The sequence below is a fragment of the Cavia porcellus genome, unplaced genomic scaffold (genome assembly GCF_034190915.1).
Source record: "Cavia porcellus strain 051 isolate PalLab524CR breed Dunkin Hartley unplaced genomic scaffold, mCavPor4.1 scaffold_7, whole genome shotgun sequence".
Lineage (NCBI taxonomy): Eukaryota > Metazoa > Chordata > Mammalia > Rodentia > Caviidae > Cavia > Cavia porcellus.
The window spans coordinates 43561671-43633759 of NW_026947490.1; the positions used below are offsets into that span (position 1 = coordinate 43561671).

Consider the following 72089-nt stretch of genomic DNA (forward strand, 5'->3'; position numbering starts at 1 on the left):
CAAAAATTGCCTATTAAGTATTCCCACTGGCAATGCACTGAGCCCCATGCATGCTTGGTAAGCTACTGTTGCTGAAGACAGACTACTTCCTGTTTCACTGAAAATCAGTTGTGGAAAGCTCTTGTAACGTTCTGTAGAATTCATGAAAATCTGAGATAAATCAAATGTAACCCCTCGTACAAGAAATTCTCCTTTTACCATAATTTCTATTTCCACCTTTATAAGGCTCCCCACTAAGCTTGTCCTGAAGCAGAGGCCATGACAAAACAGTGGAGAAGACCACTTGAGTGACATTCTGGCCATTTTGACAAACAACCTTTCCTTGGCTATTGTTCTGATAACCAAACACATATCCCAACACTCTGGGAGGCTGAGACAGGAGGGCTGCAAGTTCAAGGTCAGCCTGGGCAGCATAGCAAGAATCTTGTCTGAAAAAAAATTCAAAGGGCTTGGGGATGTAGCTCAGTAGCTCAATGTAAAGGCTCAGGATTCAATCCTCAGTTAAACGAAATCAAACAGAAATACCCAAATAGTCCTTTAATAAGACAGCTAGTGAAAAAAATGTGAACTAGTTTAGAATAACAAAGACACTTATACCTCAACAAAGTATTCTCAACCGGTTTTAGTTTTTGTTTCAATGGTTCCATCACCAAACACAGTTTTAACCATTCCACCATAAAGAAATTGTATTGTCCTGCTCAGAATCAGAATTATAATTTGACCAACTAATACAGATAGCACAGTGGAGGCTGGGAAACCCATTCCCTTCCACCCACATGAGTTTGGCAATACCCCAAAGCTAATCTTCCTTTCCTTTTCTAAGGGAGATAGGTAGAAAATAAAATACAAAGACCCAAGAAATCACTGAAGCTTTAGGCAAGAGCACATGCATGTTAGATCTCCTGATCTGACCCTCAGTAATCTTTCCCTGCTCCTCATTTTCAACCGTATTCAAGGTTCATAAATCTGGACTATATCTTATATATGTAATTTAATCAAAAGGAACTAGAAAAGACCTGCACACTAGAAACTCCTGAGATGACTGCATCTTGTCAAACATTCCTATCAAGCCCACCTAGAGACCTAATGAGAAGCATCTAGGCTGGAGTACATGTCCTTTGAAATCCAAAAGCCTGATTTATCTGTCTGGTGTGCTATGTGTTCTTTGCTTTCCTGACGTTCTTGCACCACTTTTATGTTCATGGCATATTTTTTCTCAGCAAGGACTTGCCCTGAGTATATCTTCCCATGGTCTTTAATAAATGTAGCTGCTTTTCTTTTGCCATTAGATGTACATTTGCAATTCTTTGCTCCTCATACACAAGAGCCTAGAATCTATGTATGTATGTGTCCACCATACTGGTACGGTGATATCAGAACCTCCAAATATGATACAAAGGAAGTATAACTCTCAACCACTTAGGTAACTGATACACGGGCTTCCTGTTCTCTAAAACTTGAAGAGTGAATTGTAGCAACAACAGAGGTTAAGAGTAGGAAATATTTATTTTGAGATAGAAAGCTCCTTTCAGAGAAACAAGAAGGGTCCTGATTGGAGAAACCAGGAATGCCACTGTATAAGAAAACTTTATAGAGCAAACTCATGTGGGTATAATGTGTGTTACAGCTATGATCAATCAATAAGGTTATAAGTATAGCTGCTTAGGTAATCCTGATCCAATAGGGAAGCAAGTCACATAGCTAGAGAGCATGAAAAGATCAAAGTTCTCAGGTAGGTGAAGGATCTGGGGTCTTGGTTGCCCATAGGATGACTGATGTCTATCTAGACCAGCAGTTATCACTAATCTCACCACTTGAGGAGGAAACAGATCTGGTACTTTTCTTATTTATCTTGAGGCCTTACCTCAACTGATGCCTCTCCTGCTACAGCACTAGTGAGTTTTTACCTTTTGTCTTGACTCCCTCAATGACCCAGTCCTGTCTGACTGCCTATAATCTTTCTACCTAACTTAGCTGTCTATAATAGTATCACAACTATCTTTCAGATTTAAAACTTTCCTATAATTCTCCTCACATGGAGTCAGCAGACTGTGGTAGTCAACAATCCTGAAGGAAATGATTCTTCAAGGGTTTCATAATATCAGAACAGTTAAAAGCAAATTGAAAACCACTGTCTTTCAGGCACATTTCTCTATCATTAAGACAGCCCATTTAATCCTCAAAGATCCAGTAAGAAAAGTGTTTCATGGTATCTAATGCAGGTAGACATTAAGTCATTCTGAATAGCACTCTATTACAAATGGAAGCTGTCACCAGTCAGTGGAAGTCCCCAAAGCAGAGATGGAGAACCTTGACTCATCCCACCTGAGACCAGTTGTAGGTTTGGAGACTTCAATCACCAAGAATAAGTATTTTTCAAGATGCATCAGTAAGAAGCATAAATGGATTAAGCAGAATTTTGAAACATAAAAATTGCAACATAAAAACTGCAACTCAAAGAAATTAAATGTGAGCATTCAAGAGGTAAAGACTGAAAGGTTCTTGCCCTAGTATAAATTATTCTACAATTATGGTGGTAGTCTAACATGGTGGAAGGCCAAAGCAGGAACACTTACCACTTCCTGCTTCTTCTTCACCCCTAATTGCAACTCCCCTTCCTGTTTGCATGCACAGAGAATTCCAATCAGTTCCTCATATGCCATTAATATCCGCCCCATGCACCACTTCCGATCAGAAGTCATATAATCCTCTGCCTCTCTATCTGGTCGAGGGAGACAGCCCAGCCACCATAGGTTACGTGCCCCTTTCCATGTCCTCAACTCAATAACCGTATTCATTTTGTACTTTTTGCTTCTCTATTGCGCCAGAATACTCTAACAGAGAAGAGTGCTTATGGCTTTGAACTGGGTGTATTTATGAGGACTTTTGGGGAAATCTGTGGAACTTGTATGTATATGGAATATATATATACAATATATTCCATATAAGGGAATGAAACTCCCAACCTACTATATGTCCAGTACGAGTTCGTGCTCTCTAAAATTGAATAATAAGTTTTTGCAACAACAGAGGTTAAGAGCAGAATATATTTATTGAGAGAAGAAAAGCTTCTGTCTCAGAGACAGAAGGGGTCCTGAGTGGGGTGCCAAAGACTGTCTTTTCTAGGGACTTTTATAGAGTAAAATCATGGGGTGAAACTAGTTCAAGGTGGGGAAAACTGGGGGTTAACCAGTAAGATTAATTGTTCAGGTAAAACTGATTAAATCAGGGACAAATGGGGAAGCCAGTCACATAGAAAGGAGGCATTCTTAAAGAACAGTGACTCTTCCCATAGGAGGTTGGGATGGTGATTCCTGGCTTCCTCAGGGTGATAGAGAACTATTGAGAATATCAGTCCTTAGGATATGGTTGCATTTGTTTGATCCTTTGTCTTGAGGCCTGGCCCACAGCAGGAGGTATCTGTCTGCACACCCACCCACAGTTGCAAGCTATCTAGGCTTTTGCATTGGTTCCTCTGAGGACCTAGCCCTATAATATTTCTATAATATCATAATATTTCTAACTACCTCAGCTGCCTATATGAAAAGGTAAAAGACAGTGGCCCTCTCTGAAAGAGCAGAGATGATGGCCCATTCACAGGCAAGAGCCATCCATAGGGGAAAAATCCATTTTACAAATGAAAAAGAATAACTTGTAAATAAGAGAGAGTGGTCCAGGCTTATGGTGTCTTGGGCTAGCTGGGAAAGTAGGCAGCAGCATAATGTGTTAATTGCAAAATTCAGGACACATGCACAGAGCCAGTCCCAAAGCACTGCACATATACTTATCAGATCAACAGAATGGCCTTGACCTGCAGTCAACCTGAGGAGTAGGCGATGCAAAAATGACAGTCCACATTGAGCTCTTTGCTACTACTTTCTTCCATAGTAGTCCACCCTCATGCTGTAAGGTATACCTCTTTTACTCTGCAGAGTCTGTTTCTTTTCCTACTATTAATAAATGTAAAACACTGCTACTGTGGGAGCTTGTTTTGGCCAAGTCTTTGCTCAGGACAAAAAGAATCTGGAAACCACCTATAGAAGGAGACTTCAGCACTTCACAACCCAGTAACAAATCCAGTATCTGTGATGTGTCCATACAGTCCTTCCAAGTAAAATTAATTATATGTAATGTAAAAAGAATGACCAATTTTAGTGCTTAAGTGGAATAGGATGAAATATATATGTTTGCATTTGAAAAGACTTTGGGTGTTATATTGGGTCAGAGGAATAAATGGTATTCTTTAAAATGTGTCAGTAGTTAGATCATCTGTGATGGGTATATACTTTTTGTAGGCAGCTTAGAAGATGGAAAGTTAACGTTCTACTACAGACTCATCACTCAACTGCAATGCTCCTTTAAAAAAACAATAGTAATTTAAAAAAAAATAGTAAAATACCCACGATTCCCCACTTTCTACCTGTCTTTATTTCTATCCTACTTCAGAAACTAATAGAAGCTTGAAGTACCACTTCATTAAGGTCACTAATTTTTCTTCTTTTGAAGAATTATGTTTTCCCTTAGATCCAAGCATTTGTGATTTTAAATAGCATCAATTCATGTTGCACAATTCATAATTGTTATTTCATAAGAAATTTGTCAGGCTCAACTCAGACACGACTTTCCACACACTGCCTATTTGTCAGCAGCATCACCGCTTTCAGAGAAAACCCACCTCAATGCCGGTGCTGCTCCTCTAGCAAACACCAGACAGGATGTCATAAAGAAAGGACAGAGCATGGAATCTTCCAAGCATGAGGATATCTGAAAACATCAATACATCTGCACCAGATGCCCCAGGGACTTTGACAACTGAGGCACTGGAAAACTTTGACCAAAGATACTTGCCCAAATCTCCTCACATGAGGTTCTGTGCCTGATCTCCTCACTTGACCCTCATTTGTCCAAACCCCATAAAAAAGGCTCCATTTTTCTCTGTACCCTACAGATGGCCTGTTTGCACTTGGCCTGCCTGTACCCAGGCACAATAAATTTCACAACATGTTGCCTTTACGCAAGCCTGCCAGTCTCAACAGGTGTCTGCTTAATGCTGTTCTTCACAAAACTTTTTTATTTTAATATATTAGATTCGAAGTCAGTAAATAGGTAATGGGGGAATTTTGGGAGTTGGGTAGTAAGCTGGGAGCTCAGGGCTGAGGCAAACTGGTCAAACAACTGGACATACACTGTCAAAGTCATAGAGACCCAGGAGACAGGAGCAGAACACAGGATGCAGGATGGCCCCGCAACTTCGAAAAGCTATGTGCAGAACCAATCAAAAAAGTTCTGCTTTCCATTCTTCATTTACATCCGGTATAAGCCAACTGAATCTTTCAATAGAGTACCGGGCCAAGTGAGTTTCTGATAGACCAACTATCCCAAGCCTTATCTGCATGACACAGAAGTCCAGGAATTCCAGGTACAAAACTCCCCTTTCCCTCAATCTCAGGCTGCTTGTAGACAGTCTGCTCATCAGCCTGCTCTCACTCTGTAGAGTGACCTTCTTTTCCACCTTCAATTAATGTACCTGCTACCTTTTCTGTGTCTTGTCCAATCTTTGTTCAAGATAACCAAATACCTGGAAAAAATTCCCCTGGAACCCACTGTCTGGTAACAGTAGGGAAGAAATTATCTTTAATTGTTCACAACAATAATGAAGAGTATCCTATCTGTAGGATCAAAAAATAGAAAGGATTCAAATATTCTAGTCTTCCCATTTACAGCAAATGGTATACTCAGAAGCTGAGGCAGGAGGACTGCTGTGAGTTCAATGTCAACCTGGGATACACATTGAGACCCAGTCCCAAAAAATAAAATAAAATAAAATTGTTTTGGTTATAGAGAAGCATATAGTACACAACAAAGCATATAGTACACAACTAAGCTGAACAGTCCCTCAGAAAGATTATTAGAGAAGTTCAGAAACAAGGTGTTGGCACTGTGAGGAAAACAAAGTAAAGCTGTCATTATTAACTAGAAAGTGACTAAAACAAAGTAACCTTGTACTGAAAAACCTTACTGGCACTTAAATTGTATTAAATTATATGCCTTCTCAAATATCCAAACACATCAAAAAGTGTTTTGGAGTACAGTAATTTATGGATGTAGAATGAAGTTGCTAGATATGACATAAAGAAAAATAATAAATTTAATGGATTTGAAAATAAAATGCAATCTCTTTGTCAATACATGCAGTTTTTAAATAATTGCTTTATTTCTCAATTCAAAGTATATCGATGATTCATATAGTGAAGTAAGCCCAAAATCTCAGCCACTTGAGGGCTAAGGCAGAAGGATCACAAATTTGAAACCAGTCCAGGCAACTTAGGGAGATCTTGCCTTAAATTTTGAAAGGACCCTGAGCCAGGATTTGTAGTGCAGTCAGTCTGCAATCCCAGCTCAGAGACACGACAGGAAGATCACAAGTTTGTTCAAGTCTCTCAGGGCACTTTAGTAAGACCCTGTCTCAAAAAAGTACATGGGCTGGGTATGCACGGAGCTGAGTGTGAAGGCTCTGGGTTCAGTTCCCACCACTGCAAAAGGATGAAGAGCTGCAATGTAGCTCAGTGCTAGTTTTGTCTAGCATGCAGCACAACACGCTCTGGGCTGAGCGGTTGAGGGCTTAGGAAGAAGGGTGGTTGCTGACGAGCTATACCTGCGTTTCTCTAATCCTTGCTTTGTACTGTATTAGATTCATCTGGGAGGTATTAAAAATACCAATGCTCAGGCCACAATCCAGATGAAATAAATTGGCCTAAGGAAATAGAGATGTATTTTTTAGGTTCCCTAGGGATGCTGATGTGTAGCCAATGTTGAGAATCACTGCCTTAGATGTGTATGTTCATGTGTGTGTATGTGTGTGTTTCTTAATTATACTCTGAATAAAATGGAGGTGGGGGGGGCGGAGATGGGAGGCGGCAGCACTGAACCACTTCCTAAACAAATCCATATCAAATTATGGTGGGCAAATAGTATTTTAAATGAATAAAAGTATGTTTCTCTACTCCTCATGTAAACCAAGTATGTGACATTGGAAAGACAAGGATCTTCTTTGCTTTGGTTAATCAATATTCATTTAAAGACATTCTGGAAATCCACTTTGCAAACAAGAAATCAGGGTGCAAACCACTGACTGTTTGATCAGGTGTACTAAGTTGTAAAGATTAAGACTCAAGTTTTAGAATAAATTTCATGGTGTTTCTAGAACCCAAGACGATCAGCTTATTTTTTTTCTCATATTGATATTTCAAACTTTGAAAGCAATGAACCAAGATCGATGTCTCAGGCTCCTAAGTTTTGAAATAGTATGTTCTGAATTATATCAAGATATAATTATATCAACATATTTATCCCACAGTGCAAAATCAAGATAGCATGGTTTGGTTCCTTTTAAGTTTTGTCTGTTGATATCTCTATTCCTCTGTTAGTCCAGGAACCTTTTTAAATGTGCTACATTTGCTAACATTCCAGTTTCTCCATCAAGTATCATAGTTTCTTCTCTATAACCAAAACAATTCCACCCTTACGCTTTCCCATCTGCCAGTGCTATAAAGGCTGTATGTAAATCACTTCTTGTTAGCATACACAAAGCTGTCAATTCAGAATACAGTTTTCTCCATGACTGAATTTCCCAAGCTGGCATGATATTCACCTACCACTACATTTCAATTCATTCAAAACCATTGTTTTTTAAGTTTTTAAACCATTGTTGTTTTAGACTAAGTATTATCAAACTCAGAAAATATTCTGCCTTATTAAAATTTTGGCATTTTATTGAATATGCTATGGAATAACAGGATAGGCACAACGGAAAAATTGCAAAGTCAAATAAAAATCACAGCCAATTTATGAAGTTGATATCAGATTTCTAAACCAGCAAGAACAATTAACCAGGTTTTTAAATAATTTACTACCAAGATATTTGTAATTTATTTAAACCATGATGAACTTACTAGATAAAACTGGGTTCCACAAAAATGTGAAGACTTGTTGGCTTATCTCATATGGGGTAAGCATCTTTCACAAAGGGCAAAAATTACCACACGCAATCCTTTTGGAGAGATGTAAATTCTAATTTTATTCTTACTGCCGCATTGCCTATTACTGGTCAGGAAGAGAAGAAAAAGTACTGGTCTTACAGCACCATCTAGTGGAAAGATGTAAGTGCCACATTTAAGTGAAAGCTACCTGTATTTGGACTGCATGGTTAAGCCTGACGTTCTTGTATGGAAGGGTTTTTTTTTTTTTCCTGCCAAAATATTATAAATTAGAAAAAATGTGTGTCAGCGTTTTGGAAATTTTTATTCACTGGCAAAATTAATGAGTCTTTTTATATGTTAGTTAAATAAAGCAAGAGCTTGACAAAACATCTTCAGGCAAAGTCTGTGCAGCCTAATGTTTTTTAACTATAGGAATTTAAATTAAAACCATATACCTTTAAATATGCTCTTCAAAAGAATGAAAAAAATGCACTCTGTAATTCAAGAAATTTCACCATTTTTTAAGCATCATTGAACTTAACAGAGAGCTTTTCACACACTAGTCCAATTAAATATTTTATTCATATTTACAAATACTTGTTCTTGAATTCTGCTTTAAAACTCTGTTAATGAACACTATGCATGTGTCCCTGCCTTTGCACAAGTTTCATTTCAAGGCCAGCCTGAACTACATAGCAAGACCTTACCTCAGAAAACTAACAAACAAATAAATAAATAACTCTATAGCAAATACACAACATTCTCTTAAGATATGTGGATGCTGTGTATTCGGTAGAGTTGACAATCATTAGTCACACAAAATAAAGGCCTTAGGATCAGCTAAAATCTGTCCATAACACAGGTTTTGAAAGCACTTTCTTTCTACCAGAACTAATTAGCCATCAGTACCTGGGTAGATGATGATGCCACCTATTGGACAGAAAAGACTGGGAGAGAAAAGTCTGGAGTTGAAAATGAGTTCCATTTCCACAGTGTTCCAGTTGAGGCACCTATTGAACCCCTGGATGATGTCCAGTATGCAGGTGATTATAGAACCTCAGAGCTCAAGGGAAAGGTTATCTGTGAGGCATCAGCATATTAGCGGTAGTAAAGCAATAGATGAGATCATCTGGGGACATAATATAAAGCACTAGGTCTCAACCCTGTCTACATATTAGAGTCCCCTGTGACACTTTTAAAAATTGATTTCCTATTCTAGACCAATAACTCAGAATCTCCCTGGGGGAGAGAAACCATCCATATTTTTTAAAGCTCCCTAGGTAATTGAACAATTTTTGTACTATGGAAAATTTCAAACACATTCAACAGCAAAGACACAGTGTCTTGAATACAATGTATCCATCATCCACCCTCAGCAATTATCAACCCATGGGTAATCTTTTTTCATTTCTACCCCACCTGAATACTCCTATTTCTCTTCTCCATCCACTCTGACACTGGACAATGGAGAAGCAAATCTGACATATCTATCATTCATAAAATTTTAATGTGTATTTTTCTAAAATAAACATTTATAACCAAAAAGTGTTAATTCCTTAATGGTATCAAATACCCCATGAACGTTCAAACACCCTAACTGTCCCTTTGATTGTTGTTTTACAAAATTTTATCAGGATTCAAGTAAGGTCAGCTGTTGGAGTACTTGAATTATCACTTAAATCACTTTTAGTCTATATTCTTTCCTCTTTTATTCCCTTACAATTTAATAGTTTCTCTATTTTTAACATTTTTTCACACTCTCAATTTTATTAATTTTGTCTGTGTGAGGTAACCTAATACAGTCTTCTGTTTCTTTTATCTATAGTAAACATATAACAAGATCTAGAGACTTGTTTGGCTTTGGGAAAGATTTTTTTCACAGTAACACTTTCAGAGAGGTACACATAAAATAGCTTTGTCAGGGAACGATTGTTATGATTTCGATCTACATGCCCCCTAAGAGCCTCATGTACTCAGAGGCAGGGCTTTTAAAGATGACTGGATGCTATGATTCATTTGCTATTAAAAAATGTGGTTTGGCCAGGAAAGAGTCACTGAGGCAAGGACCTGGAAGGGTATATTCTCCCTTCCCAGCTTCTGGCTTTTCCTGCTTGCCATGACCTGAGCAGCTTTCCTCTGCCCTGACCCTTCTACCACGCTGTTGACCATGCACCGACTGAAACTTCTAAACTGTGAACCAAAATAGAGCTTCTGTCCTTTAAGATGTGAGTGTAGGATATTTTGTCCCAGCAGTAAGAAAAGTCTACAAGAGACACATAATGCTAGTCATATCTTTCTGAGACTAAGATTGATTGATAAGATTCAGGTGTGGTCAGCTCAATCTACTCACAATAAAACTCTTCATCAGTTTTTTACCTAATCTTTTAGCAGCCACTAATAACGCCTACAACTTTTACTTCATTAGTGGTTTGAAATGCAGATAATCTCATTCCATCATTACTTCTTCATATATGAATTAGAACATATCCATAAAAACATCTCCAGGTGATTCTGAAGTGCATCCAAGGCTGACTGAAAACAGAAACATAGATGGCTGGTAGGGTTTGAATGTCCTCTTTGAAATTCATGGCTAAATATAATTGCCATTACAACAGTATTTTTTAAAAATCTTATCTTTATTGTTACATGCTTGCAGTACATAATGATTACATTCATTGTGTGAAGTTGGTACATGTACATAACATATCTTAATTATGTTTATGTCCCCTTCTCCCTGCCCCACTCTTGGTCTCCTTCCCAAAAGGTAAGACTTAGACTTCTGGGCTTCCCAGCTTCCAGAACAATGAAAAAAGAAAAAGAATAGAAAAAAAGAGAACATTTTTAAAATTATTCAGTCTGTGGTATTTTTAACGCAATAGAAAAACAACTAAAATAATGCCACAGGATTGATCCCTGAGTAACTTCAACACACTGAATGTGAGCATGAAAGGAAGAAATGTCCAAGATGACTAAGAAAGCAAGTCAGTGAGACACCATCAGAAAAGCTGTGTCCCAGAAGCTGAGAGGAAAGTGTGTTACGATGATAGGAATGATTAAATGCCAGAATGTAGCCAGCAGGTCAAGCAAGGTAAGACCAGATAAATGTTGCCTGGATATGAGAACAGGAAGCTGTTAGTGACCATGAGCACCACTTCAGCGGTCAAACAAAAGCATTACCGGAGGGCCAGGAGTACAGATTGTGACTATCTGACTCTTAAGTTCTGTGAAAAGGAAGGAGCACTGAAAATAAAGCCATCGCAATTCTTACAGACTGGAGACTTTCTTCACCCTCTGGAATGCATCTTTAAAAAACAAAAACTAAATCTAAGCTTGCCCTAATCAAAATGGAAAAGAATAAGATGAAACACCTCTACTGGCTTCCTGTTGCCCTAAGAGTAAAGTCTTGAGTGTGGTAACAATATATGTATTAATATTATGGCTCTAAAGCACCTCTCCTGCCTCAGAGCCCTTATATATAAATTACCAATTTCCTAAGATCTTTCAAATTCCCATGTAACATGCTGGTCAAGAGCTTTCCTCCTCTTTACCTGACAAACCTGTATTTACATTGCAGAATTCACTTAATATTATACTCAGCACTGTAGCACCAGACATTTATATGTCACTTACATCTGTACTTCCTTCAGTGTTTATTCTTTTAAGCCAGGGACCTAGAAGTTGGCCCTGTCTTCTCCCATATTTCCTCATCTCCTCATCCCTCATCTCTCCCATCTACTCAACTACTAACTCCCAGCCACTTTACTTTCTCCATAAATCTTCTGTCCTTCACATAGTTCCATTCCAGCTTTCTCTTGCCTCTTAACAGGTTTCCCTATACCATCCCCATTTGTTTTTCCACATACAAGCCTAAATGAACCTTTTAAAACACAACATCGATCATATGCTTCCAAGAATAAAAGCCCTTGAGTGGCTTCCTACTGCTTTTAAAATCAAAAGTTATTAATTGACTGACAAAGCCCTGAACCTATGGACCCCACCAACTTCTCCCACTTGGTTTCTTAGGGCTCATGCAACACTGTCTGTGTTCTGATCACACTGGCCTTTTAGCTCCTGAAACTCACTGAGTTCCTGCATCTGTTCCCAGCTCCTGTTCCTCTTTAACTTCAACGCCACCTCCCACCCAAGTTCAAATGTCTTTCTTCAGGAAATAACCACAGGACAACATGCTGACCTAGTCTTAGGACTTTCTGTAATTCTTTAAAGCATTTATTGCCAATTCCAATCACATCTGTATCCTTGTTTGGTTGGTCATCAAGGCTCATCATCTACCTTTGACAGTTCCCTGATGATGCTGATTGCTTCTGTTTCATGTAACAGTCAAACTGAGGAACTGGCATGCAAATATTTATTGTATCAATGAACAAGTGAAAATCTTCCTGCTTTGACTTTCTCCAGGCACTGACCAGAATTTGAGTCCTCCAATGAACAGTGAATTTAGGTTTCTCTTCAAATAACATCACCAATTCCAGGAACTCTTTTAACAAGTTTTAAAACCATAGAAATTGGCTCTCTGATTCCTCATTTTATAAATCCACCAATTATTCCTTTATCTTCCATTGATAACATATTTTTTCTTTCCATGAGAAAAACATAAGGCAGTTTTTTTGGTTCAGGACAAAAACTAGATTTACATTGTTTAGATTTACATTGTTTGGTGTATTAATGAAGTAATTAATGAATAGGGTTAAATGTTCTAGCACACAATTAGAAATTTACCATGGGATGTAAAAAGCAGAATCCAAGACATTCTGCTTCTTTGTAGAATAGTCAAATTAAATTCAGCAAAATCAGGTCAACTCAGTAATGGTATAAAAACTGGGAAGTACTTTTTAAAGTTCAAAATAAACAAGCAACATTACTACCAAATGATCATTACATTATCCAGTCCTCTAGTTCTTAGAGGAGTATGTCTTTCTCTTAAATAGCTACAAGTCAGCCTTCTTTAATATATATAAACACATAAGATCAAAACACGATCTAATTAGAAATTACTTAATAGATGATTTATTTGAAATATTTTAAAAAGCATAACTAAAGACTCAAGTAGTATCCTGAGAAAGTACCTTTGACAAGATACATCCTTTAAAAAAAAGTGTATTAATCTTATCAGTGCAAAGATTATGATACACAAACTTCTTTACTTCCTTTCCTTTTTCTATCCTCTTATTTTCAAATATAGCAACCATAAGTTTTAGTATACACATATTTTAAATCCATTTCTAAATCTGTATTAAACAGACAAAGAATACCCTATCTTTTATTTTATTTATTTATTTTTTTTTTTGTCTTTTTCGTTTTTATCGGTACCAGGGATCGAACTCACGACTGCCTGCTTGCAAGGCAGGCGCTTATGCCACTGAGCTAAATCCCCAGCCCCTCCTATCTTTTATTAACATTTGAGGAAACCGATTGAAGGATAAACAAGAATGTACTATGTGTTCAACCTTTCTGTAAGTTTGAAATGATCACGAAAAGAAGGTTTAAACATTTTTTTGAAATTCCTAAACTTAAAACATTTGTTAAGTTTTTAAAATTTAAAAGATTTTGCTAGGATCCAAGATATAGCTCAATGGCACAGCATTTGCCTAGCACATAAAAGGCCCTGTGTTCAAAACCCAGCACTACAAACAAATGAAACAAAACAAAACACACATACATTCAAATATTTTAAAATACTGCAATGGCACAGTTAAGTTTCAGGTACAACGTTAGTTTTATCAGCTTCTCTTCCTACCTGATAGTTGCAAGAACTGTCTGATCAAACACCCTCAAATCATCAAACACCAACCACAATGCCTGCAAAGGCAGCTGATATTCCTTCAGATCAAGAAGCTCTTTCATATACTTGAAGGTAAACGTACTCACTTCAAATTCACAGACATATGGCTTGGCAAGCCTCAATGATGCCTTCAGAGAAACATGTCCACACCTGTAATCTGAAACTTAAAATAATGAGACTTATTTTAACTCTGGAAATCAAAATTAAAACACACATATAAAACACTGTTGATAGCCTAATTTTTCTTAAGCACAAAATGGGGGTAGAGAGTGTTCTTTCACCATATAAAAGATAAGAAAGACTACACTGCTCTTACCTGACAGTACTTACACTGTAATCAGGAAGAAAATGCAACAAGGTGATGGTAAGTAAGTAGTAGAGAATAACTGAAAGTGTGGTGATCTAGTTTTGTTGGGATGGCCATGGTAAGTCACCTCAGAGCTGAGAAGAATGAAAAGAAAGCAGACAGCTAAGAGCCCAGAAAATGCAGAAGTTCCTGGAACAGAGAACTTGGCAGCTGGAAGAGTAGAAAGGAACAGAAAAGCAGTGCTGGAAACAGAGTCAACAGGAGAAGAGAGGCAGCAAGAGATGAGGTGGGAGAACCATGGCAGGAAAACCCTGACAGGAAGAGCGTGAGGACGAGCTCTGACTTCACCTGCTCTCTCATGCAATACAAAGCTGGAAAGCCAGCAGCGGGCCCTTGGTAAACGCAATGCATTAAGGGTTCTAAGTGGAGAAAGTGCACACTACTCTTTTAAAACAATGATTTTGACTGCTCTTAGAAAATCGACTGTGTGGAAGAAAGGAAGTACCACAAGCAAATTAATAGACCTGCACTCCAGCTGAAGATATTAGCATAATCCAAACTTTAAAAATTCACAAGGAACAGCTGCAACCTACTGCTTTGCACATAATTACTGCAGTATATGATGTCATTTTCTAAAGGAGAGACACCAACAATTTGTAGTCACACTCCCTGGTTTAACATTTTGGCTTAACGGGGGTATTTTTGTGGTCCAGTTCACAAACACTGAGAAAAATTCACAGCTGTAATTAGAATGCAAATTTAAAGTAAAAAGCCCATCCAGTTAAAAAACTAAGTTTTTTTTTTTTTTTTAATTTTCTGCTATGGGATACATTAGCAAGAGATTAACCACATATTTACAAAATTTTTAGACAAAAAATGGACTAGTTTTTAAATGCTTTTTGGTCTGAGCGACTTAAGGACTACAATTAAGAAGGTAAAAATTGAAACTCCATTGACTTCATAATTAGGCCTCTTTATTTGTTAAGCGATTTCAAATACCTCCCGCATTTCATAGGTTTATAATTCATTTGCACTTCTCAAAGGACAGTGACACATAAACCTCCTTAATTTCCTGCTAGCTTCACAGTTGCCCTTAAAATTTGCAGAACACTTCACACACCCTTGGCAAGTTGATAGGAAAAGCATGCTATTTTCAATCAGTTCATAAACTTTAATTAAAAATAAGTAATCTGGTCATCACAGTCCCAAGTAAAGTGCTTATGGCTAAAGAGAAATGTCTTAACAGCAGAATTAAATGTACCTCAACCAGTACCTCAAGCATATTAGTGTGCTAGACTGCCTGTCATCCAGATGGTTCAAGGGCCTCCTCCAAGAACTGTGTTGTGAATCCCCTTATTTCAGAGACCCTGCATTCAGCTACAAACCAATTAAACACAATAAGAATTAAGAAGGCAAAAAACAGAGAAATTAATAAATCCATTTAAATTTACTTTTCTCAGAACCAATTACTGGCAATTAGGACGGAGATACAATCTATTTGTAAACTAAAAAGATAAAAGAAGCAAATAAAAGAAACCACTTACCTAAAATACAGTCTTGGTAATCTGTGACTCTTTCCTAAAATAAAAGTTGACTTGCCTGGAAAACTTCTAAGAAAAGGGTTTTTTCTTTTGGCATAAAATTTCAAAATGACTATGAGCTTATCACAACAGCCACAATCACTGCATGAGTCTTCACCTTGAGACAAATCTTAAGAACAACAAAAATAAACAGGCTCAACATCAGATACTTCCAGTGTTTGTAAAGTGTCTTTATTTTCACAGCTTTACTCAGGAAATCCAAAAAAAATGCAAATATGAAATTGGGTATGAATGCTCCATTTACCTCTATTAGAAGAAACTAGTTTTCAAAACAAAAAATACTTTAAATCTCAAATTTTGCTTCAGAACAGTACAGGCTTCATATTTCTCATTAGTTCAGTTTTTGATGATGCTGTTCTGTGAGGTTTTAAGGGAAAGTAGAGGAAGAGAGTTAATTTTTATAAACAACCTAAGTCCTCCTTCACAGGATTACAGTTATGATTTTTATTTTAAAATTATCAAGTTATTCGTTATTATTAGCAAGTTTTTCCCAAAAAACAGATCCACTAATCTACATTTTTAAAAAGAGCTGATTTACTTTTTCCTCTCAAATGAACAGAAGCCTCCCTTTATTTTCTACTGCATGAGTCTGTCAATGGCTTCTCAATTAACAGGGATGAGAGAATCTTAATAATGCATAAGGTTTACCTCACTAAAGCCACTAGGTTCCTCCTCACTAATTTCAATGACTTTAAGGAAAAGATCAGAAAATGCAAATCACTTTAGGTTTGGTCTGTATGTGATGTTTCATATGGTATGACTTGGGCAGTGGTATAGCTAATTCTGTGTAAAAAGATGTTTTTAATAGACAAAATGATTACTAGTAAATGATGCAAAGGGTGGCTTTTAAGCTAGTAATTTGCAGAGGTAATTTCACATAAAGTACATGAGACTACTATCGGCACTTTCTTCTCCCACACTCCTTTATTCCTATCTTTTCACCTTCTTTCCATTTCTTTGCCTCTCTTCATGCAATCAGAATTACCTTGACCCCACAGATGCTTGAATTACACTTAAGAATCTACTGCTCACAAACCCTAAAGCGCATAAGCCTTCAAGGACTGCAAAAAGAAAAAAACTACAGTGGGAAAAAAAATCCTCAGAGGGAATCCCTTACTGTGTCACAATGTATGCCTGTTTACTTGCCTTTTAAGATAAAAATAGTATTCCTACTTCATTTACAATAATAAATCATTTAACCCTTTACAGCAGTGCCCATTACACAGTATATGTTTGTTAAAGAAATAGTAACATGTCAACATCATATATCCACTTTGTCTTTTTCAGTTTTACTGAGATACAAGTTCCAAATAAAAACTCATTATGTAATGTATTTAAGGTGTACAACAGGGCACTTGCAACATATATAAATTAGGAAATAATTAGCACAATAAAGTTAACATTACCATCACCTGCTTCATCTCTCTCCCTGTATGTGTGTGATGAGAAGGCTTATGTATTCTCTTATCAAATTTTGAATATTCAATTCAATATTCATTAACTGTGATCATCATACTCTCTCATAACTTACTAATCACACAACTAAGACTTTGTGCCCTTTGATCAATATCTGCTTATCTCCATCACCCGAAGTAACCACTATCTACACTTGGTTTCCCTAAATTCAGCTTTTTCAGAACCCACATATAAGTAATAAAACGCAGTCTTTGTCTTTCTTTATGGCCACTTCAAAAATGTGACTCTTGACACATTATTTTACTTCATGTTCATCACAAATAGAACCTTTGGTTGTTTTCTAAGGAAGAAAGCTAAGTCTAAGCAACTTTTGCTAGTTCACAGAGTAGGTTAACAGTGGAATCAAGTCACACCTATGTTTACTCACTTTGTTACAATTCTTTCTACTACACAATACATCCGGAAGAACTAAAAAATATAAACCAGATTAAAATGTCGGGGAAAAAAGGTACTGGGGGTCTAGAGATGTGGTTCAGTGGTGCATCGCAAACTAATGGCATTAATGTCAATATTAATAACAATAACGGAATCTCCATGAAGAGGTAGAAAAGAGAATTAGGTGACCTGGGTTCTACTTCCAGACTCCGGGCCTATTTAGTTCCCCTAACTTTGGATGGGTCACCTATCCTTCACGGTCAAGAGAGTTATCTAGACCACAGGCTCAAACTTTCTCGGTTTTGTTTGAAAAACGGAAGTGTAGATCTTGATCTCCTTCGCGACTCATTTGAAAAAATGAGTCTTCCGTTCAACAGATAAATGAACACAAATCTCTCCGCAACCGGTCCAGGTAGAGAGGTCCCAACCCACTCCAACTCCATCCAGTCTCAGGATAGCTAGGCCGGAGAGGATGTAGAGAGGGAAGTGGCCCCTGTTCTGAGCCCCGGGCCACCGTGGCCAGCCGAGTGTATAAGACCTGCAACCCAGACGCCCCGACCCGGATGCCCAGCGCTTACCTTTCTCCTCCCTGGCTGCCAATCGCCTCAGTACCCAGAGAGCAAGCTGTCATTTCAAATTTCCGCGGGCGGCCACCCCTACAAGGCACCACGGTGACGAAATCGCTTCTAATTGGATAGTCCAGGCTGACTCGGTATCCTACAGTCCCGCCCCTTCCGTCTCTCCTGCCCACACCAAATCCGCCGATAAGATCTCCCCGCCATCTATTGGCCGGGCGGAGTGATGTTCTCCAAATTCCTGGTCTTCAGTTTACAATGACCACTGTAAACAAAGCTGAATTGGTACATAATTTGGGATGATTTCTGAAAAACTAAGAAGCCATTCCTGGATGTGGGCTTTAATAAGAGCGATCGAGAGTCAAAAATCACAGTATTCAGACTTATTTCAGCCATTCCTCATAATATCACCAGGGCAAGCCTCTGAACCTCTCAGAAGCTGATTATGGGATGGTTTGTAAATAGGAAAGTAGACCTAGAGGCCCTGAAACTTTCACCTCCAGGGATTATGTCCTTTCTCAATATCCCCCTACACACACACACACACACACACACACACACACAATCACACAGAATGTATTTTCAAAACATGTTAAATCATATTTAGTAAATAAATTTTAACTGTTCTTAAAGGAAACTAACCTCAAATAATAATAGCTAATAACACTGAATATTGTATGCAAGGTGCACTTTTGCATCCTATACCTGTGTTATCTAAATCTTCAAAAATATCCTAAGAGACAAAATCTTAATTATACCTATTTTACAGTTGCGGAAATATAGCTACGAAGAAATTAGGTGACTTATCCAGTCTAACCCAACATAGTCAAGATTTAAAGCCAGCCAGAGTCCAAAAGCCACAGCTTCTCCAAGGTCATTTTTGCGAGGCTGAGTTCTGCCTGACACAGCACAGGTTCCAGGGACATCAGGTAGGTTGAGCTTCCAAAAGACCAAGAGCTTGGCCATTACATAACAGCTTTGCATCCTTATTACAGGCAAACATTACCACTTACCACTTTGAAGGAATACCTTACAGCTGAAAGGAAACAGAGCCAGGAGAGGCAACTAGAAACCTGCACATTAATTCTGCCTGGTTTTGTGTGCAATCTGATCTTACATTTATTTATTCACTGAACAAATGTTTCTTGACACTACAAGATAAAAATACCAAAAACAGTATAATCAAGACCACTTAAGGCCTTGGGACAAAGCCAGCTTTCTCATAATTCTCTTTAACCTTCCCACCCACGAGGGAAATACTACCCTGCTAGCGGTAGTATTTCTCCTCATCCATTTCTCTTAATGCTGGAGATAAGATACTTCTCTCACTTAATTACTGAATACTTAATCCACCATGAAGATAGTACCCAAAATACTGCTTCTATAAAAGGATTGGAAATGCACAGGAAGCAATGGATCAGAGGCAAAATATCTAATGCCTTTGCAGATTCCCCTAAGGACAAATTGCCTGTTAAGATGGATACATTTGCTATACACAGTCCTCATATGCAAACCAATGTCTGTATGTATTCATTACTGACTCAGATTTCTTCAAAGGTTTCTAGAATCTTCCCCTAAATGGCGACATTTTAGAAGCACACATTTCTGGAGAATTTGTGATTCCTGCTCCCCCTCTTCTTATCCTAAGGAATGGTTTTCTCCTTTTTTAATCCTTCTTCCTGTATCCATCTCAACTTTCTACCTACTCTTAGGTGGGGCATCACCCACTATTCCTCATCTTTTTTTAATATTGTCATTCTCCTTCTCACCACATCTGGGCTCAAAATTATCTGCATGCCACAATAATGATAATAACTTCTCAAAACTGAACGGTAACCTTGAAATATCACCTTTATACTTTCTTTCTCCATAATCCAATCTGCTCTGTGTGCCTTTCCTCTCCTACTTTCTGACAGGTCATTAGCTCCCACTGAGGCCTTCCCTCACTGCTCTCATCCCCTCCACCCCACAGCAGCCTGGACTCTGCTGATCACCACCCCCACCACTGTCTCCTTTCTTCCCTGGACCTGGGTCCTCACTGTGTGGGTCTTCCTCATCCTCTGACTACATCTGCCCTTATTCCTCATCTGTCTCTTAGATGCCTGACAGCTTCGTAATTCCCAAAGACACATCCTGAAGATGGCCACGTGCCAGCTGTGATAATCACTATGACTATACAAGAAAGCAAATTGGTAGTTCCCTGGACAAATAATAAACATGTACTGTGTATACTGTATCCCAGACAGTGTTTTAAGTTCAAAGGAAACAGAGCAAGCAAGACAGACAGGGTCCCTGACTATGTAAAGTTCACAGTCTACTGAGGATACACAGTAAACAAATAAAAATATCAATGAATAAGCTGTCAATTATGAAAAAATACTACAAATAAAAAATTCAGTAATGATCAACAAGGGAAAATTCAGATGTTTATGTGAAAACACCTATCAAACTGTTAGCAACTAATTTTTTAAAAAATGTAAATTATATGAGCTAGAAAATCTTTATTTCCCAGGACAAATTGGCCCCTGGCCCACTTGATAGCAATTTTTTTCTAAGCTCTCACTACCCTAAGTCTGACCCAGGGGCCAGGAGTTTGTTAGGAATACAGTGTCTCCCTTTCACCTACTCCATATATTCTGAATGACTGTTTTGGCAGGATTACTGGTATCCAAGTGACATCATTCATGTTTGATACCTAGGCATTCAGTGATTACTGTTCTCCTTAGACTATCTCAGTTTGTACATTTCTGATGAGTGTTTTGACCTAAGATTCTGCCAATAATCCCCGTTCTCTGCTGAAAATCCATACCCAAATGTAGCCTCCTTGATCTCATCCCATCTTCCCAACAGCATCAACATGGATTACCAACATCTCCCACTTAATTGCTGAGATAGCAATACTGTGATTCTGCTAAGAATATTGCATTATCCTACCTATTTTCAGAGATAATTGGTCAGAAATATTTAAATGCATCCTTTTGTAAATAATCTGACCAACAACATTAGGGTTCTTTAACCATGTCACCTATCTTCAGTTAACCCACTCTACCCAAAGGTAACTGCATTAGTCAGGTAACAAATTTAATGTTATATCTATCATATGATAATGCATAATATTATTATACAAGGTAGGTTTAGGAAGGCCATCTTTAGGGACAGGTCGAAGAATGTAAAAAGGCTCTCTGTACACTGGGAAGCCAAACCCTCTAGTCAAAGTTAGAAGACCTGGTGGAATGCACTGCAGAGTACCATTGGTAGGCGGCAGTGCAATGGCAAGCAGAAGTACCAAAATAACACCCAGCATTTGGAGGCAGATTTGTTTACATCAATAAACACTGATTAAGATCATTCCCAGAATATCAGGCCTGATATCTGGTGGTCTAGGGCTTATATGGGACAAGCAAGCAGGATGTACAGAAGCAGAATGACTCATCAATTGGGGAGTGATTGGTTTATACAATGTTCATCATAGTGACCAGCTATACCACACAGTGATCAGCCATTTCTAAGAGATATAAGCAGCTGGAACTAAACCAGGAACTATTACCTGGGCAACTAAGAAACTGAAGCATACTGGTAGGGGGAAGGGGCATTTCTGTTGCACTGGAGAGCTGGAGAGAATGAGCAGGGAGACTGAAGGGCCTGAGCTGGAAGTGATAGCTAAGATTGGAGTCCTCTGAAGAAGCCAAATCCAGACTTCTTTCTTCTGCTCCCTTTTCATTCCATTCAGGCCACGAGCCTATTGGCTGATGCCACAAACACCCAGAGTGAGTCTTCAGTGTTCAGTAAATTCATTCAGGTGCATCCGGAGCTATGCTATGGGTGTTTTTTTAAATTGACACACACAGTAATGTATTAATTAAAGGGGGTTTACCTTTACATACTTTTTAATATTTACTCACATGTGATATACTTATATATGTATATATAAACAAGTATGTGTATGTGCATGTGTATATTTTTCATACTCACATTCTTAGAAAATGGACAGAATCTACTTTTTGTATGAGTTTTTAGTTTTTTTAAATATAATTTTAAGAACTCATTAACTTTCTGATTTTGCAATATGACTAGAACACTGTCTATTTTGGTATCTAGAACTCTGCCTCATTCTTTTAGATATACTACATTGTCAATATTCTGAAATAAATTAATGCAACATTTCCCATTTTGTCACAATTGTTCAATTTTCTTTCACGGTTTTCCAAGCAAGAGACCACTTGAATCACATTAAAGGCTTAAAAGACAATAAAAAGAATCATTTATTTTATTTTTAAAAAATTTTTTAAAAGTGAATAAAACAAAACAAAACAAGGCAAATGAGAAAAGAACAATGCAAGCAACACAATACTTCAAAACAAGACAATAGAGTATCAACAATAGCTACCATAATGTCTCTCATTTTCTTCAAGATAGCTGTCACACACAATGAAATTAAACAAAACAAAACAATATTGTCACAGGAGATCAACAACAGCCACATAATATCTCTTGTTTTCTTCAAAACAGGTGTCCATATCATCACACATAGTAAGATCAAATAAAACAAAATGGAATAAAACCAATCAAAGTGAAAGAATGAAATCATTACAGGACTTCAAAACAAGACAATAGGAGATGAACAATGGCTACCACAATTTCTCTTGTTTTCTCCAAATAACTATCCGTACCTTCACACATAATAAAATCAAACTATAAAAAAACAGACTAAAGTCAATCAGAACAAGAGAATGAAAGCATTACTAGGCTTCAAAATAAAATAACAAGAAATGAACAATGTCTACTATGATGTATCTTGTTTTCTTCAAAATAGCCATACATACTATCACACACAATAAAATCAAATAAAAACACAACAGAATAAAATCAATCAAAACAAAACAATAAAAGCATTCTAGGACTTCAAAACAAAATGATAGGAAATCAACAATGGCTACTGTAACGTCTCATTTTCTTCAAAATAGCTGTCCATACCATCACACACATTAAATCAAACAAAACAAACAATAAAACCAATCTAAACAAAAGAATGAAAGCATTATAGGGCTTCAAAACAAGTTAATAGGAAACCAACCATAGTTACCATAATACATCCTTTTATCTTCAAAATATCTACCCATACCATCAAACACAGTAAATTCTAACAAAACAAGACAGAACAAAATCAAGCCTAACAAACAATACAAGAGTTCAAGACAAGACAATATGAAATTAATAGTGGTTACCACCTTCCCCTCCTAGGCATTTCCTCCATGAACACTTTCATAACATTTATTGTGCTTTTTTGGATCCCACTAACTCTTTCAGCTTTTTAAGATATAGAGATAACTTGGTGTTCACCCACATGAGTTCAAACTGTTTTGTCCATGAACATGATCTCCAGTTGCATCCATTTACCTACAAGAACCTCAAGATAATCCTAATTTAGAGCCAGGCATCTTTCCATTGTATGAAAATACCATATCTTTCTTAACCATTCTGTGGTTGATGAGCAAGTTACCCTTTCTTTCTTTTGGTCTCATGTCTCATAAAACAGTTGGTTTTTCTTTCTTTGATTTTCAGTCTATGAATTCTCTATTGAGTTAAATGTGTTTCTTGTATACAGTATACAGTATATTGATGGATCTTGTTTCTTGATCTACTCTCCCTGAGTTTCTCTTTACTGCTGAATTGAGGCCATCTCCATTAATAGTTACAACCAGCATGCATTGGTTCATCTCTGCTGTGCTATCCTCCTATTGTTGGCCCTACACTTTTCCCCTTCATTCAATTGCCTTTCCTGTTTGGTGATCCTCCTCTGCTACTCTCCCTGGAACCATGGTCATCTTTATCTCTCTATAGAATATCCTTTAGCACTCTCTGTATGATTGGTTTGGTGATCATGAATTTCTTCAGCTATTCTTTTTTTGTGGAAATATTGTATTTTTCCATCAATTCCGAAAGATAGTTTTATAGGATATATCAATCTGGGTTAGAAATTGTTTTCTTTCAGGGCTTAAAACACTTCTCTCCAAACTCTTCTTCACTTGATGGTTTGTGTTGATCAGACTGCTGTGATTCTGACAGGTTTTCCTTTATAGGTGAACTGTTTCTTTTCTCTAACAACTTTTAATATTCTGTTCTTGTGCCAAATTCTTGGATCTTGATTAATATGTGTCTGGGTAGATTTACTTTGGTTATGGCTAGTTGGAGTTCTATAGGTCTTGCTTATCTAATTGTAAGATCCTTTCCCCATGTTTGGGAAGTTCCCTGCTATTATTTCTGTGAATAGCCTTTTTATTTCATTTGTATTGAAATAAAATGCTTGCTTCTTTCCTGATACCTACCCCTCAAATTATTTTTCTTTGTGCCATCTTGCAGTGATTGAAGTATTATTTTCTGGTTCATTGTTATTTTTAAGAAATTCCTTCACAATTGCTAACTGCAATGCTGTCTTCAAGGTCTGAAAGCCTATCTTCAGTCTCTTTCAAGCCGTTTTTTCAGCTTTACCTGGATATCTCTTAGAATTTGTTTCATGCATTGTAATTCCTTCCTATATTGTTCATTCACTGTTTCTACTATTTTCCTGTGCTCCTCTTTTGTATCTGTGTTCTTTAGATATGCTCAGCAATTTCTTCATTATGCTTATGATTTCTTCTTTTTCCTGAGACATTATTTCTGTTCTGATTACTTTTACAGTCTCATGAAGTTTTTTTTTTTTACTTCAGTTGCTATACTCTTGGAGATTTCAGGTGTGTGACTTTCATTTTCTTCCATGACCATAAAGAAATACGTGTTGCAGAATTTTAAAAACAACCAACGTTCACTCTATTAATCAATCACATCATATGTAATGATGAAACTCGGTGCCCAATAGAGATTGAACGTGAGGGTGGGGAGGGAGGAGGTTGGGATAGGGTAGAAGGAGGAAAAAGAGAAGGATAAAAGGAGTAAAAAGAACAAGAGAGAATGGGAGAGGAGTCCAGGAGATTCCACTGACCTGAGTAGAAAAGGCCATCTTGGGCTATTGAGCTTTCGTTGTGCTGTTCCCTGGTTCCAAGAGCTCCATTTTATTTGGAAACAGTCCTGCTGGCTAGTCTGGTCTCTGACAACCTCCTTTGGAAGACATCTCTGTCCCAATCTGCCTTTGGAAGATGTCCTTAGCCTTTCTTAGGTTTTCTTTGTTTTTGGTGTTTTGGTATGACATCCTTCACACTAGCTACATTCCCAATCTTCTTTCTTTTTTGAGATATGGTCTTGCTAAAATGTCTAGTCTGGTCTCAAACTTGTCATGCTCCTGCATAAGTCTTCTAAATAGCTGAGATTATAAGGATGTACCACTGCACCTGGACTGTGTAATCATAAAAAGCTATCATGGCAATAAAAAATGCTGAAACCACTCATGCTTGCAGCCTCAGTTCCACAGAGTTCATAATTTTTTTAATGTGCTCGATTTGGTGGCACCCACCTACAATCCTAGCATTCTGCAAGACTAAAGCAGGAGAATCATATGTTCTAGCCCAGTCTGAGAAACTCAGAAACCTAGTGAGACTCTACATCAAAACTTTAAAAAAATTGAAGATCTTAATGTAACAGTCCTGGGTTCAACCCCCAACACTATAAATAAACAAACAAAAAACTATGGAAAAACAGACAACAGAATATTTTTAATTCTATGTGGTTGATATGATGCAATATATATATTTTTTGAGGCAAAGTCTCACTATGTAATTCAGACAGGCCTTAAACTCACTATGTAGTGCCAGCTGACTTTGAATTTGCCTCAATCTTCCTGCCTCAGACTTCTAAATTCTGGGATTACAGAAGTGTGCCACCTTACCCGAACACTATACGAGTTTAGTGACTTTATATTTTCAGGCTGTTATAAGTATTTTCCCCCATGTCATTAACATTTTCCAAAACCCAATTTTATTTCTTACAAATATCCCATCATATAACATCATTATAAATCATTAAATGCTAGTTAAGACGTTAGAGTCACTGCTCTGAAGCATCTGGATTCATATCCTTGATCTACCATTTAATTATTAGCACAACATGTACTGCTCACACCCCTGCCTATGACATAAAGGTGGCATTTATACCTCCTCCCAGGCTCTCAGGGGATAAAATAAGGAGACAAATATAAAACACTAGGCACTGGGAATGCTCTGAGTAAGCGTCCCTACATTTTCACTGATATTATTAGAGGCTTTTTTTCAAATATAAATAGATCTGTAATGAAAATCCCAGCACAGAGATTTATAGAATTAGAATTACTGAGTACAAACTTTTTCAGCGTTCTCAGTACAGCTTGCCAGATGGCTTTGCTGAAAAACTGGCTCCCTGACCCAGCAGGCTGTCAACTGTGAGCTGGAAAATCTGTCTCTGTCTCTATCTCTCTTTTTGTTCTTTTTTTCTGTCTCTGTCTCTGTCTCTGTCTCTGTCTCTGTCTCTGCCTCTGTCTCTGTCTCTGTCTCTATCTCCATCTTTGTCTGTCTCCTACTCTCTCTCATCAGTCTTTCTGTCTCTGCCTGTCTTGCGTCTGTTTTTCTCTTTCTCTATCTCTCTTTCTTCCTTTCTCTCATTCACCATGTTTTCAGGCCCTTTACTGATGCCCTCTAGTCTTTAATCCATAAGAAAGCCCACTCACTCACAGTCCCAGAGGAAACTAGCATCTTTGATCTCATCAAAGAGAAAGAGCCATAAAAGCAGACTTAAAAAATAGTTTGTCCATTTGGAGCCTGCTTTAATCAGAACTGAATTAGGCATCAGCGTATTCTTCCCATTATGTATGCACTTCCCACACTTACCCACTCAGATAGATTCAAGAACATTTGTTGCATTTGGGCTATCATTTTAATTTAGTCCCTTAAAAAAAGATATGTGAATGTCTGGACCCATCAGTATCTTTTAGCTAGAGGCGGTAATGTTTCCAACCATGGAGTATATTATAATCAAATATTGAGCCCCATTAAATCACAATCTTTTATCCCCATCACAGCTTACTCTGACTTGTGCTCTGTATTGTGCTTTTTCCTTTGCATCTTCAATCAGTTAACACTCACTTCACTATAATGAACAAAGGCCATGCTAGACTAGTTAAGAATAAGCAAATTTTTTTTTAAAAATTATACCTACTCTGTGAGCCAGAGTCAAAATGCATGTGCTCAATTGCCTTTTAAACTAGCAAATACTCCCTAGCCAGGCCAGGAGTGCACAGCTGTAATCTTGTCACTCTAGGAGCCTGAGGCAAGAATATGACAAATTTGGGTCCAGCCTGGGAAACTTAGAAATTTAGTGAGACTGTTTCAAAATTTTAAAAAAAGAAAGAAAAAGAAATTATTAAAGGGCTAATGTATAGCTCAGTGCAAAGACACTGAGTTCAGTTCCCAGTACTGCAAAACAAAACAAAACAGCAGAAACATTAAAGAACAGTTTTTTACCCAAAAATATTTTTATAATTGCCCTTAATTCCTCTGTCTGATCCCAAATTGAGCTAGGTCTTTCTAAGCTAATAGTGATAAAAATAAGCTATTATGTATTGAATATATCTGTGCCAGGCACTATTTTGTCTTTTTTGTTGTTATTTATTAATTTTTGGTTAAGTAATCATAAGTTTGCAAATTTTAAAAATATAAGTCTACTCCAGGAAATATTTCCCATGGTATATTTATCCTTCAGCCATTCCTCCCCATGGACAGCTGATGTTATTTTATACTCTCCTTGTGACAGTTGATGTATATTGAAGTAAATATGTGGGGGAATTACCTGTACCTTGCTATTTTCATTTTTTTATATCTTCAAAATCATTCCATATTAGTTTGTTCTTTCTATGGCCAAACATTATTTCATTATATGTAAGTACTATAATTCACTTAAATGTCTGTACTGCTAAATATTTTGGGTTATTTCTAGCCCTTTGAACAATCTCAAACAATTTTTGTTTTACATGTGCACAGGGAGTCTTAGACGTATAACTGCTGGATCAAAGAGATAAGTACATTGTAAATTTAAGTACAATGTTACGAAATGTTCTCAAAGATGTTTTATTAATATCCAGTCCCACTGAGAAAATATAAAAGACCCTCTTTCCCCATAGATTTTTGTCCAAGCCCAAGAAAGGAGTTTTCTTTGCTGGGGTATGACAAATAGAAAGGAGAGGACCACTCTGTGAGACATAGGCAGGCAGTAGATGCCATAATGTGCTTCTCCTGTGACAGTCAAATCTGTTGAACTCTTGGGTGCCAGTGGGTTCATTCTAAAAATTAGTAAAAAGATTCATGTTGAATCAGTACAATGTTGTGAAAAACAGAACCCTGAGAGATCAAAACATGAGGCAGAAGGCACATGAGAAGACACACAAAAATGAAAGAAGGGTTTTGAGCTGCCAAGTGTGGTTATGCGTGGAATTTTGGCCAAGTTCAGCTGTTGTCTAGGGGCAAGAGTGTGGAAACCACCACAAAGTGGCTCTGAGCAGAATTTAAACTTTACTAATTGGCTTTCTATGTTTATCTGTCAGTCTGTCCTAGGCTGAGGCCCCTTGCCTGGTGACGGGAGCTGATTCATAGTAAATGAACCTCTATGAATCACTATCCTGGCTGAGGCCTGTAGTGGCCTGTGAGGCCAGAGATACTTCAAAGGGCAAGATAAGGCCACAGCTGCGGACACTCTGGCTCCAACCCCAATTAACTAGGTAGAGACTGCAGCTGCAAAGATTACTCCTACAGTCTCACTTCTACCATGTCTTCATGATAAGACAATGCTACTAAGTTGACTTGATTCATGACTTGGAGACGTCCTTTAAGTGACTCCCAAGATCCTGCTCATTGCCTGCACTTTCCTCAATTTCTCCACCCTTTGTCCTTGGTCCTAATATAACTGGACTGACCCAAAAAATTCTTTGTCTTTACCCTCTAAGTCTCAACCTTAATTAAAGGGTTTTGACCCTCCTGCAGCCCTAAAAAATCATACAACTTGTCTCCTTTTATTTAACCTCTTCTGAATACTCATTTGGGAGATCGGAGATCTAGGTCAGAATCTGATACAAGAGGCCACAGTGGACACTGAGGAGCCACACAGATATCACAGGGGACATTCAAGACTCACACAGAGAGCTGGAGATTCTTACAGAAACAGAGTAGGTACTCTAGAAAATACATGTGGAAGTGGAGTCAGACATCCACACCTTTCCACAAATCCTCCTGATATCTTCTCTAAAGACAAGGTCACCATCTCCCTATGAAAACAATTGGTCACTTTATTCCTCATAGCTGGATTTGCTTCAGCTGATGTTATGCTGTTTGCAGGATTATTAACATATAATCTTCACAGTCAATCTCTTTTACAGCAGTTTGTCACCTTTTTTGAACATTAGCGTCACCTAGGAACTTTAAAAACTGGTTACCAATTAAGTCAAAATGCCTGGGGATGGGAACTAGCTATCACTGTGTTTAGTTATTCAGGTGACTCATAGCACAACCATGTTATGCATTATCCTCCTTTACAAATGAAGAAAGTAAAGTCAACATGGGTCCTTGCTTTTGAGTCATGCAAATTAAAACTAAATTGATACCATAAATTTATAGGCAAAAGTTTTAATTGGAAAGTAAGAATAAAAATTTTAAAAGACTCCAGGTTAAATAGTTGCTGTAAGGAGCTTACTTTGATAAAGAAGTTATCATTAACTTGTAAACAAGGGATCTGTTTTGTGGGGTGCTACAGTAGGATGAGGTCTGGGTGATCATTCTGTCAGTCCTGGTTTTGTTGCTCTGGAGGACTGTTCATGGCTGGGGCAAGGTGAGTCTCTTTCCGTGAAATAGTTGTTTCTGCAGTAGTCTCTGTCATATAAAGTTCTGCTTTTCTTAGAGCTCAGGTGATTACTGGTTTAGGAATGGCCAGAGATTCTTTTATTTTAAGTTTTATTTTAAAGAGAATTAAAAAATAAAAATAATACAGAATTTCAAGACCAGATGATAGGAGATTAACAATGGTTATTACAGTGCATATTCTTATCTTCAAAATAGTTGCTCAGATTACCAGATGTAGGCATGCAAAATTGATCAAAGTATAAGCACTAACTGTTCCTTCAGTGAACTAACGGAATAAGTAGTACAGTTATTTTAGCTATCCTGTGTATATATGTATTTTGTTCTCTTCCTTCTTTTCTCCTTTCCCCATCCCAGTTGTTCTCTCCTTTTGAGCAATTTCTTTCTCTTTCACAATATCTATTTCACCCTTTTAATATAATTTCCAGTCAGGATTGTGAAGCCTCCTGCCTTACAAACCCTTACAAACATTTATTGTATTTTTGGATCTTATTTACTGTTTCAGTTTCTTATACCAGGAAGGCAATTCAATATTTACACATGCAAATCTAATTTATATCACTTATGAGTATGATTTCAAGTTGCATCCATTTACCTATAAAAGCCTAAAGTTTTTCTTTATAGCTGAGAAATAATCTATTGTATGAAAATAATGCATCTTCTTTAGCCATTTCTCAGTTGATGGGCATTTGGGTTGTTTCCAAGATTTAGCTATTACAAATTGTACTGCTATATGGCTATGGTATGTTTTCAGTTCCAGTTCTTCTGGAAAAGTATCCAGAAGAGAAATAGCTAGGTAGAATGGGACTTTTAATCCGACATTTTTGGGGAATTTCCACACTGACCTCCACAGTGGTTGTAGCGGTCTAGGCTCCCACCAACAGTGGAGAACCATTTCTTTTCCCCCCACAGGCTTGACAGCATCTGTTATTGGCTGATTTTTTTTTTTTTACAATAGCCTTTCTTTCTAGGGTGAAATGGAATCTCAGCGTTGTTTTAATTTGCATTTCTTGATTGACCAATGATGCTGGACATTTGTTCATATATTTATTTACCATTTGTAGTTCTTCATTTGAAAAGTGTGCATTCAATTTCAGATGCTCCTATCTGGATTGGGTCTTTGAAGTTATGAGGCTTGTTTTTTTTTTTTTAATTATCTATATGAGCTAGATAGAAGTCTTTTGTGTGAGGGAGAGTTGCCTAAAATTTTTTCCCAATTCGTGGGTTTCCTTTTCACCCTGTTGGCAACTTTTTAATAAATGAAATCCAAGATGTTGAATCTTTGAACTATTTACTGTGCAGCTTGGTTTACATTCATGAAATCTTTTCCTCCACGTATGTCTTCAAGATCTCTAACTACTTTGTCTTCCAGTAGACTTAGCACTTCTGTTTTCATATTTAGATCTTTGATTCATTGTTCACTTTAGTTTAGTTCATTGTAATAGACATGGGTCTAGTTTTAGTCTTTGGTGTGTGGAAAACCAGTTTTAATAAATATTAAAGAAGCTATCTTTCTTCCAGGGAGCAAGCTTGGCATATTTGCCAAAGATAAGTTGCCCGAGTGTGTTTGTAGTTGCACATTCATGTCCTATTCTGTTCCAGTGATCCTCCGGTCTGTTTTCCTTGTCAGTATCATGCTGATTTTATCACTGTAACTTTGTAATATAATTTCACAGGATTGTGAAGACTCCTGCCTTAACTTTTTTACCCAGGTTTGCCTTTTCTACTCTAAGTCTATCTGGTTCTACATGAATTTCAGGAATGTTTTCTCTAGATCTGTTAAGTATGCTAATGGTGTTTTGATCAAGATTGCACAAATCTGTATAACAATTTTGAGAGTATGATCATTTTCACAATGTTGGTTCTTCCTATTCGTGAGTAAGGAATGTCTTTCCATTTTGAAATCCTCTTCAATTTTTTTCTAGAGTACTGTAATTTTCAATGTATAGATCTTTTACTTCCTTTGTTAGATTGATTCTTATGTATTTCATTTTTTTGAATGGTATTGTGAAGGGTGTGGTTTCCCTAATTTCTTTCTTAGTGAATTTGTTGTGTACAGAAATGCTATTGATTTTTGAAAGGTGACTTTGTATTTAGCTACACTCCTGAATTGGTTATTAAATCTAGAAGATTCCTAAGCATCTCTCCAAGAAGGAATGGTCTGAAACTAGATGTTGTGAAGGCTGCCTATTGAATGTCCCTTGTAAACTTCTTTAGTTACTATTAAGTCTTGTATATTTAGTCTTGTAAACTTCTTTAGTTACTATTAAGAGAACTGAACTAAATGTATAGTGAATGTATAAATTTTAAAAATTATTAACTCAATAGATACAGAGCCATTAGTCCCCTCAAAATATTCCTTTTCATTTGAACCACACATATCCCACCATTTTTTCCATTTTCTGAAGCAGTTCTGGAAGTCTTTTCTCATGAATGTCCTCTTGAGGCATGATTTAAAAAATGGCAAACACTACTGTCAAGTGCCATGTAACAAAAAGGCAGGCTTGTAAAAACATTACAGTATTTCTTCACCAGCCGAATTCACTGGATTTGGCAACATACAACTTTTTCCCCATGGCCAAATGACCATAAACTGTAAAGGTTTCAAGTCAGTTCAGGGCCTTGCTGTGCCATGACAGTGCAACTAAAGACATTCATGAAAGAAGATTCCCATAAGCACTTCAGAAAGTGGCCAGAATAATAGAAGTGTGTTCAAAATGAGAGGGATTGCCTTGCAAGCAGGTAGTCATGAGTTCGATCCCTGGTACCGATAAAAACGAGAAAGACAAAAAAAAAAAAAAAAGAGGGATTATTCTGATGATTAATGGCAACGTGTCTTTCATTGTAACACATTTTGTTAGATGTAAACATTCATTGTATTTTTTATACCTAGTATCTTGTCTGTCATTGCAATATACATTTTAAAAATGTAAACATTTATTGTATTTTTGTATACTTGATATCCAAATATTCATTGTATTTTTGTATGCCTAGGTACGCCTAGGAATAACAAACATGGGTCTGTTGACTTTTAGAGAGTCACTCTCTAAAAGACTAGCGTACCTATGTACAGAGCTGAGAAAAATTTAACAGAATTTTACAAAACAAAAGTCAAGTTTTTTCTACTTTTACATATTTATTGGGCATTTGTTCACGCAAGCTAAGAGTAAAAGGTTTCAGTAAAAAACACATTTATGTTCTTGATTGTTTCAGAAGAAAACACAAATTATGTTTTTAATGAATTCAAGAGCTGGCCCAGGAGTCATAGGTGCCTGGGGTAGTGGGGTTGAGACGGGGCAGCCCTGAGAGGAGTGTACCCAAGACCATGAAGGAAGAGAAGGAGCACAGACCTAAAGAGAAACGAGTAATCCTGTTAAGGCACCAGGGCACCTCACTCAGTAGCTGTGGGGCTTCAGGGGACAGCACCAAAGAGCAAGATAGGCAGAACCACAATAAGAAGAGGCTCTCAGCAAGGTAATAATTTGAATATTACCTCCTACTTTGACCAAGGAGCAACTTTAAGGAAATCTTCAACCTGTACCTGAACATGATTATTTTGAGTTTTTTCCTAATGATACTAGTGTGTATCCTCATACATCAACTTTAAAAACCAGGAGAGCATTATTTTGTTCAGGGATTGATTTGATAGATGTGTATTCCTTGAGAATAAAGCTCAGGAATATCTTGCTATAGTAGAATTTGCACCTTTTCAAAAAGCTACAAAAAAGAAGCCTAAGAAAAGAGATACTAAAGTTGGGACTACCGATGATGATCCAGAATTTAGAATATTTTAGTAGAGTTGTGCCACAGATAATGAAAAAATGACATCTATTCCAGAGACACTGTTAGAAGAAATCAAAGCTAAAAACAGAGAAATAAAAGCTAAAAAGACAACACCACTTTTGAGCTTCCTGAAAAACAAGCAGAGGAGAGAAGAGAAAAGGGAAGAAAGAAGGCAGTGAGAAATAGAAAGAAAAAAGACAGATCAAGAAGAGAGAAGAAAATAGAAAGAAGAAAAACATAAAAGACAAAATATAGAAAAGTTGAAGAAGGTAGATAGAGTACCAGAAAGGGGCAAATCAAAGGATGAACCAAAGATTAAGCTGCTCAAGAAGCCAGAAAGAGGAGATGAAAAAGAATTGGATAAAAGAGAAAAAGCCAAGAAACCCGACCATGATGAAAGGGCCAGTGGGCAGAGCTGCACACTGCCCAGGACTTCTGAGGGGGAGCTTGAAGGGGAAAAGCTGAAGAGACCTGAAGGTGAGAGTATCAGGGACTACAGCTCTGCTGTAGGGACCAGGGCTATGAAGGAGAGCAGGAGTGCAAACAGAGAGAGAGAGAGAGAGAGAGAGAGAGAGAGAGAGACAGAGAGACAGAGAGAGAGACAGGGACAGAGACAGGGACAGAGACAGGGAAGAGACAAGGACAGAGACAGAGACAGACAAAGGAGAGAGAGAGACAGACAGACAGACAGAGACAGGGACAGAGACAGTGACAGGGACAGAGGCAGACAGAGACAGAAGAGAGAGAGAGAGAGGGAGAGAGACTGAGAGGGCAAGAAAGGGGAGCCCTGCAGGCAGAAAGAGTGCTATGACAAAGAGAAGGCTTATAAAAGAAAGGAAGAAATTTAAAAAGAGAAAGAAGCACTTCCAGATTAAGGAACGAAGAATGAAAATACAGAATCAGAGTCACAGCAGAAAAAACTGAAAAGAAAAAGGAAGTGGTTAAGAGAGAACACATAAGAAACAAAGATCGCCTGGCAAGGCAGCATTACCGACCAGGAGCTCAGAGCCAAGATCAACTGTGTGCCCCTGATGACAGCACCAAGTCTGGAGATTCAGCAGTAGAAAAAAAAAAAAAAAAAAAAAAAAAAAAAAAAAAAAAACCAGGAAAGTGGTATTAGCCATAGAAAAGAAAGAGGAGTGATAGATTAGACTGGCTATAGGTGTCTGGACTGTCTAGGCAGGCAAGGAGAATGCTTTGCATCAAAGCAGGGATGTAATTGCAGGCTCAGAATTGAAAGTATGATTTCATTGTTTTTGCAATTTCTCCAAATTAATTTTACAGTGTCAGAAGAGATGTTGGCAAAGGATATGCATTGCAATTTGCAGGCAGGAAATGTCAAGAGAGGACTTAATTTTGTATGACAGGAGAAAAAAGAACTGGCTCTAAAATCAAAAGGTGTTTCTCATCCTGAATTGGATATTCTTGGTTTGGATGGAGCAGAGTCACTGGAAGTCTTGTTTAGGTCCAGTTATTTTGCATTGTTGGTGATAACTGCTGACTTTGTGTAGTATAGAAGCAATAAGCATGTAATTTTGGTACGAGTATAGTGAAGGGTATAACAAATTTTCACTGATATAGAAATTTAAGTAATCATGTCTATATCCAGTGTCCTAAAATTCTAGGATTAGTGTTACCTTTTGGTTTCATTATATGAGTTTATCATCAATAATATTCTTAAACTATTCATTTTGCCTTTAGCATTTTTTTCTCCCAGTAGGTAAAATGTAGTCCCTGTTTGGTTCTTGACAGTCCAGTTTTTTTTTTTTATCTTAGGTCTTATGATCTGAGTGCATAGTATCTCTAGGAAGGAAACTGCACCAATACCTGTAGTAATAATAACGGCTTTAGTCTTAACCTGTTTTGTATTGTCGTCAATAAATATCAAAGCACTGAAAAAAAATAAATTCAAGAGTCTCAGATTTTGTTCTTCTTCTGGATTGTGCTCTTTAACCTAAAACATTCTCCTAAAGACTTTTCCTTTCTATTTAATTGTAAGGAAAATAGACAAATATTTTCTCTTTGCTATTTTTACGTTATTATTAACTGTTTTATTTTCTAGTTGCACTTTCTTGTTGGATGTTAAGGAAGGAGCAAGGGCTGGCATGGTGGCACACATCTGTAATCCCAGCACTTGGGAGGGTGGGATAGGAGGATTGCCATGAGTTTGAGGTCAGCCTGGGCTACAAAGTAAGTTAAAGTCCAGCCTGAACTTCATAGTGAAACTTTCTCAAAAAGACCAAAAAAAATCAAGTAGGAAATCAAAATAAACCACTTTCTTACTATTAAGCTCCTCTGTAGTTACTATTAGGACCTTGTGAAAAGTGCTCTTTGAGCTCCTTTCCTCTACCACCTGTGCCATCTGCTGAGATAAGACAGAGTTTTGTTGCTCATTCAACTTCTCTTGGGACATTCCCCTGTCCAATGACCTTCCTCTTTGTAGAATACACATTGGCTGGGCTGGCATCTGGCCTTTGGGGGCCCTGCAATTACTCTGCTTAAGAGACTTGGTGATTTGTTAGAATGGCCGGGCTCTTTTAGAGGAGTCCCATCATGACGATGTTAAAGGACAAGAACCAAAATATTGGCTGTCCTCTTTGTCCTTTGTCTTCCTTGGCTTTCAGTTAAAGAAACTCAGACCCTCAGTTTTGTCTGAATTAGAGTCTTTTTAAGTAGAATGTGATGGCTAGCAGATGTGCTTAGTATTTAATCCTTTAGTTATTGGATTGACATTTCCTGAAATACAGCAGTTAGACACATCTACTTATAAAGCAATCAAGAATGCATAAACACAGACATGGAAATGTCAAGTGTTACAAATAATTTTATTTTGGAAGATACCAACATGGTAAGGTGTATTCCTAAGTTATGAAGATGTCAACAATTATTAGCATTATAGATAACCATAAGTCCTTCACATATCAACTTAGTTTTTACCTTTGAAACAAAATTTAGAATCTACAGCTTACTAGTGTAACAATAATCACATGATTTTGATTTTGATAAGTCTTTAAAGTTTAGTAGCACTAGCAAAAGTCAGAGAACAACTTCAGATCTTTGGTAAGCTTAGGAAATGGTGTTAATGACCACAAATAGACTTTGTGCCAGATGTACAAGGGTATCTCTTTTTACAATAACAAAATGTTTATTTAGGTTAAAGCAAATAAGCATAGACCAGGTTTAAATGATAGAATTATCCAAATTGCATGTTTTCCTCTCCTGAATGATACTGAGTATAGCAGAAATGCTCAAAGTTTTTTCTGATTATTATATGTACTTAATGTCCAGATTAAATGCATATAGTATAAAAGAAAGCACTTACTGGTTTCTGTCAATGAATCAGTTGACTATCTTTAGGTTTTACAAATTTTGCACACATATACAGCATATTTAGTCCTGATTCATGCATCTTTGGTACCTGATATAATAATCTAAAATAAATAGTTTTTATTTAACCAGAGTTAGTGATTTTTTAAGTTCCTTTAAGACTTACTTTCTCATGTAGTAATTGCTAGTATCAGTCTCATCCTATTAGTTCAGGCATCCTACCATTTCTTCTTGAAAGCCTACAATAGCTTGCTCTCTTAATCAAAGTTTGATTTTTTTTCTTCCTCTCTTCTCACCAAAGGTTGCTGCACACTTGTTCTCTCTTGAGTTGCTACTGCAAAGCCCACCATCTCTCCTCCCACCTCAGTATGACTAAAGTGAAGCCAGAGCTGAGACTCAAATTCTCTCCTGTCTCTGAAAAATCAAAAGAGACCTCTGATATCATCTTTCCACTTTACCTGTGATCCTGTAATAGTCACTCTTCTTTAGAGAAACAACCAATATATTATTAGATATCAAAGTGTAGAAGCATATTTAGGATTAGTGATTTTGAAAACTAAGATATTCTAAGAAGTCTGCAGTCATCAGGCTGGAGATCCCAGAACTGATGATACATTTCCAACCCAAGTTTAAAGGATTAAGAAGCAAGAGAACCAGTGATATAAGTTCCATCATAGTCTGAGTCAGAAGGCAAAGAAAAAATTAAAATGATGCTCCAGCTCCAAGCCAATAGGCAGAGAGGGAAAACTTCTCCTTAGACCTTCACCTTTGGTGCTACTCAGGTCTCTTATGGACTGGGTAAAGCCCATATGCACAAGGTAGGATAGTCTGCTTTACTCAGTTTCCCAAATCAAATGTTCATTTCACACAGCCACACTCTCATAAACCCACCCAGAATATTTAATCAAATATTTGGGCAACTGATGGCCCAGCCAAGTTGTTACATAGACTAAAACACTAGATGACACTCTCCTGTGCTCACTGAAATACATTTTCAAAGCCAGCTAGTATCAGTTTACACACAACGCCACCACTGGGGAGCCTATTTCATTTCTAGAAAGTGCTAACATCAAAACTGTATCCTTCTATGAATAGCAATTTTCTCCCCTCTAATCTGTGTTCATTGTTCTATTTATAGAGTTTTCTCCAAATTCCACAAATATGTATTATTTTCAAGATCTGTGACATGAGAGAGATGTACTCTAGGGAAGCAGTCCCTAGCGTTTTTGGCACCAGGGCTGATTTTGCAGAAGACAGTACTCCATGGATGAAATGAGGTGGAGATGATGGTTTCTGTATAATTTAAAGTAGCACTCAACCTAGATCTCCCTATGTGCAATTCACAGGAGGGTTTGCACTTCTATTAGGATCTAACACCCCACTGATCTGGCATAACATGTGTGATGGAAATAACCATAAATACAGATAAGTCTTCACCTACTGCTCAACTACTTCTGTGAGACCCCATTCCTAATAGGCCACAGATATGTACCAGTCCTTGATCCATGGGTTAGGGACCCCTGCTCTAGTGAATGAGGCCCTGTCTTAATTTAGATATAGCGTTCTTTAAAGGAAGTGGCCAAAATTGTTAGGAAGTTCCAATTTTCTCTGATGAGGAGTCTGTAGAGTAGAAACTTAATTTCTGCCACTTAATGGGACCCTATTTCTTTTTGCAGAGTGATCCCTCCTCCACTGTGTGGAGTCCAGGTAGGAGAGTAAATCAAGGATCCTAACTTTACTGAGCAAGTTACTTCTTTCCCACCTGGGCACAGTTAGAGGTTGAGCACATGACCTGAGCTGGGCTTGAGCTCCCGAAGTTCTTCAAAAGTGTTTTTCCCTTTAGTATAACAGAGTTGGTTTCTCTACTTATGGCAAGGAAACTAAGATAAGGGGTCTAATTCTGGAGGAGAAAGAAAGAAAGCTTACAAGCAGGATCTAAGCACATGAAGGAAAGAAGTTCAAAATCAGATGTTATCTATTATATTAAGCACCAGACCAGGCATGAGGAAACAGATAGAAAACATAAGTGATTAGATTTAAAATCCCATCTTGAATATGTTTAGATATATCTGTAAAACAGTTTAATTCTAAATATAAAGAATATTTACACCTCACTAAGAAGATAACTCAGTTTTTAAAATGGACTAGAGGCATGGACCTAGTTTTAGTCTTCAGCATGTGGAAAGTCAATTTTACTAGCACCATTTATAAAAGAGGCTGTCTACCTTCCAGTGAATGTGTTTGGCAAAGATAAGGTGGTTGAGTGCGTTTGGATTTGTTTCTGCATCTTCTAATGTGTTCCAATGATTAGATTCCAGGTATGTTTTCTTGACAGTACCATGCTGTTTTCAGCTTTGTACTATAATTTCAAGTCAGAGATTGTGAAGCCTTCTGCCTTGCATTTGTTGCTCAGGATTGCTTTTGCTATTCTAGATCTCTCCTGGTTCCATATAAACTATAGGAATATTTTCTCTACATCTGTGAGATATGCTAATGGTATTTTATCAAGATTGCATTAAATCTGTATAATGGTTTTGAGAGTATGGCCATTTTCATAATGTTGGTTTTTCCTATCTATGAATAAGGAAACATTTCCATTTTCTGTGATCCTCTTCAATTTCTTTTTTCAGAATAGATAGATCTTTTACTTCCTTTGTTAGGTTGATTTCTAAATATTTCATCTCTCTCAGTGAGTTTGTTGTTTGTATACAGCAGTGCTATTGATTTTTGATTGTTAATTTTGTATCCAGATTTGCTATTGAATATGATTATTATATCTGTAAGTCTTTTGGGGAAGTTTTGGGGTCTTCTAGTAGAGTATCATGTTATCCACAAATAATGATAGTTTGACATTTTCCTTTCCTATCCTTAATCCTTTTATTTCTTTCTCTTGCTTAATTGCTCTGGCTAATATTTCCAGGACTACATTAAATAGGAGTTGTGATAATGGACATCCTCATCGTGTTCCTGATTTTAGAGTGACAGCTTTCAGTTTTTGACTGTTTAGTGTGGTGTTGACTGTTGGTTTGTCATAAATGATTTTTATCAGACTGAGATAAATACCATCTGTTCCAATTCTCTGTAAGATTTTTTTTATCATGAATGGATGTTGGGCTTTGTCAAATGATTTTTCTAGGTCCACTTAGATGATTATGTGATTTTTGGACATACACGTATAAATATTGCACTGTTCTCTGGTATGAGAAACTGAAAATGTAAATAATGATCAAAATTTAATAGGTATTGTAAAATAGGAAGAAGTTGTTCAAAAGAAAGAAGTAGGGTGGGGAAAGGGAAAAGGAAGGAAGGGAAAAGAGAACAAAATAATATAAAAAGATAAAATAGAAATAAAGCTTTGTAACTAAGGAAGGAAAAGGGTTGAAAGGAGCAGAGTGGAATAAAAAAATCAGGATATACCATATACAGGCACAAATTCTTTATGATGGATGTAATCACTGTACATCTAAATTATATCAATAAACTTATTAAGAATTTTTAAAAATAGGTGAAAATAAATAGATATTTAACCTAAGATTTTTTTTCACATATGGTTACTAATTAGCATATGATGAAAATCATTGATTATTAGGGAAACACAAATTTAAACCACAATGACATATCATGTCACACCTTCCATAATACCTATAATCAAAAAGCAGACAATAACAAGTGCTGGTGAAGACCTGAGAAAACAGAATCCTCATGTGAGCCCCACTTTGGAAATACAGTTTGGAATGTTCTTGAGAGTTTAAACATAAAATGTACCATATATGCCAGAAATTCTGCTTATAGATCTCTACCTAAGAGAAATGAAATCTTACAGTCCCACAAATGTTCATAGAGTTTTATTCATGTGTAACCTCCAAAATGGAAACAATCTACATGCCCATCAACCAGTGAATATATAAACAAAATATCTCATACCAATGCAATCCAAGGCTCAGCAATGAAAAGAATAAGCTATTGATACAAGTCACAAGATGGATGAACCTGAGAACATTGTGCAAAGTGAGAGCAACTAATCATAAAAAGTCACATATGATATGATTATGGTTATATGAAATGCCAGGCAGGCAAATATATAGGTAAAAAAAATAGATTAGTGCTTACCTCAGGCTAAAGATATGAATTGAGATTAACAGCAAACAGACCCAAGAAATATGTCAGGTAATGGAAATGTTTTAAAAGTGAATTTTATGGCTCTAAAAATTTACTAAAAATCGGGACTGGGGATTTAGCTCAGCAGCATAAGCACCTGCCTTGCAAGCAGGTGGTTGTGAGTTTGATCCCTGGTACCGATAAAAATGAAAAAGACAAAAAAAATTTACGAAAAATCAGTGACTTGTACCTTTAAATGTATTAATTTAATACATAAATTATATATGTAATTATATAATGATATATAATTCTAATCTATTATTGCTTTTAAAGCCCCATTTGTTAGAAAAAGGTGTTAGGGAAGTACCTGCTCTTTACCCACTATACCTAAACCTTAAATGTTGTATATAAAACCAGGCATGGTAGCCTGCACCTGTGTCCCAGTCTATAAGGAAGCCAAAGCAGGAGGATTTCAGATTCCAGGAGTCCAAGGCCAGTCTTTAATGAGATCCTGCCTCATGAAGTGAAAACAAAAAATAAAATGAGTGATGTATCTCTAATGTGAATGTCATGTACATTGCTAAAACAACAGTAATGGAAGGGTTCTAGGTTCCAGTGTCTGTTAAAATTCCCTTTGTGTAAAGTGACAAAAATCCAAATCAAAGTGGCTTAGGAAAAAAAGAACAGTATCAATTTTTGATGTAACTGAAAAAAAATTGAAGCATGATTTTAGGCATGGTATATCCAGGTGCTCAAGAATGACAACCTCTCAACTTGCTTTCTTTTTCTGTATTTCTCGGCTATAATTTCCTCCAGGTCAGCTTTTTTATCCTTTTCACGGATGGTCCTGTTACAAGATGTTCAGTCTGTCTCACCTTATATCTTGTTTCTTTGTATCACACTCCACAGAGTGGGAGCAAGTTGATGACAAAGCTTAAGCGTCATTTTCACTTAGAGTGGTGCATGTGTTTTAGACTTCAAGTTAAAATACACTGAGGAGAGTTCTCAGCAAGCTGCACCCATAATGGCAACTGCCATAATGAAAGTATACTCTCAAGAGTGGAGTGCATTGCCAGGGATATAGCTCAACAGCACAGTGCCTACCTGGCAAGGGTAAAATCACAAGTTCTATTCCCAGCACCAAAACAAACAAAACAACCCAGTGGAGGTCAGCCAGAGCCAGATACGCTAACTATAGAGAGTGCCAGGGTTGACTTCTTTTTTTTTTCCTTAGAATTTGGGGAGTGGTAGAGGTTACTAGCTAAACTCCTTTCTGATCAACTGTGGCTCCACCCCCACTCCGGGAGAGGAAGTCTGTGAACCCATGTGGGCCTAGAAAGAACTGGCACAGCAGCCAAAGCCAACCAGGGGATCAAAACAACAATACTAATATAATGACCGTGGAGTTACGCTCAGTTACCCTAAAGCAGTTAGAACACATGTTCCTTGGGCTCACATCAAATGTCAAGGAAGCCTGACAAGGGCAGGAGCCAAGATTTTACACAAATATGGAGAAGAGGACCACATTTCTCAGCCTCATGTCAGGATGTTAAGGAAGTGTAATGGGAGTGCTATGCCCTTCAGGTTTCTGAGAGCCAGGCCTCTTTTTACCTGTACAGCCTATTATTTGCCCGTTATTTATCTTTCAACTACCCATATTGTAAAATGAGTGTCTCCTAATGATTCTTAAAGATAAAGAATGGGGGAAGCACATCATCGGCAAAGGCAAAGGACACTGGAACCTGAAATTGCCAGTGGGAATGCTGGTAGGAATCAATCCAAAGAACTTAAAAATTCAGGAAGCAAGAAGAGAGGTTGGACTTTTATCTCCATTATGAGGAAACTGAGTGAAAGCCACAGCTATTGGCCCCAACATCAGAGAAGACATAAAGTATGGCTATACATGGGTTATCACTTCCTCCTCTCCCCCTCACTCAACCCACTAATATAAGGCATTCTTCCCTAGCCTCCTGACGGCCACCAGTAACCTCCATCTTGATGAATGCAATGTGATCTGTATGTTTTTTTAAAGGTATTAGGAGCTGACCACAGGGCCCTGTGTGTGCTAGACAAATTTTCACCACAAAACTGCATCCCCAGGCTTTTTTGTTTTGAGACAAAGCCCCACTAAATTGCCCATGCTAGTTTTGAAATTGTGGTCCTCCTGCTTCAGCCTCCTAAGTAGCTGGGATTACAGGTATATGCCACCATGTCTGGCTTAAAAGTGTGGTTTTACCGCTCTTCAGCGCAGCACTTGATACCTTGGTCATTCTCGTATTTAAGAACTCTACTTACAAACTGCTGTGAGTATTGCTCTCTGAGTTTTCTTTCCGTCGGTTTATTTCTCACCCCCACTGACTTGTAGACCCACTCTCATCTATTGCACTATTAAATGACAGAAGTCCTCAAGGCTCCATGTTAAAATCACTTTTGAAAATCGGATTTATTAAGATAAAATTCACAACCACGCAATCCACTCATCCAAAGTATTATGTTAAGCTTGCTGTGGTGATGCACACCTGTAATTGCAACTACTTCGGAAACTGAGACAGGAAGATTACAGTTTGAGGCCAGCCTGGGCAACTTAGCAAGAATTTATTTCAAATTAAAATTTTAAAAATGTGTAGGATGTGGTTCAGGATCCCTGGATTCAATTCCCAGTACTGACTGGAAACAAAAAAGAAAGGAAAGGTAAAAGAAAGGGAAAGAGAAAATAAATTGCTATTTCCAGGTATTCCAAGTAAGTGGAACCAAGTGTAAGTATAGTACTTTTATGTGTCTCATCTCAATTACCAAAACATTACATGTTCATCCATATTGTAACACATATCAGAACTTTATATCTTCCTCCTTCCCCTGCACTGAAGGTTGAAATAATTTAGAAACAACCCGTAATACCGTAATGAATGGTCTATGAACACAAGGCTTTATCAAGACTCTACTTATTCCCTTAGTATAAATATTTAGAAGTGGTATTATTAGATTATTTTAGTGTCATAGTAAGTGTTGCCAGTTTCCTAAAAAAGATTGTAGTCATCCACATTTTTACCTTTACAAAATACAAACGAATTCTTGTCATACCACTCGAATCGCTGAACCTCATTTTTGTTTTTTCTTCTGACTTTTAAAGGATTTAGTTGATGTAACTGCTAGTGAGATTCCATATTTTACTATGCTTGACCACTGAAATTTTTTCTTTCTGAAGCAATCAATTCTCTTTGTTTTTAAAAGGCAATAAAATTGGCTGAGTTAAGAAAGTAAGGAAAAAAAAGCCTACCCTAAGATACAAGGCAACTCATGTCAACATTTCTTTGGTTATATTTAGACCCCTTCTTTGTCAGATCCATCTCTAAAAGGCCATAAATTGGCTCAATTAAGAAAAAAGGAAACCAAATTCTGATCCAAAGATAAAGGGAAATACTGAGCAATATTTAAGTTATCTACTGTCATGGTTTATGTCTGTTACCCTCAGGCCTCACGCATTTGCATTATGCATTTGTGATTGGTTCACTGTCTAGCGCTTCAATTGATGGTGGCAGCACTACACCCATACAGAGGTGGAGCCAAGATGTGATTTAATGGCAGGAAGAAGGTGTGTCTCACTCTCTTTTGCCTGTTTCCTTCTTGCTGTTTGCAGCTGCCATGAACTGCAGCCCAGCCATGCCACCCTGCCTTGGAGCCAATTGAGTATGGACTGAAACCTCCAAAAACTGTAAGAAAGAAACCTTTCCTTTCCCAACTTTGGGCTTCAGGTATTTTGTCTCAGCAGTGAGTAAAAAGTAACTAGGACAGAATTTGGCACCAGGAGTGTGGTCATTTGCTGTGACTATACCTGACCATGTTTTTCAAGAGACTTTGGAAATGGCTTGTGGGCAGAATTTGGAAAGGTTTGCATATGTTACCTGGATGGATAGAGCTGGAGCAGCATAGGCTGTTCTGTAGAGGAGATTCTGGTCAGAGCTCAGGAGACCAGAAGGCTGATAGAAAGCTTCATGGTAAAGACCAGGCTTGGGAGGTTTCTGCTGGGAAGAAGGACTGCATTGGTTGTTGGACTCCCCATGATGTGTGTTATGGCTTGGCAGAAAGTTTGTCTGCATTTTGCTCATGCCCAGAGATTTTGCCTGAGAGTGAGACAAAGGGCAATGGATGGATTAATCTGGAAAAGGAAATTACAAAGCAGTCTAATGTTGAGGCTGTGGCATGGCTATTGTTGAGGGCTTTTAGCCAGCTTTATGTTGCAAATAAAGATCAAAGAGCCCAGCCGGATAATTTACAACTCTGTGAATTTGGCCAGAAGAAAAATGCCAGGAAGGCTGTGGATTGTAAAGACAGGGTTGAGGGTTTGATTGCTGAGGAGAAACAGACAGATAAGAAAGATGGCCCTGGGGCATCCTAGGAAGCAGCAGGTCACAACCCTTTGTAACCTCAAAACTGCAAAAGTGAAAGAATTTTCTCAGAAGGGAAAACTGCAGAGCACCATACTCCAGAATGGCGATGGAGGCCACATGAGGTTCCAGAATGGTGACAAAGGCCACATGAGGTTCCAGAATGGTGACAGAGGCCACATGAGGTTCCAGAATGGTGGTAACATAAAGAAGCTTTTCTTCACAATCAGGTTCACAGAGCCCAGTGATCCAGGCAATCGACCCCTACAGCCAAGAGAGAGAAAAGCCTGACTACTGCTCCAGCTGGCAGCAAACCTTGGTGGCGTCCACATGGTGCTGATTTTAGGTGCAAGGAAAATGCACAAATTCTGAGGGTAAGACAGTGTCTACCTTGATTGCAAGGGGCCTGGGAGGCAAACCAGTGTGCCCCTGAGAAGGCAATTTGTAAAGATGTAAAGGTGAAGCCAAAGGTGCAATGGAGACCCTAGAAGTTTGGAAAAGCCAGGAACGTGGATGATCCAAGGAAAGCTGCAAAAATCGAGCAGAGAGAGTTTAAGAGAAAAGCTGCAGGAGCTGATATCCCTGGAAGTGCCGTGGGGGTGGAATCACCGAAGCCTTTTGGAACTTGAAACCAGATTGCTTCAGATGCTGAGCATGGAACTCTCAGACTTAATGTTCATCCTGCTGGATGTTGGACTTACTTTGTTTTCAATGCTTTGTATTCCCCTGTTTGTAACTTTTGGAATGGTAATGTTTATCTTGTGCCTTTGCATTTCAGCAATGTTTAAACTTGTTTCATTTGCACAGAGGTTACTGGTAAGAGTTTGCCACAGATCTTGAAGGAGACTTGGGACTTGGACTGTTCAGCAATGCTGAAATTATTAGGACTTTGCCAACTCTTGAAGATGGACTAAATGTCTTTTGTATAAAATATATACTTGAGTCCTGGGAGCGAGGGGTGGAATGTCATGGTTTATGTTGGTGACCCCTAGGCCTCATGCATTTGCATTATGCATTTATGATTGGTTCACTGTCTACCGCTTCAGTTGATAGCGGCAGTGCTACACCCATATAGAGGTGGAGCCAAGATGTGATTTAATGGCAGGAAGAAGGTGTGTCTTGCTCTCTTTTGCCTGTTTTGTCCTTGCTGTTTGCAGCTGCTGTGAACTGCAGCCCAGCCATGCCACCCTGCCTTGGAGCCAACTGAGTATGGACTGAAACCTCCAAAAACTAAGAAATAAACCTTTCCTTTCGCAGCTTTGGGCTTCAGATATTTTGTCTCAGCAATGAGTAAAAAGTAACTAAGACTCCTACCCAAAAAAAAGCAAAACAAAAACAGTCCATACCCAAACAGCTAGTACTCTGTGGGTGGGGGATTTTTGCCTGGACTTTCCATTCCCTCAAGAAAAGTATCAATGCTCTCAGTTCCAAATTATTAATGAGGCTCACTTCTCTTAGTGCCTGCACTGCCCTAAATCTCTAATAAGCCCTTCTCATGCCTCTTACTAATATATTCTGAAAATTATTTTAACATGATGGGAATCAGTGAACCTGTTACAAAAGGGTGGGTTCAGTTTCTTATTTCAGCTTTGGGAATCTCTCAGATGTACCCAGGTGATAACACTACTTCCATTTTTGTACATGTGTGAAATTTTCTGTAATACAAAATTAACTCATATACAGTGAGCACAAGAAAATGAAACTAGTGATATATTTAAAAATAAGCCCAGCATTTGAGAGTTCTCTTCATACTGAAAAGCCACCCATTACTCTGAAAATACCAAAAGTGGCAGTGTGAAGTGAATCCATTGACTTCCACCAGTTCTAAAATATTTTCATGTTATGTTTAGGATCTGGCAAAAAAAGTTTTTTGAGAATCATTTCCGCACTAGGATTAATCATTTATAAAATTAAACAGAAGCTTTAATCATCATTACTGCCATTTTGTGACCATGTGCAATGTACAAGGCTCTATGGTAGAAGCCACTTGTTATGGATTAAAAACTGGCGGTCAACTTAACACCAGGTGAATTAAATCAGCATGGTACTAAGCATAGATGTTCCACCTGAGGAAAGTTGCCAGCATAAATAGAGATGCGGAGAAAGAGAGGTGAGGTGTTGTGGGTTTCTTTAAGTATTACTGTTTGAGCTGTTGGTTCTCCTGGAGAAGCTCTGATCCTTACATCGAGCATCACTTCCTAGGTTCAGAGGGGAAGATGTGTGCTGTTTAGTCTCCAAAGAAACTCATCATGCTAGCTTTCTGGCATGTACTGAACTGTTCTTATTGTTGGAGGAGCTCAGAGCCTCCGTATCACTGAGAATGGCTGTAGTGTTTGTCAGGACAGCCCTAGTCTTTATTGTGAGCATGACTTCTGAGCTTCAATGTAGAACCCTCAACCTACCAGCACAGCTCTTTCACCCTGCTAGCATAGACTTTCTAGCTTGTACCGCTGAGCTTTGGGCCTTGCCAGCACAGATCTGTAAAACAGACACATGGTGTGTGTCCTTCTCATGGGCTCTAGATGTCCAGTTAGTCTTGTGGGAAGCACTGTCATGGGTTCTAGGTCTTCATTTGGACTCATAGGATCCCATGCTGTGGAATCCAGGTCCTTGACTGAATATTCTGTCTTTAGTGTTGTGGATTTCCTGCAGTTTCTTGTGTTAACTCTGGGTGGCCATCATAAAACAATATTATAAATTCTGTGTTCTGATTCTAATTGTTTTCCTCACAACCCCTGACTACAACACCACTTTGCATATACCTTGTCTCTTCAACTACCCTAGATGACAGATATAAACCCTACTTCACAAATGAGAAATCCCAAGATTCAGAAAAGCTGTGTTACCTGCCCTAGTCAGAAGCAGAGATATATTTAAATATATTTTCACACATTTACATAAGAAATATACTGTGTCAATAAAGAACAGACTCAAAATTAAGACCAGTTTAAATTTAAAACTAGATTCAGAGCTGAGGATTTGGTACCATGGCGGAGCACTTGACTTGCAAGTGTCAGACATTAGCTTGACTGCTGCATTAAAAAAATAAGAGTAGAATCTAATAGTACATGTGTGGCCATTGGTAAATTATCTATGTTTTCATTCCACAAGCTTCACTTGGGAAAAAATGGGATAGTATACTCCTAGGATTGTTGGAATGATCAAAGGATACATATAAAATTTTATCAGTACTTAGCCCAAGGCATGTTCTAAAATGGTAGCTATCATTATGATACAAAACAGCTATTGTATGTAAATATTGCTAGTAGATCATACCAGCCAGTTCCAAAAACTGTTAAGCCAATATAAGTCAAGGGAAATGTCAATACATGTTTGATGTAGGAAAAAGTACATGACTGTCCCAGAAAACTTTATAAGAAAGCCACAGAGCTCTGAATTCATGAAATACCTTTGAGTTCATATAACACAATTGGTGACAGATTCAGATTTTTGAATTTTCTTAAAAGGCAGATGGATAAGAGAATGCATCCCTGCTTGGGGCAGTCAGAGACACCTTTAAGTACAGGCACAATCAATTATCATATGTGGAAGGCATATTTTCTAAATACTATGTGTGCTATACCACAGGAAAGGAACACACAATCTTACACAAAAGCATAAGGAAATCATTCAAAATATTTGAACAATCAGGGTGTGTGTTCAGATCATACAATGCAGAGTACAATACCACTGTGCTCACAGAGCTTGTCACCGAGCTAAGTCAAAGACTGTCATATCACCAAAGAAAGCCTCTTCACAGCAATTATAAAGGAATTTGAAAATGTCAACTATGACAATACTGGCAGATGGAGACACTCAGAACTCAGCCTTAAACAAAGGTATTTTTCACTCATTACAGCAGCCTATCTCATGTATCCAACAACAGTTAAATTACTTTGTCCAATCAATAATTATGCAGCCAGTCATATCTTATTTCATTAAAACAAATTCCCAGTATCAGTTGCCAACATTCTTACTTAGGCAACAAGCTTTATTCACTTCAGAAAGATTAACTGCATACTAATGATAGAGAATTTCATCTGATTGTTCTTTTTGAGGACACAAGCATTCAGGAAAAGGCAGCTGAATTTTGAAAAGTCTTTCACACATTTCTAAAGTGCCAAGAAGAGCTGACATTTGCAAACCTTGGAAAGACAAATAAAATTGAATATAAAGATCATGTTTCTTACATTTTAACAAATATGCTTCTAAAAGCAATACACAGTTCAAAAGGAAAATGAACACAGAATAATTATATGACACCCTATTAAAGGAAAATAAACTTTTTTCTTAAGAAGTCTTCAAAGAAGCTAGAGTGTTCAGTATGGCAGTACACTATTATCTCAGCTATCTAGTGACTCATGATGGGGGGGTTGGCTGGGGTGAGGTGCGTATCCTTTAAATCTGAAAGCCTGATTATCTGTGCAGTGTGCTGTGTTGTTTGTGCAGTGTTTTGTTTGTTTGTTTGTTTGTTTTTTGCTTTTCTCTCATCCCAGTAGCACTTTTATGTTCAAGCCATATTTTTTGTTGGCAAAGACTTGCCCTGAGCACATCTTCCATAATCTTCGATAAACATAGCTACTTTGCACTTACTGTTGGGTGTGCACCTGCAATTCATTGCTCATTGTACACAAAAGCCTGGATTTTACCTGCTTAATTCATCATGAGGTGACATTTGATGGATGCAGCGCACAGAAATCATGAGACCTCAGAAGATCTCACCAGACATCAACAGCCAGGCATCCCCAAAAGGAAGGTAACTCCTTCATCAGTGAGATTCTCTTCCTCTTTGTTCATTGCACAGGAAAGATTCCCAGAATGAGCAACTGATCTAATTGCTCTTCAAAGAGAACCAGACTGTGGAGGGAAAGGCTTCCATATTTGGGGGAGGCGAGGCCCCTGCTTATGGGTTGGTGTCGTATTTTGCTGTAGGTCTTTGGAGTACGAGATTCTTCTCCACTGGCCATGGTTTCTCATGCCATGAGGCAACTGGTAAGGTATATTGACCTCCACAGATGCCAGGGCACTGGGTTCTGGACACTTTGGCCTGGACAGCGTCTTCCACATGGCTCCCTTTAAATTCCTTGGGTGACCAGGGAATGTGGGCCCATGGGTCTGGCCTGTCTACCATTGTTGCTTTTCTTTGTAGAGTGCACTTGGCAGCTGCTCTGAACCTGAGTGGTCCCTGATGTGGTGCCAAGACTGCTTCTGGCTCACACTGTGTGGGTGCTCCTCCACGGTTTGTTTTCCTTCACTCCTTCTCCTTGTGTCCCCCCTCCACAATACACACCCTGCATATTTTCATCTATTGGAGTAGTCCACTTATTTGTCTCTTTATCTTTTTGTGTTGACCAACTCAAGGAAACATAAAGTTGAAAAAGTACAGTGTTTTCTCATACACAGGAAAGAGAACAGCAAAATCTGTATATTTATTTTAAAGTTCACATCCACAAAAGTGATACAGAAAGCCTCAGCGCCTGTGGCTCTGAGATACAGCACACCTGGCTGAGGTGACCCGATTGCTCCCAGGTCCTAATGCCCATCTGTGTAGCAGTCTCCTGCTCTATCTACTTTTCTGATGTTAGTTCTTTCTCTCCATTTTACTCAGTTTTGCTTTCATTATGACAGCTGTGGCCTCAAAATTGCATCCCTTTCTAAAAAGAGTATGTAACCTGCATTTGCTGACTGAATTTACATTGTAACTGACTTTTGTTTTGAGTTTTTGTCACGAGATCATATGCTTTGTGACTGATCTACGGAGATAATATTTCTTTTCAAGAGATGTTTTATCTCAGGTTTTAAACAGTTGGATAGTGGGCTATCAACTGTGGAAATTTTTGCTTCTTGGCAAAAGGCTGAGAGCCACATCTGCAAGAGAATTTTTAGGGTCTTGGGGTTCTGTTCAGTAGGGCAATTGCTGCTCCTCCATAAACAATACATCAAGTCTATTTAAAAACTGGGTAAGAAGCATCCAGCCATTAAGGCATTTTAATTCTGGACTCTTTGACGAAGATGAGTCATAGAGATGGGGAACTGAGATGCGAAGGTTCAAAAAAGAAAGGGGTGCATGCCCACACAAAGCTAGAGATGTCTAGCTCCCAGAGAGTTCAACTTTATCAAAGATACCTTAGGGAAAGGTGAAATTGATTATAGATATTCTAGAGGATGCTCTGTTGGGGTTCCATGTGGAAATTAACTTAGTGAAAAGCTCTATGAGGCTTCTATTACCTAATACCAAGGAATTCAGTCCTAGTAGATCACAGCCCTGGGACCAAAAAAGCTCAGGAACTATCAGGAGATGCTCTGTAAAATCCCTGCTAAAGGGTGACAGACAGACTCAGGGACAGGCCTGTTAGGTTTGCCACACCTCCTCCCATCCACAAAAACCTACCAGTCTCACCTGATTCCCTATTTAAATGCTTTTTCAACAAGTCTTTTTCAATTCCAGTTAATCAGCAATGCAAAGAAAAACTGGGTAGATTCTCTGAGGATCCTGAAAAGTTTGCTGATGATTTCAGTACCCTAACAATGTCTTTTGATCTGACCTTGTAAGGTGTCCAATTCATTCTGGTTTCATATCACACAGCAAGAGAAAGGAAAATGATCGTGAGGTCTACAAAGCAGGCTAATGATGAAGCCTTCATAGCTTTGCCTTGTGGTAATCAGGCAATTGCTGTTTTATTTGGACCCCAAGAGAAGCCTGAGTGGGATTATAACACAGGAGGTGGAGAAAACAAATGAAAGTTATATATCAAGGCCATTTTAATGGGTAACCAGCAAGGGATGCCCAAACTGGTAAACTATGAAAAGCTCAGGTCTATTAATCAAGGCTCTGATGAAAATCCAGCTGTTTTACAGCTCAGGCATGAAGAGGCACTCTGTAAATACATTAATTTAGATTGTAAATCTACAGAAGTTCAGATTATCATAAGGAAGTATTTTATTAGCCAGTCAGATCCAGACATTAGGAAAACTCTCCAGAAAATTGAACTGTGTCCTCACACCAAGATAAAGTCAATGAGTTGACATGGCTTATTCAGTATGCAATAGCTATGATGAGAGCTGGATAAGGCAAAGAGGCAGGCTAAAGTCACACTCACCCTAATGGACAAAGCCCCCTGTGCTAAAGGAAATGGAGATAACCCAAACAGTAACAGAAGCAAGTCAGAGTGCTTTAAGGGCAAGCAATTGGGACACTAGGTGAAGGAAAGCCCCAGAAGCTGCCTAACTCTTGTTGGGCCTGTCAGAACATGGAATAGCCTTTGTAGCCAGTGGCTACAGCTCTGTATGTTCCTGGTGGGGGAAGCATGGTGAGAAAATAAAGAAGGGGAAAAAAGCTTGGGTCAGGCAGAACTCCTATTCTGATAGAAGAGAAGGAGCTGCTCAGCCACTGTAGCATGTTTATTTATATATTCCATACACTCCCAAGAAGAATGGCAATTTCAACCCTGCTGCCTAGCAACTTGTTTGCCTGGCTGCCCTAGGCCCCTTGACTTCTTAGAGCTGGAACAGCTTGTTTACATGGCTTGTTTTATGCTCTCTGTTTTCAGGGCTGGTCTTGTTTTAGACCCATACATGAGAATCTCCAGCTTCAATGGCTCCTACAAGACTTGCCATTGGAAGAGGGATTCTCTCCTTCTCAGAGAGGGATGAGGTCATCGATCACCACAGGGACTAGGGAAGAAGTCCTGGATAGTGAGTGATGTTGCCCGAGGAGGCCTGCCTCGCTCCCACACAAGTCTGTTCCTACTACCTTACAGGAAATGCGTGACTCTGGAAGTAGCAGGCAAACGTATCATATTTTTCTGTGATATTGAGATGTTATTCTATTCTTGTTTCTTATTGGAGTGAGCTTCTTCTCACTCTAAAGGTGCTGTGGGCATTGAAAGAGTTAGACAGTTTTCTTTACTGATCCTGAACTACCTTTTGAAAGATTCCTTTTCCCAAGCTACTCTTGTGAGGTTTCTGGAGTGCCCTATACCAGTAACTGAAAATGATATAATTTTCCTACTCAAGGCTACTTTAACATTCAAATCTCTGATAATCTGTATTACAGTTGCTAGGGACTCAGTTGCTATTGGACCCTATTGGGTCCAATATTCTGCTTGGAATTGATCCCCAAGCATGATATGGTGGAGTCCCAGGGAAAGATGTCAAGGCTATTCTATCACTTGTTCAACTAAAGGACTCTATCCTATCCTCACAGAAAACAGTATCACCTTAAGAAAGAAGTTAGGCTAGGAGAGTTAAAACTTACCATTGATAAAGTTTTGGCTGCAGGGTAGTTGGTACCATTCCAGTTCCCATACAGTACAATCATTTTATCCATAGTCAAGCCATATTATTACTTAGCACAAATATCAGAGCTATCAATGAGGCAGTAATACCCATTCAGCCATGAGTAGCAGACCCATATATCCTTTTAGCATGGATCCCAGGAGACCCTAAGTGATTCTCTTCCTTAATCTCAAGGATCCCTTTTTTCTATTCCTGTATATTCTAATTCACAGTATTTCTTTGCCTTCTAGTGGAAAAATTTCCAAACAGCACTTCTCCAACAGTATGTTCAGACTGTTTTGTCTTAGGTTTTAGAGATAGCTCCCACTTGTTTGCATGGGTTTTACCTCAAGATTTAAAATTCAAATGCAGAAGCCTACTACAATATGTAGATGACCTCTTCATATATGCCCCCACTAAGGTGTTATTAAATATGAAAATAAACTTCCCTATGATTCTCATATATGCCCCCACTAAGGTGTTATTAAATATGAAAATAAAATTCCCTAAGATTTTCTAGGATAAAGGGGTTACAACATGTCCCAACATAAAGGCCCAGATTTCTCAACAAAAAGAGATATATCTGGGATACATTTTAACTCCAAGACAAAGATAACTGTCCCCAAGGGAACAAAAGCAATTTGCCATCTGGATCCTCTAGAATCGAAAAAAGCAGTTGGGGGCTTTCTTGGAAATGGCAGACATCTACCACATATGGATACCCCATTTTGGAGTAGTCACCAAACCCCTAAATGAAACAAATCAAGGAGCAGAAACTGAACATTTGAAATGGAAGGCAGGCATTTAAGGTCCTTTAAAGCCCTAAAATGAGTCCTGATGGAGGTCTTCATGTTAGGTATCCAAGACCTAAGTTTTTTTCTCTCTTAGTGGCTGAAAAACAGATAATAACCACAGGAGTGCTAACTAAGTGTCCAGACTAAGAAAATCAACCATTACTTACTTTTCCAAGCAACTAGATGAAGTGACACAGAGTTGGCCTAACTGCCTGAGAGCAATAGCTGCTGTAGCACTCTTAGTCCAGAAGCTTCTAAAATAAGTTTGGGACAGAAACTCTTCGCTCTAACTCCACACTGTATTAAGTGTCTGTTAGAACTCATCAGAAATTTGTGGATGACTGAAGAAAGGCTCAGTATATATGAGGACACTCTCATTGGAAATCCAGATGTCTGTACTCAATCTTGCATCATTTTAAACCTATCCAACCTGCTCCAATTAAGCAAAAGATAGAACATGAGTGTGAACAAGCCATCACCCAGAATTATGCCAGCCACCTTAATTTGAGGGTCCAGCCATTGACAGGGACGGCCAATACATGGTTAATTGATGGTGGCAGTTTCATTAAGAATGGCCTCAAGAGGGCAGGTTATGCCATAGTCAGCCCCACCCCAGTTACTGAAGAAAGAGGACTCTCCCCAGGATTCTGATCTAAAAGGCAGAGTTTATTGTCTCAGGCCCTCCAAATTGCCCAGAGCAGGGAGGTCAATACACACCAACTCCAAATATGCCTTTCTGGTCCTACATGCACATGCAGTTATCTGGAAATAAAGAGTCATCAGCCTCCAATAAAACATGGATCAGAGATAACCTTCTCATAGTAAGTCTCCCAGGAGAAGTAGCAGTTGTCCTTTGTCAGGGATATCAAGCCTCGTTGACCCTGTCTCCCAGGGTTATTCTAAGGCAGATTGCACTGGTAAGTGTGCTTCTCTTCAGTATGATTCTGGCCTATCAATAACTCTACCCATGGTCCCATTCCAGGACATTGATTCAGAACTAGAATATTCTACAGAAGAGCTTCAAATGAGTCAAAACAAGAGGAGAGTTCAAAAGTGCCAGTGGCCATATATGAGATGTCAATTGCCCTTCATTCTCCCTACATGATTCCTTCTACTGAGATGAGATATCACCATGGCTGTAGCACTTAGGCTCCTCCCAGGCCTGTAGTTCACAACATTGTTACAAAGTTTGTAAGCACTGTGTTCTTTGTGCCCTCCTTAATCCACACCCATTCTCTTCCATTTTCTGAGTTGGTTCAAAGGTGTGGGTCCTCTACTGTAGAACCCTGGCAAATATATTTCAACCACATGCCTATGTGTAAGGGGTATATACACTTCTTGGTGTCATTGAGACCTTTACTGGATGGATAGAAGCCTATCCTACCAGGTCAAAGCAGGCTCTGGAGGTTGTGAAAGTCCTTCTTAACGAAGTATTTCCTAGGTTTGGGCTGCCTATGTCTGTTTGCAGCAATGGCAGGCCACTTTTCACATGTAAGATGAAATAGGGATTACATTATGAACATCCTGAAAAATCATCTTAGGGTTTATTTTCAAATTAGGTCTTATTTTCAGGAAAATTAAATAGGGTGGTGCTTTGAACACATAGCCTTTTGATGCCAGCTCATATGATTCCAGACTTGGTAAGGAAATAGCAGCTCTCCTGGAGAAAGGCAGAAAACTTACTTTTTTGTGGTCCACAAGACTAGGCCTCAGTGTTTTCAAAGCACAACAGCAGCCAGCAAGTTTATATAATCTTGCTGAGTTGGTTAGAGATCTGTTTTAAACTTCCTGGTATCTGCTTAGACAAGGTACAGAAATGGTGAAGGGGAGGGCAGTTCAGTTGGGCAAGGAAGAAGGCAGGGTGGTCAAGGTGGAGAGTTGAGTTCCTAGAATATCCTGAGCAGGCAGTAAACTGTCTTGTCTTGTTCTCAGTCAGGAACTGAGGTTTTTTTAAGAACTGACCTTGGCATAGGCATCCACTGGGCATGGGCCTAGGACTGAATCTGGCAAGGCCTCTTTAGTTTTGGAGGAAAATTGCTGTTACTTATTGTTATGGAGCTAATTTGATCTGAAGGTTGAAGAGTTTGATGAAATTTGTTTGAGACTCTTGACTACCTGCTTAGACAGTGCTGAGAAACACTGAATGGAGGATTTTACTCTGGTTGGCGCAGATCCAACAGTGGTGGTTATTTTGACTCCTGCTAGGAAAGGAATTAAATGAACAGCCCAACAATATCATTGTAGGGGCAACATGCTGGCTGGATTAACAGAAAGTTGAGGCAAAAGGTAAAGAAGGTGACGTGAGTTAGGATAAGCTTAATGAAATCTGGAGCAGCCATTAGTTATTATTTTGGGAGAGCGAAACTGGGATTGAGGGAAGGCTATTACTTCTTATACAAGGGAAAAGGCTTTTAGGGAATGAGAGTCTTAAGAATGACAGGCCGGCTCCCCGTTCCGTTTGTGCTTGGAGAACTGTGGAGTTCCAAGCAAGCAGGCGGGAGCACACTGTGCCCAGAGTCCAGCCTGTTTGGGACCTCTCACCATCTGGGTGCAATGGAACCGCTGGGCAGGTCTGGGGCACCTGCATCCGCCTCCTCGTGTGTCTGGAGGACTGTGGTTTTCTAAGCAAGCAGGCGAGCATCACCAGTTCCAGAGGCCCTGCATCCTGGGGTAAGTGCCCCGCGAACTCTCCTCCAGCCCAGCTTGTTTGTGACCCTCGAGCCTTCTGCATGCAATGAAACAATAAAGCAGGTTGGAGGCCCTACCTCCACCTCCCCGTTCTGGCTGCACTCGGAGAACTGTGGAGTTCCATGCAAGCAGGCGGGTGCATAACACTTGAAACACAGAAATATAGGAAAATGACAAAACGAAAGACCAAATTACAACCTCAAACCTCCAGCCCATCCCAAGAAACTCTAGGAGTGATGTATATAGAAGAGAATATATGCCATACACCTCAAATATGAGACATAATAGCTACTGAAATAAACAAGCAACTCCGGGAAGCTTTAGAGGAATTCAAACACAAAATAATCTCCCAGGTAAAAGAGGAAATGACAAAAGAAATGAAAGAGATGCTGAACATATCTAAAGAAAACACACTTAAAAAATTAGAAGAACTAAACAAAAAGATAGAATCCCGAGATGAGCAATATAAGAAACAAACAGAATACATAAAGCAGATGCACAGAGATATACAGGAAATAAAAAAACTCCACTGAAAGCTGTAAAAACCGCCTCAATGGAAGTGAAGATAGAATTTCAGACCTTGAAGACAGGATTGCAGCCAGTGAACAGGAAAGGAAAGATCTTTTAAAAATAACAAGGAATCAGGAAATAACAATTCAACAACTGCAAGATGACGCAAAGAAAAACAACGTAAGATTGATAGGGATTAATGAAAAAGAAGGGGACAACATAAAGGATGTCAAGAGGATATTTACAGAAATAATAGCTGAAAATTTCCCAAGCATGAGATCAGAAACTGACATCAGGTTCAGTGAAGCCTATACAACTCCAAATAGTCATAACCAAAATAAAACTACACCCAGACATATAATAATCACCATCCCAGAAATCCAACACAAGAATAGATTATTAAAAGCTGTCAGAGAGAAAAGACAGATCACTTATAAAGAAAACCCTATCAGAATCACAGCAGACTTCTCAGCACAAACAAAGTCAAGAAGAGCATGGAGTGAAGTATTCCAGATTCTAAAGCAAATGATTTCCAACCTAGACTGATGTACCCTGCAAAACTATCATTCAAAATTGATGGTGAAATAAGATACTTCCATGACAAAGAACAGCTGAAGAACTTCATGATCACAAAGCCAACCCTGCAAAAAATATTGAAAGACAGTTTAGATACACAAAGGAAAAAAAACATTAAGCAAAGCAGATAATTAAACAGAACAGAAAGATAAAAATGCAACAGCAGAAAGATAACATGTCAACAATAAACCAACATATAGCAGTTATAACCATTACTGTAAATGGTCTCAATGCGCCAATTAAAAGAAACAGACTGGCAGAATGGATCAAGAAACAAAATCCAAACATATGCTGTTTACAGAAAACCAATCTAACCCAGAAGGATACTCATAGACTGAAAGTCAAAGGATGGAAAACAATACTTCACACAACAGGAATCCAAAAACAAACAAACAAACAAACAAACAAAACAAAACAGGAAGAGCCATTCTGTTTGCAGACACTGTGAACTTTAAACCAACAATGATCAGAAAAGACAAAGAAGATCACTACATACCCGTTAGGGGAAAAGTCCAAGAGTACGAGATAATTATCTTAAATATATACACACCAAATTCCGGAGCACCCAGTTATATAAAACAAGTATTAACAAAAATGAAATATCAAATTATCAGTAACACTATTATAACAGGAGACCTTAACACACCATTGACACCAAGGGACAGGTCAACCAGACAGAAAATGAGCAAAGAAATAACAGAACTGAATCACACCTGTGAACAAATGCACTTGATAGACATATACAGAGCGTTCCACCCAACAACATCAGAATACACATTCTTCTCAGCAGTACATGGGTCATTCTCTCAAATAGACCATATATTAGCTCAAAGAACATATTTAAATAAGTGCAAAAGAGTTGAAATCATCCCTTGCATGTTATCGGATCATAGCGCTTTGAAATTAGAAATTAATGATAAATGATACTGCAAAAATCCCACAAACACATGGAAACTGAATAACACACTCTTGAGTAATCAGTGGGTCACAGAGGAAAATAAAGAAGAAATTAAACAATACCTACAAGAAAATGAAAATACAGATACAAGTTACCAGAATCTATGAGAGGCAATGAAAGCTGCACTGAGTTCCCACATCAGGAAAACAGAATGAATACAAATAAATAACCTGATGCTACACCTCAAAGAGCTAGAAAAAGAAGAGCAAGTCAAACCCAAAGCCAAAAGAAGAGAGGAAATCATAAAAATCAGAGCAGAAATCAATGCAACAGAGACTAAGAAAACAATCCAAAGAATCAATGAATCAAAGAGTTGGTTCTTTGAAAGAATAAATAAAATTGATAAGTCTCTAGCCAACCTTATTTTAAAAAGGGAAGAAAAAGCTCAATGTCATGCAATAAGAAATGAAAAAGGTGAAATCACTACAGACTCTATAGAAATACAGATCATCAACACCTATTTTGAAAACCTCTACTCTCAAAGGTTTGATAACACAGAAGAAATAGACAGATTTCTAGAAACATATGAAGTGCCGAAGCTAGATCAAGAGGATGTAAAAACTGCTGAATAACCAAATCTATATTAATGAAATGAAAATGTAATTAAGTCCTTAACTACAAAGAAGAGCCCAGGCCCAGACGGATTCACTGCAGAATTCTACAAGAAATACAAAGAAGACCTAATACCGACACTCCTCAAACTCTTCAATGAAATTGAAAGGGAAGTAATCCTTAAGTCATTCCTGGAAGCAAATATTACTCTAGTACCAAAACCTGAGAAAGACCCAACTGAAAAAGATAACTATAGCCCAATCTCCATAATGAACACAGCTACAAAAATCCTCAATAAAATATTGGCAAATAGGATGCAGCAAATCATCAAGAAGATTTTACACCATGACCAAGTGGGATTCATCCCAGGCATGCAGGGATGGTTCAACATACGTAAATCAATGAATGTAATCCACCATATCAATAAAGCCAAACGTAAGAATCACATGATCATTTCTATAGATGCAGAAAAAGCTTTCGATAGGTTCCAACATTCATTCATGATAAGAACTTTACAGAAAATTGGAATAAATGGTCTTTACCTCAGTATAATAAAGGCCATCTATGACAAACCAACAGCCAGTATCATACTAAATGGCCAAAAATTGAAGGCTTTTACTTCAAAATCATACACAAGACAAGGATGTCCTTTATCACCACTCCTATTTAATATACTACTGGAAATACTAGCCAGAGCAATTAGACAAGAGAGAGAGAAATAAAAGGGTTAAAGATAGGAAAAGAAAAAGTTAAACTATCATTGTTTGCAGATGACATGATACTCTACATAGAAGACTCCCTAAACTCCATTGAAAGACTCTTAGATATAATAAATAAATTCAGTAATGTAGCTGGACACAAAATCAGTACTCAGAAATCAATAGTGTTCCTATACACTAACAACAAAATCACAGAGAGAGAAATAAGAGAAGTCACACTCTTCACACTAGCAACCAAAGAAAATGAAATATTTAGGAATTACTCTTACAAAAGAAGTGAAAGACTTAAACAGGGGAAATTATAATACACTGAAAAAAGAAATTGAAGATGATCTCAGAAAATGGAATGACATCCCTTGCTCATGGATAGGTAGAACAAACATTGTGAAAATGGCCATTCTCCCAAAACTCAAATTCAATGCAATCCCAATAAAAATACCATCAACATACCACATAGATCTAGAGAAATCACTCCTAAAATTCATCTGGAGTGAGAAGAGACCTAGAATAGCAAAGACCGTTCTAAGCAGCAAAGGCAAGGCAGGAGGCATCACAATCCCTGACTTGAAGTTATGCTACAAAGCAACCGTAGTAAAATCAACATGGTACTGGATTCAAAACAGAGCGGAAGATCAATGGAATAGATTAGAAGCTACAACCACAACTACAAACACACTCAACCACCTTATCTTTGATAAAGCCAAACAGGTTCACTGGAAGAACGACAGTCTCTTTAATAAATGGTGTTTAAAAAACTGGCTCTCCATTTGCTGAAAACTAAAACTAGACCCATGCCTATCACCATGTACTAAATTAAAATCTAAATGGATCGAAGATCTGAATATTAAAACAGAAACACTAAATCTATTGTAAGACAAATTGGGTGGAAACCTTGAAGGGATAGGGGTGGGTAGAGAATTCATGAACAGGACTCAAACCGCACAGGAAATACTTCCCAGAATCAATAACTGGGACCACCTCTTATTAAAAAGTTTCTGCATGTCAAAAAAATATCCAGCATAGTGAAAAGAAAACCCACAAACTGGGAAAAGATCTTAGTGTACTCCCCCTCAGACAAGGGACTTTTGTCTAAAACGTATAAAGAATTAAAAAAAACTCAGACCCCCAAAATTCAAAGATCCAATCCAAAAATGGGCATCTGAGATGAATACACACTTCTCAGATGAAGAAATACAAATGGCAAATAAATACATGAAAAAATGTTCATCATCATTAGTCAGGTGTGAGACGGAGAAATGCAAATTAAAACCACACTGTGATTCCATCTCACTCCTGAAAGAATGGCCAGGGTTAAGAAAACCAACAACAACAAATGCTGGAGAGGCTGTGGGGAAAAAGGAACTCTCCTGCACTGTTGGTGGGAGTGTAGACTGGTACATCCTTTGTGGAGGTCAGTCTGGAGATTTCTCAAAAAGCTGGGATTGGAAGTCCCATTTGTTCCAGCTATTCCACTTCTAGGCATATTCCAGGAAGAATTGAAAGCATCATACCACAGTGATATATGCACACCTATGTTTATAGCAGCACAATTTGTAATCGCCAGATCTTGGAAACAACCCAAGTGTCCATCAACTGAGGAATGGATAAAAAAGTTGTGGCATTTTTATACAATAGAGTAGTACTCAGCTATAAAGAAGGATCACATTGAGATATTTATAAATAAATGGGCGCAGCTTGAGACCATACTCATAAGTGAAATAAATCAAACTCACATGTGTGAACACTGAATAGTTTCCCTAGTGTAAGAAATGATTCAAATATATACAAGTATGTGATAATCATGATTCCCCATTGTGTGGCCTTGAAGCCTTATAAAGTTTTCACTCATTAATTGGAATGGCTTTATTCTGGGCTGCTTGATATTATTGCCTGTGATGAAATGAACAGCTATTTTGAGGAAAACAAGACATCATAATAGCTAGTGCTGATTTAATATCATCTTGTTTTGAAGCCCCACCAAACTATTGCTCTTCTGTCTCCATTGGTTTTATCATGTTGTGTCTTACTGGATTTTATTATATGTGATAGTATAAACAAAAATTTTTATAGGCAAAGAGATAATATAGAAACCATTGTTCATTTTCTGTTAGCTGGTTCTAAATACCCTATAATACTTTCATCCACTTGAATGGTTTCACACTGTCTTGATATGTTTGATGCTATAGTATACGAAGTTACATTCAAATATTTCAAGAAAAAGGCACTACGGTAACTACTATTAAGTCAGGTTATTTGGTGGTGAAGCACTAGGTTGCTGAAATTGTCATGCTTTTGACCTGTATTGTTATGTTGTTGTGTCCTCTTTTATCTCAATCTCCCCCTTATTCATTAAAAAATTATTTATTTATTTTTATTATTTTTTTTAATTAAGGGGAAAAAACAAAAAAAAGCAGGATATATTATAGTAACTTTTTGACTTCCTATTAACTTGATTTGAAGTCCTGTATTACTCCATCTTGTTTTGACTGATTAGATTCTGTTCCATTCTATTGGATAGTATCAAATTTGAGGATATAGGCAACTACTTTGAAGGCAATAAGATTCACTATGATGCCCATTCTGATTTGACTGCTATCTTCTTTTGAAGTCCTGTAATGTTAACAATGTTTAGGTTTTATTGGTCTTTTTCTGTACCGTTTTGTTCAACTTTATTATACCTAATGATATAGGCAATTCTTTTTAAGGAAGCAAGAGGCATTATGATAACCATTGTTGATAACCTTGTACTCTGTTTTTATATCATGTGCTATGTCTATCCTTGGTTTTGACTGACAGCATTGTTTTGTCATATTTGGTTTTATTCTCTTCCAAACAAAAAAAAAAAAGAATGAGAACTATGGGAGTAATAAAACCCAAAATATGTAAATTTTGTTATAAAAAAGAGAGGGAAAAAAAGTGCTCTAAAGGATACAACTGCAAGTGTGTTTAGGTGTGTTAGGATAGATGACCATATTACTGAGTTTTTGTTGGGTCATTGAACATAACTGTTTGCAGTCTCACTGTTTGAATGTCCACTTTGTATGCTTTGATCCTGTGACTTGAGCAACTATTTCTAAGATGATAATGTGTAATCTATTAACTGGTGATTTCTTGCTTTTTTTTTTTTTGTAGTTCTATATTACTTGTACCCTTACACTGTTTTGTTTTGTTTTGTTTTGTTTTTTCCTTTTAAATAAAATTAAAAAAAAAAGAATGACAGGCAGGGCAGAGGATTTAACTCAGCGGCATAAGCGCTGACAAGCACGAGGTCATAAGTTCGAACCCCAGTACCAACAACAACAACAACAAAGAATAACAGGTAGCTTTCTGGGAGAAATGAGTGGAGGAGGAGGCACAGTCAGCCTGTAATTCTTGGGTTTTAAGGGTAGTTAATAAGAGCACGATATGAAAAGCAATGTGGCTGGAGGTGGGAGGGGAATCAAGTAGGATCTCTCCCATGTTGGTTGAAGAGTGGCCTTTCTAAGGATTTTGAGCAGGACCTTTTGGGGGCTGAGAGGGATGAAAATAGTGATTTTAAAGGCTAAGCAAGAAGTGAGTCAGCTTGTGCTCTTAGGAGGGTTCATGTGGCCTGAAGTTATTGGGAGTGATCTCTTCCAGAATTAATGGAGTAAATAGGACCCAGAATAAGGGGCAACCACACATTATCTCAAAAGGATGCATATCCAAGATAGTGGGTGGGAGTCAAGATGTGATTGTTCCTAGGGTTCAGGTGGCTTGGAACAGCCACTTTCAGCGCAGGTTGGTGGCTAAGGGCAAACAGGTCAGACCTATCAGTCTCACTGTAGTTCAGGCTGGCTTTGAATTCACTACGTAGCACAGGCTGGCCTCAAACTTGCCTAGATTCTCCAGTGTCAATCTCCTAAGTGCTAGAACCATAGGCATGCACCACAACACCCACATTTACCTGTGAACATTTTGTACACATCTCTTGGTAAGCATGGAAAGGCGTTTAAATTGAGTATATTTCCTTAAGTGAAATTACTGGATTATACAGTAAGCACACACTCAGCTTTACTAGAAGCTAATTTTCCAAAGTGGTTTCAATAGTTAACACCATCACCAGCAGTGTGAAAAGAATCCAGTTGCTTTATATCCTTGCCAGCATGAAACATTTTCAGCCATTTTGGTTTTAGCCGTTTAGTCAGTATGAGTTGATCTCTCAGTGGATTTATTTGGTAACTAAGGTAGTTGAAGACTGGCTTATATGTTTATTGACCATTTGGCTACTTCTTTTGTGAAGTATCTATTCAAGTCTTTGATTCATTTTTCTATTGGGGTGTGTGTGTGTGTGTGTGTGTGTGTGTGTGTGTGTGGAATGGTTTTGTAGGAACTGGGGTCTTCTTCTCCCTCTCTCTTCTCCTCCTTTTCTTTTTCTTCTCCTTTTTCATCCTTCTTTGACTTGATTATTCATTTTGAGACAGGCTCTTCCTAATTCCTTAACTTGCCCTTGATTGGCTTAAACTTGTGATCCTCCTGTTTCAGTATTCCAGAATGCTATGATTATAGACATGTGCCATTATGCCTGGCTGTAGGAATTTCTTACAAATCCTGTATAGGAACTTTTGGCTGGTTTTATACATTCTCATCTGTTCCTTAAGCTTCCCCACCCCAGTGTCCTGTTACATACTAGGCAAGCACTCTACTACTGATCCATACTCTTAGCCCCTACCCTTTTTGGTTTGCTTAGTGCTGCTGGGGATGGAACCCAGGAACTAACATTAGGTCAGTGCTTTACCACTGAGTAATATCCCCCATCCTATTTTAAGCTTTTAATATACCTGAAGAAAATCCAGCAGATTAACTGTAGGACAGATCCCCACCCACACATATGGATCCACACATTCACAGTAAAATAATGTGATTTCCCAGTGAACATTCAGATTTCTCACCCACACTGGGAATTTAACCATCTGCCTGTTCTCTGGTACTCTACTGCAGCAGAATGCCTTTTCCTCTTGATTCACAGGGTCCTCGTGGGTACACCAAACGCAGATTCCAAAAACAGCACTTCAGTGAAATACTCTCAGGCTATGTTCAAGTGTCGTACGCACACCAACCCTGGCTGACGATGCCCCAACTAAACATGGCTCAAGGTGATAGGTCATTGCCAAAGTTAAAGTGGATTCTGCACTTTGCTTTTTCTTGCTAAAGTTATCCAATCATTCTCCCACTTGTCCACATGTACACTCATTTTCTCTCCCACAAATATTGGGTACCTATTAAGTTACTAAATGCTTGGATATACTGATGAACAAACGAAAATTCTGTGTCATCCTAGGCCTTGAAAATTAATGGTCAAAAAACATTAAGACAACTGAGAGACCAGAGAGAAGGTGGATGTTTGAATATAGATTAGAGAATTAGGAAAGGCCTCCTGAGGAGCTTCCCAAGTGAGTAGAGGGGCACATAATGCTTAGCTGGGACAGTCTGAGAAGAACCTCTTAGCAGAGAGGAGGTGCCATTCCGAAGTCCAGAGCTAGGATAGTGTAGCTAGAATGGGGAGTAGAAGAGGTTGGTAAGGTGAACTGGGGCTAGATCATAAGGGCCTGTTGGAGCAGGGTTAGGTGTGCAGTTTTTTAGTATGTGTGTGTTTAGTGGGGGGATATCATTAAAACCAATTTTAGGTTTCATATTTTAGGTAGATATGATAGAATGGATGTTTTTAAAGGCTCACTTTTGTGTAGTAAAAAATATGTTTGAAATCCTATGGATGTGCCTGGGTTCAAAACCCAGCCGAGACTTACTGGGACATCACATAGCTTATTGGGCTTCAAACCCATCACTCTGTAAAACTAAAATCAAGGTATTTACAATGATTCCCTTGAAAGGATTGAGATAATAGAAGCAAGTACACAGAACCATGCTCAATAAATAGGAGCTGTTTAATTACAATTATTTGTTCAAGTCCTTACTTCCTCCAAAATTTGTTATCATGAAGAACTTAGTGTTATTATTAAGCAAGAGTTGCCATGATTCTGTTCAGTACAAGGTGTCAGGAATGTCCTCCAGTGCAATCAAGCATGACTAGTTTGAGAAATGTTTGTTACTGTACCGGACACACTCTTAAGTTTAGTTGCTTGCTTGAGACTATCAGACAGTGTATGCTTCCTTTGCTGACAGACTCACTGTGATGAAAATTGCCCAGATTAAACACAGCATGTGGTGATGACAATGAGTTACATTTTGTTAGAATTTTCAATGGAGTTGATTGATATTTTATTGCAAGTTTCTTATTTGCTTGCAGGTAACAAACATTTGAGTTGTGGACTCTGAAAAGCATCCAGCAAAGATTACTTCTCAACCCAAAGCTAGCTTCCTTTTTTCTTCCAAAGAAGAATGAGGACATATCCTGTGGAGAAGACTGAGATTACAAGTGGACTGAGGTCACTCTGGCCTGGCAGCCCAGTGCATCCTGGGGAGTGGCTGGCACCTAAGCATGCATGATGTTGACCTGTTAGGAAAGGTGCAAGGGCAAGACTTTGAGGTTACTTTTCTATACTGATGCTCATACAAATGACTTACCTTTTTAGTGTCTTTACCTGCCAAATGTTATTATCAGTCCCAAGGGGCTGAGAAGTGGCTATTGAAAAATGACAAAAGGTATGTGAAAAGAAGTTTGTAAATCTCACTCATTCCATAGATTTTTTGTGTGTTGCTCTTTAAATGAAGTTACACTCATGTTTATTAATAACTATTACACAGATTCCTTAATTTTTTAAAAATCAGACTGCACTTCTCAAAACAATACATATTTATACCCTGACAGTTCTCCAAGATTAAACTAACCCACGAAGTCCCCTTGTGAACATATTTTAGTGCACATATGAAATTTTCACTGGCAGAAGAGGAAAGAGTAAACCAAGTGTAGTGGTGCATACCTGTAATTCTAGAACTCTGGAGGCTAAGCCAGGGGGATGGAAAGTTTGAGCACTTGGTGGCAGAGACTCTGTCCCAAAATAAAAATAAGAAAGAGCTGAGGACACAGCTCAGTGTGAAGGCCCTGGCCTCAAGTTCTGGAAATACCCTTCCCCAAATTCCTTCTAGACCATGACAGAAGAAGTATGATGAAATTCCCCAAATTCCTTCTAGACCATGACAGATGAAATATGGGCCACAAATGTGATAATATATGAAATGAGAGGAAAATTTGATAAGAAAATACTTTGAGAAAAGGAAAATTGTGAAATTGACTTTAATGATTTATTTAAAACTATTGCTAAACATATTATCCTTTCAACATGTAATCAATATTTTTAAATGTATGAATAAGATGGTTTACATTCTTATTTTTACGTGAAATCATTACAACTGGCTAGATAATTTATCTTCACAACACAGCTGAGTTCAGATTAGAAACATGCACTGCTCAAGTCACATGTGGCCAGTAGACGTCTTATGATATCATAAGTATAGCCTTTATGTGTGTATGTGTGTGTATGTGTGTGCAAGCATATACACAATGTATTAAATAGTTGCTGATTTAACAGTTTAGAGACCATTACCTCCTGATGATTTGGGAGAAATATATACCAGCAGATATAAACAAGCAGCACCTGGAAATGTCATGCTACTGATGCCGGCTGCAGCTCAGAAGGCTGGGATGGGAGCCTGTACCACTGTCTTTCCCAGGCATGAGTGCTCATGTGTTGGGCTCCTGGTTGTGGCTTCCATTTGCCCAAGCAGGACCTCGTGCTTTGCTCACTGCTTGGCCAGCAATGAAGGACTTAGATGGACGCAGGCTGGCAGCAGCTGAGAAAAGAAACAACCTCCTGAAGAGACATGCTGGAAAACATGCTGGCAGGCATGTTGATGGCATTTCTGTATCTGCTCAACCCTGTGCAGGCTCCTATTTTGCTGCTTAGAGAAGTAGAAACCCTATGAAATGCAAGGAAATATCTTCCCAAGTCCATACAATCTTCAAGCTGCACAAAAAAATAACGAAACAAATAAACAGATAGATTAAATCCTCCACAGTTTTGGAGGTTAACAGTGTATGGTGGAAAATTATGCACTCCTGTGATTTGGTATTTGCTTCTTATGTACATAGAAAGAGAGCTCATTACTGTTTTCACTGAACATTGCCAATATTGAGTAAGTTTTTTTGAAAATATTATGAACAGCAAGGCTGATTTCCCACCTTAAAATCATTATCAGACCCCTTAAATAGACCTCTCAATCTATTCTCTATTTTTGCCCTGAGGTTAACCAAAACTTGAATTCAGTGTTCTTTATTCTTGTATTTCCATTTAGACTCTATTACATAGGGAAATATTCTTTTAAAATATAGAGGCTCTCTTTGCACAATTTGAACAACATAGGTCTGGAATACTAAATCCTACAAGTTGCTTATTTTACTCAACAAAATGTGAGGTGAGTTGTCGGGAGAACACAACTGTTTATTTTAACTGCTATGGAGCATTCCAGTGCAGGAACATACAAACATCGGCTTATTCTCATTATGGTTGCTTTGTTTTTGTTTTATGCTATGGCAAACAGTGCTGCCAAAATACACATTATGTTCCTCCTTGTGCTGCCAGGCACCAGAGTAGATCTCTTGTTAAGGAGCGGCATGAGCAACCTCATTCAAACACCCTAAATTGTGTACAAATTTATGCTTCCATTGGGAGCTCATAAAACCCTTTCTCTAGATCGTCACTAGTATTTGGTCTAACACTCAGATCACTAGTCTTTAGAATACCAGATAATAAAGTGGTTCTACTTGACATTTCCCTAATTATCATTCAGGCTTAGTATATTTTTATACATTTACTTACCATTCATATATTCCTTGAGTTGCTTGCCTCTACTCTTTTTCTGTTAATTTACTCATGAAAACCTTAACAAAGGCCTTAAAAACCTGCTCATGAATATTAAAAACAATCTGTATGGTACACTTAAGATATTAACCCACCTAGATTTGAGTTTTGAAGGTCTGATCTAATGTAGAAATATAATACTAGAATACATAGGGCTGCTAAAAATATTTTATAAAAAGATATATTTCCTAGCCAAGATGCCCATCAACTCATGATGGATATATAAAGTACCTCTGCAAATAATAAAGTATGCTGCAATGGAATATTTGGTAATAAAAAGGAGTGAAATGCCAATATATTGTACAGTGTAGAGGAAATCCTAAAAACAGTAGGCTAAGTGCAAAGGTAGTTAAAAAGTCTAAATATTGTTGACCCCATTCTTGATACAGCCAGAGTAGGCAAATACATGGAGGCAGGAAGTAGATGATGATTAGGGCTTGGAGTATTGTGAGAAATGGGGAGTAGCTGGTAAATGGCAGAGGTTTAATTTTTAGGGGAGATGAAAGAACTTTAAAATTGAAGGGATAGTTTCACAATTATATGAATGTGCTAAAAATCATGAGGAAAATTATATGGAATGTGAATGATACTTCAAAACTGTTAAGATCAATTTTATTTTGTAATTGTGAAAAAGGAGAATGCCTGTCATTCCTCTCAGTGAACCTGGGAAATGAGCTTAGTGAGTCTGCTGCAGGACTGTCTCATACAGGGTGCTGAGCTCTGCAAAGTGGTGAAGGGTATGGAGTTGCAGCTCTGTATCAGCAGATGAGATGCTTCCCATGGACTTCCTCCATTTTTCAATCTCTTAGAAGGTCTCTCACTGCTTAGTGTAGAATATCAGCATTTTTCCTACTGCACTGCTCTCACACACAAGCCAGTTATTTCACGAGTTCTTAGTGCTGAAAAAACAGTGAGAACTGGGGCTAAGCTGATGCTGAAGCAATGATTCACCTAACATGGTGCTAAGATTTGGCCCTAAAACGTCCTCCCAAATTCTCCAGTGAGTGGAAGGTGGCTGGGTCATGGCAGTGCTGTTTTCAGTGGATTTATCCATTAATGAATTGGGTGCCTAAATACTTGGAGATGAGACCTGATTGGAGGTGGCTCACTGGGAATGTGACATAAAAAGTTGCACATATTATTTTTGGCCTCTCCCTGCACTATTATCTAACTGCCATGAGATGAGCATCTTTCTTGTCTACAGGCCTCTCCACCATTCTGTTTTATATCTTGGAGCCTGGCAACCAAAATGGCACTTCTGAAACTGTGAGTCAAAATAAACTTCTTTAAGTTGTGGATGACAGCCAGTGTGTTTCAGCGATAAGAAAGTGACTACACAGAAAATGGTAAGAAAAGTGAGAAGTGAGGTCACTGCTGTGACTACCTTACCATGTGGTTCAGAGGCATTTAAAACTGATTTGCAGGAAGAGACTGGAAAATTTTGGAAATTTTGGTTAGAGAATTCCTAAAGTGCTATAAATTGAGCTTGATTAAAAATGTTTGTCAAACTCAGAAGACCAGAATCCTAACAGAAATGCAGACAGGAAAGACCAGCTCATGAGATTTCAGTTGGGAACAAGAACTCCACTGGAAGTTGGACTAGAGACCATGTATGTTACACTCTCACAAGAAATTTACTTTGTTTTGTAAATGTCCTGAGATTTTTCAGGAGAATGAAATTAAAGGTGGTAGACTAATTAATCTGGCAGTAGAAATTTCAAAGCAGCCCAACGTTCAGGATGTAACATGAGTACTGCTGACTTCTTTCAGCCAGATATATAGTAAATCAGGAGCAAATAGCAAAGGTGAATAATTCAAAATTTTCAAGTTTTGCCAAAAAGGTAGTGCCTACAAAGTTGGGGCAAAAGAAAACATTATTACTAAAAAAATTAGTATTAAAGAAAAGCAAACCATTTTGGGTCAGGATAATAAAAAAAATGACTTGAGGGCATCTCAGGAGTCAACAAAACCCACCTTTCACTGGCTGGTGGGTCCACAACTATAAAGTACTCATTTAAAAAGAGACCTTCCCAGGAAATTGGTTTCCTGGGATTACTTTTACAGTACTCAACCACTGAGACACTCAGAGGCAGCCATGATACAAGGGGCCTTGCTACTCCTCAAGCTGGCAGCAGACTTTGGCATCATTCACAAGGTGCTGGTTTTATAGGTACACAAAATCCGAGCATTGTGATGTCAAGGAAAATTCTACTCAAATTTTTAAGGAAGACTTATGACGTCAGGTAGTGTGTCCCTGAGAAGCTAATACCAAAAACTGTAGCAGTAAATCCCAAAATGGAAAGGAAACTCCAGGAAGTTCAAGGTACCACGCACATTAAATGTCTGCTGAGGAAAGCCCAAGGCCTGTTCCCCTTAGCAGGTCTGCCTTCCCTTAATCACAGTAGCAATTCCACACTATTTTTTGGTCCTTGCTGTATACCCTGGGCTATACATCTAACATAGAGCAAGGCTGATCTCTGAAACAGATGTCATTAATTGCTGCCAACAGTCATGCCCATCCCCTGCTCCATACTAGCAGTACTGATTCTGTCTTGCTGTCAGTCTTCTAATGCGACTAGAAAAAGAGTTCTACTTGAAGTTAGTGATGTCCTACTCCCCCTGCACAGGAATGGCTTAGCCATGTTTACCTTGTGCAATTTAGGCC

At 38.2% G+C, this 72089-nt stretch overlaps 1 protein-coding gene and 1 long non-coding RNA gene across 2 annotated transcripts; one reads left to right on the forward strand and one right to left on the reverse strand.

The window, feature by feature from the left end:
- Positions 1-10210: 10210 nt before the first annotated feature.
- On the reverse strand, positions 10211-18138 carry LOC100728598 (uncharacterized). Its single transcript, XR_010048788.1, has 3 exons — positions 15932-18138; positions 15631-15796; positions 10211-15463 (listed from the first exon to the last, which is right to left on the reverse strand). It is a non-coding gene; the product is annotated as an uncharacterized LOC100728598 (long non-coding RNA).
- Positions 18139-33245: 15107 nt separating this feature from the next.
- On the forward strand, positions 33246-34854 carry LOC100728874 (UPF3B regulator of nonsense mediated mRNA decay). Its single transcript, XM_005002260.2, is given in 6 exon segments — positions 33246-33375; positions 33378-33512; positions 33515-34209; positions 34387-34603; positions 34606-34775; positions 34807-34854. Coding segments are annotated over 6 exon segments (1395 nt in total).
- Positions 34855-72089: the final 37235 nt, after the last annotated feature.